The sequence below is a fragment of the Cornus florida genome, unplaced genomic scaffold, assembly GCF_030987335.1.
Source record: "Cornus florida cultivar Cherokee Brave unplaced genomic scaffold, ASM3098733v1 CherokeeBrave_3.0.0_Hap2_Chr09, whole genome shotgun sequence".
Classification (NCBI taxonomy): Eukaryota; Viridiplantae; Streptophyta; class Magnoliopsida; order Cornales; family Cornaceae; genus Cornus; species Cornus florida.
The window spans coordinates 74,134,963-74,207,051 of NW_026775579.1; the positions used below are offsets into that span (position 1 = coordinate 74,134,963).

The following is a 72,089-nucleotide window of genomic DNA, read 5'->3' on the forward strand; positions in this document are numbered from 1 at the left end:
GAACAATTAATATAAGATTAAGGGAAACTGCATTGTAATATCATAAATAATATGCCCGTTTCATACTTTTCAAAACATGATGTAATGACATCCACACTCCACCCATGTTTAATAAAATTTATATATATTCAAATTCGAAACGGTAAAATGATAATTTTAAATAGGGATAATTTTAGTGATAATTTTAGTGATATTTCTTTAAGTTTGGCTAAATATCGTCTAAAACAACTTTTGAGAATAACCATCACTTAGATTCATTTTTGCTTTTCTGTTACTGTCTCCGTTAAAAGTACGAGAAAAGGCATGTTTGCCACTAATTTTTTAATTACATTTATACCAAAATTTTAGATAATGCAAATGACTTCTATACCCTTTCAACCCCAAAACATCTCCATACGCTCCCTCTCCCATCTCTATTGCAAGAATTGACTTACCGGCGATGACGGAGTAAACGGCGTGAAGAGCAGCAGCGAGCAAGGAACAGCGACTGGCAAGAATCTGACCGACGGCGAGCACTGTTCTGTGGTGTGGCGAGCAAGTAGTATATCAAGGCTAGCGATGCAGTGGACTGAGAGGTGGAACGGCAGCTCAGGCGGCGGCGGAGGGACATGGACATGGAGTTTCCGGCAACCCACCACCGCACCACTGCCCAAGCCATTCAACAGACCCCAATTTCTAATTTGAGGTCTGCAATTTCGAAACTCTAATTTGATTTGTTCAATTTTAAAACCCCAATTTTGATGGTTAGAACTTCTAGTTCTTCTACCAACAATCACTACCCTCGAATCTTTCATCCAAATCTCCTTTGAAGGAGAATCGGAAAGATGGGAGGCCCTCCCCACCACCACCTATTCCGACGACCTCCAAACCCAGTTATATGGACTTATATATATATAACCCAGAACGATGATTACAGGAACCCAATTTTAACTATATATATATATATATATATATATATATATATATCCCAATTAACGAATATATTATTATCCCAATTCTTTTAGGACCACTGGAACAAAAAAATCACCGGACGGAACACACATGAATTGGAACTGAAATGCATCAGGGTCTTTATGATGGAGCTCAGTAATGGTTATGAACTTTGTTGGGTCACCGGAATAAACACAGAGAAAAAGAGGTGGAGCGTTTCTGTTAGGTTTTCATTTTGCTCAAGCTAGCCGTAGTTGGGTTTAGGGGCCTATCTTCGCCTGCGTGAAGCTCGTGGATAGGTACTGAAGGTTTTCCGTTAATGGTTTGAACAATTATGCTCTACTCCGGTTGGTTCAGCCTCTGCACTCTCAACAACCCCACCGACAGTGGAGAGTAATTAACGGAAACTGGGCTACTTGATTGAATTGGCTCAGTTGGTGCTCTGTGTTGCCATTGCCGTCACCACCAACGCCGCAAAACTTCACTGCTGGTGTTGTAGGTCTGCAGATCCTCGCCACAAGTCATCACCGTCGCCACTGTCGTTGCAGATCGTCACCGCTGCTGAAATCAACTTTGGCGAATGACCCACCAATCTCAACAACCACCAGTAAAATCAACAGCGCAACCATCATCCACATAACCACCACTCACCCCCACAACCGCCGCCGCATCGATCAAGGCGACCCCCACCACCAAAACCCCTTTTATTTAGTAATTAGGCATGTAGCTTGATTTATCTGTTGTTGAAAAGTTCATTTTTATTTATTTATTTATTTCTTGTTTTTTTTCTTTGAGAATGTTAGATGCAGAGTTCCTTGCTTGGTTTTTAGCTTCACTGTTATTGATTTTGTATTCCTGTTGTTTTGGTGGGTATTATGAAGATTATTGGTAGAGACAAGTTTTGTTGGATGATTTTGGCTTGGAAGTGTAGCAATGAGTCACCACCGTCCAGCCTCAGGTATGCTTGAAGACTTGCAGCAACAGTAATCTAGTATATGGAAATAGAAGGGTAAACATGTCATTTGAATAGTCAAACTAAAGTCAAATGAGAATAAACATGTAATTTTAATCCTTAAAGAAATAATATAGTGGGTCAAACCAAAGTTAAAGGGTAAGAATATCTTTTTACATATAAAAAGTGGTCTGACCTTCTTGTCAACAAACTTTTGGAGCGTGAGTTAAAAACAGAACAAACTTTTGGAGCGTGAGTTAAAAACAGAACAAACTTTTATAACGTGAGTGATATTATTTTCGAAAGATAAAATTATCCCTTTTAAATAATAAATTAATTACAAAAGTTATATTCATTAAATGAACAACTAATATAAGATCCAGGGAGAATGCATTGTAATATCATAATTAATAAGCCCGTTTCATATTTTTCAAACCCGAGTTGCCCAGTATAGTTCTCACCAACCTCCTATAAAAAAATAAAAATAAAAAAGACTAGCATTTGTCAGTACTTTGCATCCTCACAACTTCTCACTCTTATAGTTATAACTTCTGGTTCACTTTGAGCCGGTCCATGGGGTAACTTATTTAGTTAATGGCGGTGCAGGTTGGAACTCGAACCAGAATGTGAGTAATTGGCCTAATGGCAAACACTTTAAGCCGGTGACAAACTTGGTAATAATTTGTTTTATCCTCACTCCTTAAATTTTTTTTTTGGACGCGATAACCCTTCCAGAGGGACAAAATTACTTCATATCTGATTTTGCGGGGGATTGTGATTCTGGGATGAAGATTGCCGTCAATGCTGAATAAATTTGAAGCCAAACTCGTAGCTAAAATTATTTTGTCTCTCTCATATCAATCTAAAATAATCAAATATTGTTACCTCTTGGTTTTGATTAATAATATATAATATATAATATTTGCTTACTATATTTTCTGAACCACTTTTATTTGATGTTTATTTGTTGGTGGATTTGCTCTTAGTGTAATCTTTGTGTTGAGGGATTTTTTTGACCCAGCATATAGGACCCAAAATGGACTGTTACATAATTCAATAAATATGATTTTGTAGTGAATTATATTGAATTTTTAAAAACCATTTAACATTATTTTTAATACTTTTTGCAAATTTAATGAATAAAAAAAATTAATTATAGTATAAATGTAAATTCATCCCATATTATTTTTATTGCTTATAAAATATGGTTATATCTGATAAGCATATTTTATAAAAAGGCGAAAAATAAAATCTGCTTTTTTATAATCAATTATCATTATACTTTGTAAAATAATGAGCATCTAATTAAAAGGAAGCAACCCTTGCTACCAAAAATGACTAAAATACCTATTTAACACCAATAATAAAAGAGATAAATTCACAAATAAGATATAATATTACAATATACAAACTACTCCTATTATACTAAGAAGTAGAAAATAACTAAAAGTATCAAAATACATTATATTATATAATAAATTAGTATATTATATAATAAATTAGTAAATTATATAAGAAATACATTTTTGTAATAAATAAATTTTTTTATAAAATAATATAATTATGTAAAACGTATAATATTTTTAATTAAATATTATAGGAATTTAGGAAAAAAATATTAAACACTATAAGAATATTCATAATATATTATATAATAAATATAAAACATAGACTATATAATATGAAGGCATATATTATTTGTGTATAGTATTATATATATCACTTTTATTTTATTACATAATATGATTTATATTTACCACCACATTCATCAATTAATGATAGGGGCCATGATAATTACAGTTGAATTTGTTACTATTAGCTAATATGTATAAGATAATTTTGTAAGTAATATATCAACATTGAAACTATACAATCTATTATATTAAAAATAAAATATTAAAAATTTTAATTCATGATATTTTGATAATGAATAAACTATTTAATGCAAAATTATATTTGTTGGTGACTCTAATACCGTGTTAATTAGATCGAAGAAGAAAGAGTACGAGGAAAAAACGCCAAACTTTTGTATATCATCATTCCACACCATTAAAACTGTACCATAGAGATTTATTTATAGGAAGGACAATTGGGATTGGTGAGAGATATACAAAGCGACGGGATTGGTGAGAAAAGTAGGGTTTGTGAGCAGAGCCGGCTTGATGCAGTTTGAGGCTAATTACCATAGAGATTTATTTATAGGAAGGACAATTGGGATTGGTAAGAGATATACAAAGCGACGGGATTGGTGAGAAAACTAGGGTTTGTGAGCAGAGCCGGCTTGATGCAGTTTGAGGCTAATTATGTCTTCTCAAATTGAGTATATAAATATAGTACTAATAAAGTTCAAGGAAATATAAAAATTCTTTTTTTTTTTTTTTAAACTTAATAGATAGTAATTTAATTGTGTTAAAAACCTACGTAAAAGAAAGGCAATAAATTATAAAGTACAAAATTTTGAGCAAGTATTGACATAAAAGAGGATTTTAAAATTAGAACTAATTCCAAAATGTTTGAAATTGTTGACGGAACTTCTTGAATGAAAATTTGAAAAATCCTGCACAAAAAAAAAAAAAAAAAAAAAAAAAAAAAAAAAAAGGTAAATTATAAGATAAAACTAAAAGAAATATTTATTGACCAATAAACGGAGAGAAACTATTAAATGGTACCTGGACCAATTCAATCACCATGCGACACATTAACCAATGTGTCAGAGATATGTAAGTTTTATTCAATTTTTTACTAATGTGTCATATAATGATTAATCGGGATCATATAATAATTTTTTTACGGTAGTCACCACACTCACCGCACATTAAAATTCTAAACTTAGACTACACAAGTTAACCGTGATGCCCCTTTCTCTTTCTTCTCTCTCACTAATGGGCAAATCATTTCAACCAATATATTATCATAAGAGGGTTAATGAATGCTCTCTTCCTCATATTTCCTTCCAATAAACCTTTCCAAGATTTTATAAAACAACTTCTGAAAAATACACAAATACTTATTGGGCCTTTTGGACCCTATCCATTAGGGTACAAAATCTTACTAAGGTTCAAGCCTTTGCTGGGCCTACGAATCCTCTTTACAATGATCTAGGAGGATGGAAGGGATTGGGCCGAATGTTCTCTAATGCATCCGGCCTAATTTTTTTGGCCTATCCGATTCAAGGATTGACATGTTTCAGACAAATAGTAAAGTCCCTTCATTGTAAAACTGTCACATTCCCATTGGCTAGGGTTTTTCCCTCCGCATTAACAGTGATTTTTTTTTTTTTTATATATATATATTTTTTTTTGTCATAGACAAAAGAAATCAAGAACTAAAACAATCTACAGACAGTGCCTCCAACAACCATGGGGCCAAACATCCCAATCAAACTCCCCTATTTGGTAATGAGCAGCCCATTTACTCAAGGCATGAGCTACCCTATAACAAACTCTAGGGCACCAAGATAGCTGACACTTAGAAAACTGATGCACTAATTGTGAAACATCAACACACACAAAAGCAGATAAAGAATTGGTAGGATTTAGGGACAAGACGTTTTTATAGTCACCCTCAATCACCACAACACCATTGCAGCCCCAGCTTAACATGAGTTTCAACCCCTCATTTAGAATGATAGCTTATGCAACTACAACATTACCAATATTATGGAAGCACACGGCACTAACCTTTAATGCTCGGCCACGATGATCTCGCAACACCATTCCACCTCCACATAGCATAGACTTGGTACAATACGATGCATCCACATTAAGCTTCAAATAACCCATGTTAGGAGCTTTCCAATGGCCAAGAATTGGTTGAAGATCACTATGAGGCAAATAATGAATTTTATCCTGTCGCGCCAAAGCATAAAATTCATAATATTGCATCATAACTTGATCTAAAATGTCAGGTGGATTCCATTTCTTCGTGTTGTAACACCAATCATTCCTACACTTCCACAATTGCCAGTAAATAAAAGATGCCAAAGAAAAAGAATCATCAGCATCATCAAACCCTTCCCACAAAGTATGAAGATAAATGTAACGACCCTAACTGATGCCAAAATTTTAAAAAAAATTCGGCATGACCTCCGGTAAAAATCGTCCTACAAAAACCTTTTTAAAAGCATTTTTAACCAGTCCCAACACAATAAACATCTAATACATTGCATGGTGGTATAACCACATACTATATCATCCAAGTATCATAATTACAGTCCCAAAATACAAGATTAAGATCAAATGTCTATGTTTTACAGGCCCATAGGTATAATTATAATATTCAAAGTCCATAAGTCATCATACAAAATACATTATGCTTAGTCTTACAAAAATAGAGTGACCCAAGTACAAAAATAACAAAATAACCTCCTAATCCATACTAAGTCTGTGGTAGAATGTCATCCGCCACTTCTTTCCCGTTTCCTGTAAAAAAATGTTAAATAAAAGGGGTGGGCAACATTGCTCAGTAGGTGGTGCCTAAGACACACCTCTTGTGTCCTAGTGAATCCAAATAAGGAATAAGACAATAGGAATTTGGGGTCATGCAAAGCCGGGAAAACACAATATCAATTCTAAGTTCAAAGCAAATAAATTTTGTGCAATGAATGCAATGTTATGCATGTCACTCCCCATTTTCAGAAAAAACATCATCACTTCACAAACTGTTAATATAACCCGCCCTTTGGTGACTCCGCAGCGACACGAGAGAAGGATTAGCTACTGTCCCTGACCTTTGGTACCTTTGCAGTGTCATTTGGGGCCCAGATAGCTCAACTATGCTAGGGCAATCTCCCTAGTTCCCTCTAGGCTATATTAACACACCGGCCCTTTGGTGACTCCGTGGCGACCGGGTTTTTCTCAAAAACCGTTTCATCGAATTCTCCCTAAAATCCCCTTTTAATTTCATTTCAAAACACTTTCCCTTTTCTTTCATGCCCAATGCTTGTGTGCATAAATGGAAATGGAGAGAATTTTTAACACATAATTAACAAGCTTTCACATAAAATTTCTAACAAATTCTTAAGCATGATTGGCATGGAAAACTAACACATTAAGCATGTTATTATTATTATTATTATTATTATTATTATTATTATTATTTTTCATACAATTCACTTAACTACACATTATAATTCAATTAAATATACCTTCTCACATATTTCATATATACAATCAAGGCACTTTAAGGAACAATTATCACAATATAGCATGCTAGAATACTAATAGGATACTAATCAAGAAAAATTAATTCACAAAGGAACAATCATCATAATTTAGCATTCTAGGACACTAATCAAGAACAATTAATTCACAAAGGAGCAAAATTGTAGGAATTAGAGACCCCTACCTCTATGTTATGCAAAAACCCCCAATTTACACCACAAACCCTCAAAATAGGTCAAGATTTTCGGACTCCCTAGGTTGCTCAAAACTGAAATTGCTGGTACACACGTTTAGAGCTCACCGTGCTCTCCGTTTTGCAGCAAATGACACTTAGAAACACTAAGAAATGAGGGAGAAATCAAGAGTGGAAGCTTATGTGAAAAAGAAAAGAAAAAGGAAAATAGAGAAGGAGAGGAAGTTGCGAGAGAAATGAGAGATAAGAAAAATGGGTCTACATCCCATAACCACATGTGCCTTAAAATAAGGTGGGCCCCACAGCTAACATAAAAAAAAATATTTTAATATATATATATATATATATATATATATATATATATATATATATATATATATATATATATATATATAAGATACAAACATTATATTCTCCTCAACTTTAAAAGATTTTGTCCCCGAAATCAAGCCATACCTGAGGGAGAAAACAACTCTGGATACTTGGAGTGAACCTCCTGTTCAAGTTCCCAAGTAGCCTCCTCGACTCCGTGGTGTCTCCAAAGAACTTTCACCATTGGTATCGTCTTATTCCTCAACACCTTCTGCTGTGTGTTAAGGATCTGAACTGGTCCCTCCTCGTAGGAAATATCCTCATCATTGTCTACATCAACCCAACTCAAAATGTGAGATGGATTGGCTCATACTTCTGTAGCATCGATACATGAAAGACATTGTGAACCCTGTCCAACTATGGTGGCAAAGCAAGTCTGTAGGCAACCTCTCCTACTCGGTCCAAAATCTCAAACGGTCCAATGAATTGTGGCGACAACTTGCCACTTTTCCCAAATCTTATCAATCCTTTCCGTAGAAAAACCCATAGAAAAACATCTCCCACCTCAAAAGATAACGGTCGTCTCCATTTATCTACATAGCTCTTCTGTCAGCTCTAAGCTGTAAGTAACCTCTGTCTAATCAGCTTAATCTTCTCAGTAGTCTTGAGTACTATGTCAGGTCCTAAGGCGGCGGTCTCACCCACCTCAGTCCAACAAACAGGAGACCTACAAGGTCTACCATACAATGCCTCAAATGGAGCCATCTGGATACTTGCTTGATAACTGTTGTTGTAAGCAAACTCAATAAGCCGAAGGTGATCCTTCCAACTACCTCCCAAATCAAGTACACATGCCCGAAGCATATCCTCCAAAATCTGGATAGTACGCTCCGACTGACCGTCTGTCTGTGGATGGAATGCTGTACTAAGATGCAATGTTGAACCAAACGTTGCTTGAAGTCCTTCCTAGAACTTCGAAGTGAACTTGGCATTCTTATATGAGACAATAGTTACTGGAACTCCATGCAACCTTACAATCTCCTTCACATAAAGTACACCAAGCTTCTCTACATCATCTGTTGCCTTAATAGGCAAAAAATGAACCGTCTTGGTTAACCTGTCAATGATGACCCATACGGCTTCATTGCCCCTTGGTGACCTTAGAAGACCTATCACAAAATCCATAGCAATATGTTCCCATTTCCACTACGCTACAGGCAATGGTTGCAATAAACCAGCTGGTCTCTGATACTCGGCCTTCACCTGCTGACAGGTAAAGCACTTAGCCACAAACTAAGCAACATCTTTCTTCATTCCGTTCCACCAATACTGACGTCTCAAATTGTGATACATCTTGGTACCACCTGGATGAATTGTAAAGCGGGAAATGTGAAACTCCTGTAAGACGTCCTCACGACAAATCATGGGAACCACTAATAAACCCCTGAACCGTAGACCCCTATCTGCATGCAAGGTCCAATCTTTCACTGTCTCACCACTAGAGATCAAAGCGTGAATGGCATCTAAATCCGGGTCTTGTTTCTGTGACTCAATCACTCATACAACAAGAGTAGGCTGAGCCACAAGACTAAACAAGAATGTTGGCTCACTGTCAACATCGTCATAAAAACAATACAATCCCATCTTTGCCAAATCCTTAAGCATCTTCCACTTCCGAATAGCCAAACAGGCCAGAGTCCCACGAGATTTCTGGCTTAAGGCATCTGCTACCACATTTGCCTTGCCCGGATGATACTGCAAGTCAAAATTATAGTCCTCTAAGAACTCAACCCATCTTCTCTGTCTGTTGTTCAAGTCCATTTGGGAGAAAAAATATTTGAGACTTTTATGATCCGAGTATACCTCAAATCTCTCACCATACAAGTAATGTCTCCAACACTTCAAGGCAAATACAACTGCCGCTAACTCCAAATCATAAGTAGGGTAGTTAAGCTCGTGAGTCTTCAACTGTCGAGACCCATAAGCCACTACTCTACCATCCTACATCAACACACATCCCAAACCATCGCGTGAAGCGTCACAATAAATCACATAACCCAAGCCACGCTCAGGTATCACCAACATTAGAGTTGTAGTCAATCTTGTCTTCAACTCCTGAAAAGATGACTCACAGGCTTCATTCCACACAAACTTAATCCTTTTTCGAGTCAAACGGGTCATAGGAGCTGCCAAACAAGAGAAATCCTTCACAAATCTCCGATAGTAAACCGCTAGGCCAAGGAAACTCCGAATCTCAAAAACATTCTTAGGTTGCTTCCAATTCAAAACTGTTTTAACCTTAGATGGACCTACTGGCACTCCATCTTCTGAAACAATATGCCCCAAAAATTTCATCTCCTGTAGCCAAAACTCACATTTCTCATATTTGGCATACAATCGGTGCTCCCGTAAAATCTGTAAAACAATACTCAAATAGACCTCGTGCTCCTCCCGAGATCGTGAATACACGAGAATGTCATTCATGAAAACTACCACAAACTGGTCCAAGTAATCGTGAAAGACGCGGTTCATCAAGTCTATGAATGCTACTGGCGCATTAGTCAAGCCAAAAGGCATAACAAGGAACTCATAATGTCCATACCATGTACAAAACGCTGTCTTTGGGATATCCTCATCCCTAACCCGTAACTGATAGTAGCCTGACCTCAAGTCAATCTTCGAAAAACAATTGCCTCCTCTCAACTGATCAAACAAATCATCTATCCTTGGCAAATGATACTTATTCTTGATGGTAGCATGATTCAACTTCCGATAATCAATGCACAACCTCAAAGAACCATTTTTCTTCTTAGCAAACAAGACCGGTGTGCCTCACGGTGACACACTTGGTTAGATGAAACCTTTCATCCTCAAATTATCAAGCTGCCTCTTTAATTTTTTCAATTCAACTGGTGCCATACGATACGGTACCATAGAAATCGGCGCGGTACCTGGCATCTAATCAATAGAGAACTCCACTTCTTGGTGTGGAGGCAACTCTGTCAAATCCTCCCGAAATACATCCAGAAAATCACGAACAACTGCAGGATAATCCTCTTTCACAACATCATCTTCTTCGGCTATAAGGCTAGCCAAGAAGTAATCACCACAACTCCGTCCACGAACTCCATAAAATGATGAAATGTGGGAATCACTCCGATCTCCCACGAAAAAGAAACAGTCTCCCTCGGGAATGCAAACTATAACCCTTCATCTGTAACAGTCGATCGTAGCATAAAATGAAGCTAACCAATCCATCCCGAGAATGACATCAAAGCTAGTCATCTCCAGGAGGATAAGATCAAACACAAAAGTCCGCCCGGCTATCACAATGGAACAATCCCGCATAACTCAGCTCAATGACACTAAAACCCCAACTGGCGTATCAACACACAACGCTCGATCCATGAAACTGATCTCTAACCCCAATACAAGTGCAAATGATGATGAAATGAAAGAATAAGATACACCAGAATCAAACAAAACACGGGCCCAAGAACCAAACAATGAAAATATACCTCGGAGAACTGAAGATCCAAGAGATGCATCAGTCAGTGCAAGTGCAAAGACACGTCCCTGCGGTCCCTGAGAACTACCAATCTGAACACCAGACTGCTGTGCCGACACAGTAGGAGTATCCCTCCTAGTTGGTCGTGAACCCTGAGAAGACATGGCAGGTTGTGGTGGTGACAGTGGTCTGAAACCTGACTGAACTGTAGCCGACTGCGACGGCCTCTGCTGTGACCCTCTGCCACTAGTGGTGCCTGCTCCCTGACTCGGACAGTCTTAAATCAAGTGGCCCTGCTGGCCACACCCATAACAAACCCTCGGAGCTGAAGAAACTGAAGACGATCTCATGGGACAATTGGACTTGTAATGTCGAGGCTGCTGGCACTGAAAACAAACAACTGCATTCTTATCAGATCCAGCTAGCATAAGAGTGGTAGGAGCGGATTGTGCAGACTGCTACCCCTAAAACTGAAATGAACCACCCATGTTCCTTTTCCCTGAAGGTCCCTCTGCAGATGGTCCTACATTCCTCTTTTGTCTCCACCGTTCCCTTCTTGCTTCTTTATCTTTGGCCTCCACCTCTAACATTAATGCCCATTCCACTGCCTCAGAATAAACCTTGAGGCCCTGTGCTATTAACAACGGCCTCATCTTGTAATCAAGTTCGGAGATAAACTTCCGAACCTTATCAACTTCATTACTCACCATCTCTGGAGCAAAGCGAAAAAGAGAAGTGAACTTGTTCTCGTATTCTGTCATTGACATATTGCCTTAGATACGGCCAATAAACTGATTCTTTAACTCCTACCTATTGGAGGCATGTAAATACTTCTCATAGAACAGCTCTTTGAATCTATCCCAACTCATCTCTTCAATTTTATATTGATTTGTGATCGATTTGCACCAAAACTTGGCATCCTTTGTGAACTTGTAAGTGGCTAGGATGATTTTGAAGTGATCCTCCGTCACATCCATAGAAGTCAATTGAGTTTCAACTTGCTTCATATAGTCATCCGCTACCATGGGATCTACACCGTCTTCAAACATTACTGGCATCAACTGAGAAAACCCTTTAATAATCTTGAGACGCTTCTGTGCTGGCGTCTCCTCCACTTGTACTACCAGTTGTGGTATCAGCTGCGGCTGAGTAACAATGGTGGCCCTGAAGGCCCTCTGCAACAAGCGATTCAATACTAGTTCCGCCGGACTTTCACCCTCTTCAACGAGTGCTTCCACATTATCCCTCCTTGTAGGAACAACCCTTGGGGCAATTAAATCCCAAAGTAGTGTGTCCTCATCAACTGGCACCGCCGGATTGGAGCTCGAGCTCCCGCCAATATCACCCCTTGTTGGCCTAGGGCCAACTTCCCTGGGTTCCTCACGCCGTGACATCGTTCTATGCAAACGACTTCCCATACAACCCTATGTAGGCCTCTACCCGTCGTCCTAACGGTTTTCAAACCAAGGCTCTGATACCAAATTTGTAACGACCCTAACCGATGCCAAAATTTTTAAAAAAAATTCGGCATGACCTCCGCTAAAAATCATCCTACAAAAACTTGTTTAAAAATATTTTTAAACTGTCCCAACACAATAAACATCTAATACATTCCATGGTGGTACAACCACATACTATATCATCCAAGTATCATAATTACAGTCCCAAAATACAAGATTAAGATCAAATGTCTATGCTTTACAGGCCCATAAGTATAATTATAATATTCAAAGTCCATAAGTCATCGTATAAAATACATTATGCTTAGTCTTACAAAAATAGAATGACCCAAGTACAAAAACAACAAAATAAGCTCCTAATACATACTAAGTCTGTAGTAAAATGTCATCCGCCACTTCTTTCCCGTTTCCTGTAAAAAAATGTTAAATAAAAAGGGTGAGCAACATTGCTCAGTAGGTGGTGCCTAAGACACACCTCTTGTATCCCCGTGAATCCAAACAAGGAATAAGATAATAGGAATTTAGGGTCATGCAAAGTCGGGAAAACAAAATATCAATTCTAAGTTCAAAGCAAATAAATTTTGTGCAATGAATGCAATGTTATGCATGTCACTCCCCATTTTCAGAAAAAACATCATCACTTCACAAACTGTTAATATAACCCACCCTTTGGTGACTTCGCAGCGACACGAGAGAAGGATTGGCTATCGTCCCTGACCTTTGGTACCTTTGCAGTGTCACTTGGGGCCCAGATAGCTCAACCACGCTAGGGCAATCTTCCTAGTTCCCTCTAGGCTATATTAACACACCGGCCCTTTGGTGACTCCGTGGCGACCGGGTTTTTCTCAAAAACCGTTTCATCAAATTCTCCCTAAAATCCCCTTTTAATTTCATTTCAAAACACTTTCCCTTTTCTTTCATGCCCAATGCTTGTGTGCATATATGGAAATGGAGAGAATTTTTAACACACAATTAACAAGCTTTCACATAAAATTTCTAACAAATTCTTAAGCATGATTGGCATGGAAAACTAACACATTAAACATGTTTTTATTTTATTTTATTATTAATATTATTATTATTATTTTTTTTTTTCATACAATTCACTTAACTACACATTATAATTCAATTAAATACACCTTCTCACATATTTCATATATACAATCAAGGCACTTTAAGGAACAATTATCACAATATAGCATGCTAAAATACTAATACGATACTAATCAAGAAAAATTTATTGACAAAGGAACAATCATCACAATTTAGCATACTAGGACACTAATCAAGAACAATTAATTCACAAAGGAACAAGATTGTAGGAATTAGAGACCCCTACCTCTATGTTATGCAAAAACCCACCAATTTGCACCACAAACCCTCAAAATGGGTCAAGATTTTCGGACTCTCTGGGTTGCTCAAAACTGAAATTGCTGGTACACACGTGTTGAGCTCGTCGTGCTCTCCGTTTTGCCACAAACGGCACTTAAAAACACTAAGAAATGAGGGAGAAATCAAAAGTGGAAGCTTGTGTGAAAAAGAAAAGAAAAAGAAAAACAGAGAAGGAGAGGAAGCTGCGAGAGAAATAAGAGATAAGAAAAATGGGTCTACATCCCATAACCACATGTGCCTTAAAATAAGGTGGGCCCCACAGCTAACATAAAAAAAAATCTTTTAACATATATATATACAGACATTACAATAAATCCACACTTGTTGCCAAGAAATTTGCCTATCAGAACCCAAGTCCACCCTCAATGGACACATTCTCCACACAAAGCTAGCAATGGGGCAAAAGCACAACAAATGAGATAAAGATTCTTCTCTTGTACCACACAATGGACACCAATCATTGTCGACCACTCCCTTAATTTTTAGGGTAAAGTACACTAACACCCCTTGAGGTTTGACATAAGGACAAATAGATGAAAGTTGTCCTATTTTTGGACAGTCACACCCCCTCAAGTTTGATAAAATGGACAAAGACACCCTGAGAATGGTGAATTGACTTTATTACCCTTTGATATAAAATTGATAAATACAATTGAATAAGCTTAAATGGGTTATTGGAAAAAACCCATTTGATAAACCAAAAATCCTTATCATCACCACCACAAATCACACGCACAATGCCGCATCATCATCATCAATACCCTTTTTTTTTTTTTTTTCTCTGTTCACTTTCTTCTCTTACCCCTCTTACCCAAACAAAGCCTAGCAGAGTCAACTAACAAGCTTATAACTAAGCTCTTTTTTTTTTTTTTTTTTTTTTTTTTTTTTTCCTGTGTGTAAATATATATATAGTCGAAGGAAGAGGGTCAGCCCCATATACTCAATCGTATATGGAATTAAAGCAAGAGAATGATTTGGCCAATTCAACTTATTCGTACTGATCTCATGGCACTAAACTCAGAAGGGTACAGAACAAATTGCGAGAGAAGCTTAAATCAAGTTCCACCTAGCAGGTCTTAGGCGGCAACCCAAGACACACATATAGATGGGAATTCAAGTTCCACCTAGCAGGTCTTACGTGGCAACCCAAAACACGCACATATATAGATATAGATTGAGAGAGAAGCTTGAAACCCCAAATCGAATTGATGAACAAATTGCAACTCCGATGATAGCAAAACCAATCTAACACCGGCGACACTTTATACAATAGAACAGTGGCATGTGCGACGCATGTAGGGAAGCTAACAGCTGGATCTGGTTCGATCCTCGTTCCGATTTTTGTTCCACCGCTATCAATCACCGACCGAACAATGAAATCATGCCACGACAGGTTCGATCCTCATTCTGATTCTGGCGAGTTTGGTGAAGATTTTGATGAAAGGGGTTTGCAGATGGTCTCTGCAATTCTGATCCGACGAAGACGAGTCTATTCTGCAATTCTGATCCGAAATAGCTTTGTCGTGGCGACGATGAATTCTCCGACGAAGACGAGGCGATGTTTGAGAAGCCCGCCTGTTTGGAATTCCACTCTGTTACCAACCAAAGAGTCAAGTTCTAGGTTTGGGGTGGTGGACCGGTGGTGACTATTTTGTGGTTGTGTGTGTTGCCCAAGTAATAACCCTAGAGGGGGGTGAATAAGGTCATTGGCAAACTATGGAACTTTTTCGATTTAGCTTCTCTAAGCTCATTTTCTTTTTCTCTAAACTTTAGAGCCTAATATGATTTATTGTGATGAATACTTTTCTAATGAGTTGTGGTGTAGATATCACCAAGTACTTGAAATATAATCCAATGAGATTACTACACATGTGTAGATTGCTTTAGCAAATGAACAATTCATTTTGTACATTGAATCATGCTTATAAGTCATGCATCTAAGTGTGATTATCATTGACTCAAATAAATGAATTACTTTAAGCTTCAATGCATTCAATTCAACTAACCATTTAGAATTGGCATTTGCATAATATTGATGTGATTAATATTCAAGGTGCAAATAACATGAAACGCATAGTCATAGAGTTTATTACAAATTTATAAAACACTTGGTGTGTATATAAACTCTAAAGATGAAGGATGTGTTGAATATGCATTTTGTCAAACACTTGGTCTACAACATCATTTTAGCTATATATGAATCAAATATAGGACATATAGTCTAAACTAAAATGAAACACTCATTCAACTTAATCCAAGCATTCATCCCATCCTCCTCATATACAAATTAATATGTCCATATTATAGCATTCATAAATAAAGCATTAAGATTATGAAATGGAAAATGCTAGGGAAATAAAGAGAGTAAGAGTTAGAGAAATTGCAAACCAAAAGACACGCGATGTACATGGTTCGACATAACCTCGGCCTACGTCCATACCTTAAGAAAACTCTCAAGGATTCTACTACGGCTCCTCCTTGCGGGTGGAGAGCAAACCTTTACATGAAGCAACTCCTTGCTTCAAAGTGCTAAGAGAAACACCTTCTCTTAGTCTTCCTTTGGGTCACACCAACCTTTACAAATGAAGCTTGTTTGTTTCTTCTTCCTTGGGCTACATTAGCCCTTACAATAGCTTAAACAAGCTTTTCCCTTGCCAAGAGCACCTCTTGGTCTTCTTCTCTTAAGAATGGATATTTGATGAAGTTCTCAAAGAATGTCTCTCACATAGACAAATATACAACTTATAGCTCTCATACTTAGAGTTACAAATGAAGTAATCAAATGGAAGCTCAACTCTAAGTTTGCAAGATGAATCACATGAATGATATGCAATGTATTTCAATGGTGATTCCTAGTGTGGACAACTAGATCAAAAGCTCCACAAGGAGAAGGAGGAACTAGAGCAAAAGCTCTGTAGAAGTTCCTTTTAAGACCTTTAACCCGAAACCAGACAACCCCAACTCTATTTATAGAGTTTCTAATGCATCTGATATCAATAGAGCTGTTGGGCACACAGTTCTAGGTGAAATAGTCGTTTGAATTTGAATTCGCGCTGGTTCGGTCAACCGAAATGAAACATCATTGTGTTTCGGTTGTCCGAAATGACTTAAGGTTAAACATCATTCTCAGTACTTTTGTTTCGGTAGACCGAAGTAAGACCCACACTTGTTTCGGTCGACTGAAATGAAATGAGATGTACTGAGTGCCTTATTTCGGTAGGCCGAAATAACTTGCCCATGCATTTCGGCCTGCCGAAATGAAACTGCTGCTTCATGAGTTGTTCTAAGTTAACAGATTAGACAGTGCTCTACAAGACATCTGCATAGACCTTATTTTCTTTAATTTATATATCCATTTACTTTAAGTTTACAATGTAAATAAGGAAGAACCCCCCATTTGGAAAATACTAGAAAATTGAAATCCAACTAAATCAAAATGTAGAAATTCAGTTTTAGTATAAATTTGGATTTTCGACAGTTTTTGTAAAAATGAATCCGCATGTAGACTTATGTAGGCTTGGTCAAAAATTATGATAAAATCAGTTTAGGCTAGTTTAAGTATAAGGAGTTATTACAGGGAAAAATTATTGTGAAATAATCATTATTTCAAAAATCCATTTTTCACACTTAGCCAAAAACACAGTTTTTCATGACGTGCATTCTGGGGTCCTAATGTCCGTTACCAACTCATGGTAATAAAGGCTTCTCATGCCTTAATTGTTGACCAATATGAATTATATGATTGATGTGCATGGTCTTATCATTTCTAGCACAAGTGATGAGTTCTTTCAAAGCTTATACAAGCTTGAACTAACTCACTCTTTAGGAAACACTCCATGTGCAATTATATATGAATGAAGTGCATAGTATATTGCTAATGGATATAGGAGCATATGAATGATGATATGAGATGCATGGTCCTATAGAGATGAGCTTTCAAATGAAGTTGCTTCAAAAATAACTTTACAATTTAAGCTAGCACTCACCAAGCTATCTACCCCTTTCTTCAAGCTTTGTTCATGATCTTTTAGGCTTTGAGGTATTCTTCCTTCCTTCTTTTCTTTAAGTTGCTTTCTTAATCAATGATGTCCAAGTTATCTTTGGATGGACTTTGCATTTGGTTCCTTACAACTTCATGTCTTCTTTGTCTCCTTTGTTATCCATAGATGTGATTTTGAGTAATGGAATTCTTGGAATAGTCTTTATGGTCTTCATTGAGGTTCTTCTTTGAATATGAATCATCTATAACACTCAATGTGAACATTAGTCCTTAAACACCATTAATGATTTGTTATCATCAAAACCTTTAGATTGTCCTTGGATGAAATCATTAAGGTCAACAGTGTGTATATATATGTATATATATATATAGAGAGAGAGAGATAAATGAAAAGGGTAATTTGGTCATTTAAGTATTTTGATATTTTATAATTAAAATTAATAAAATAGTGAAGGGTAAAATAGACTTTTCACATGTTTTAAGGCTCTGTTTGGATGGCAAATTTCACAAGGGGGTGTGGTTGTCCAAAAATAGGCAAACTTTCATCTGAGTATCCTTACCCCAAATCTCAGGGAGTGTCTCTGTACTTTACCCTAATTTTTAATTGAGTCAGAACAGGCAGTCCTTCATGACAACACTGCCAAGAACAAATGAATCTTTCTGAGGGACTTTAAGTTTCCAAATAGTCTTCCACAAAGAAGAAAACTCATGATCACAACTTCGAGAAGTAGCATCTGAAACTGAAGGAGGTGGGTATTGCATTTGCATGGCCAATCTGTAAGCACTCCTCACTGTAAATTTACCATTAGGAGTAGCTCCCCAAATTTTCTAATCACCATCCATATATTCTGCTATAGGAATTTGTAAGATTAAATCAGCATCGCGTTGGTTGAAAGTGCTGCAGATCAGAGGCTGATTTCATGTCTTATTGGATTGAATAATCAAGTCAGCCACTGTGGAGACAAAGCTACCTTTTCGAGGGGAAGTAACTCTGGGATTAAGAGGATCAGGAAGCCAATTGTGAGACCAGCAATTAACCTTTTCCCCATTTGCAATGCGCCATCTAAAGCCTTAAGAAATAATTTCCTTTGCAGACACAACACTCCTCCAGACCCAACTTGCGCGACTAGGGCAGTGTGATTCAAGAAAGTCCACATCAGGAAAATATTTTTGTTTGAATATCCTAACAAATAACGAAGAATCACCGACCTCCAGACACCAAGCAAGCTTCGCTAATAGAGCCAAATTGAAAACTTGTAAATTCCTGAATCCCAATCCTCCATCATTCTTGTGAGTACACAGACGATCCCAACTAACCCAGCAAATTTTTGATTTGTCAACTGAACCACTCCACCAAAATTTAATAAACTGACTCTGAATCTGATCACAAATATATAGTGGCAACTTGAAACATTGGGCATCATAGAGAGGTGACGAAGATAAAACAGATTTCAACAAAACTTCTCTACCGGCTTTAGATAGTAACTCGTCTTTAAGTGTCTGAACTTTTGCTCCTCAGAAAGATACTTCAAAGAGGCTGATTTGGATCTCTCAAAGACAGCCGGTAACCCCAAATATTTATTTACCCATGCTGACTCTTGAATGTGTAGAATGCTCCTAATCATCTCTTTTAATTCTGGATCAGCATTAGAGCTAAAAAACAAGCCTGATTTATCAAAGTTCACCATTTGTCCAGACAAAGTTTCATAAGATGATAGAATTGATTGCAAAGATAATGCTTCCTCACGGTTAGCTCAACAAAACAGAATGGCATCGTCAGCAAAAAATAAATGGGTCATTGGACTAATACTTCGGCCAATGCAAATCCCATGAGTATGCCTCCTTACAACTGCTTGCTTCAACAGCAAAGAAAAACCTTCGGTACAGAGCAAAAAAAGAAAAGGAGAGAGGGGATCTCCCTGCCTTAAGCCCCAAGAAGGAAAAATGAGCCCACCACTTTCACCATTAATGAGAATCGAATAAGAGACCGATCGCACACAACCCATAATGACTTTAATCCATCCTTTCGCAAATCCCATATGTTCCATTATGCCTTGAATGAACTCACATTCAACTTTGTCGTATGCTTTAGCCATATCCAATTTCAGAGCCATAAAACTGGTTTTTCCATTCTTCTTCTTCTTCAAATAATGGAGTACTTCTTGAGCCAACATGACATTATCGTGGATAAGTCTGTTAGGGACAAAGGCACTTTGATTTTCAGAAATCAGTGAAGATAGCAAGGGCTTGAGCCTATTAGCTAAAACTTTGGAGTAGATCTTATAAATGACATTGCATAATGAAATAGGCCAGAACTGGGTCATCTTCGCAGGATTCCTCACTTTCGGAATTAGGGTAATGTTAGTATGGTTAAGACTCTTGGTCAAAAATCCCGTTGAAAGAAATAAGTTGAACCCCTTTACCAAATCAGTCTTCATCAAATCCCAATTGTTTTGAAAGAAAAGAGGAGTAAAACCATCAGGCCCTGGTGCTTTATAAGGACCCATACCTTGAACAGCCATCTTTAATTCTTCCTCTGTGCCTTGTTGCAAGAGTGAGATATTATCAACCGCCGACACTGTCAACAGAATTAAATCCCAAAAATAAGATGTGAAACCACCACTTGTCGAGGTATATAAAGTGCGAAAATATTGTTCCACGATTAATCTGACTTCAGGTTTAGCATCCCTCCAAGAACAAATAATTGCTATGAAGGAACATAGGAATGGAGATGAAAAAGATATGGTTTGTAAAAATTTTGGTTTTTAAATTCTAATATCTCATAGAAAATCAGTTGTATTTATTTGATAATTTATATAATATATAAATCATAATTAATTCATTAAAAAATATATATATACACCTAATGTAATGAGTTATGAGGCCTCTTCTCTTATTGGAGGTCCTAGGCAACCGTCTTAATTGCCTTTATGATTGATATAACTTGTAATTAAAATATTACTCCCTCTATCCCATATAAATTGTAATGTTTCTTATTATACAAGGTAAGTATTATATTACCTCCTTAAATAACACTTGAATCCAACTTAGATTGAATAAACTTCATCCAACCTAGTGATGTGGATGTCTCGTATTAATTCTCCATTTCTTAATTGCTTCGCCTTGTATAGCTCTCACCAAAACACTATAAAAAGACTAGCCTGCCTTCAGTAATTTGCATCCTCAGAACATCTCACTCTCACTCTCACAGCTACACCTTTTCTTTCTCTCACTAACTATTTTTGGAAATGTCTCTGGGAAGGGGCGGTGCCATGCTCATTGTGGTTGCACTACTTAGCCTTGTGGCTCACTTTGAGCCAGTTCATGGGGCAAATTTTACAGTTGGTGACAAAGGTGGTTGGACCTTTAACGTGAGTGGTTGGCCTAATGGCAAGAGCTTCAAGGCTGGTGACATACTTGGTAAGTTTTTTTTTTTTTACCTAGTTTTTCTCTTAAAATATCATTTTTTCTCTGTTTACGTGACTCCCATGTATCCTTAATTTTGGATGAAGCACGTTTTTTTTTTTTTTTTTTTTTTTTTTTTTTTTTTTTCACAACATATATAAGAGCTAACAACTCTTAAGGAAAAATTTGAGTGACCCCAATTCATTTTTGGGAAATTTACAGTTTGTAGAAGATCAATAGTTCTTATGTAATACAAGAATTAATGAAGCTGTTTGTAATACAATATAACAAAACATGTGTATCTGCATTTGTCAGAGTTAATCTATGATAGAGCTCATCACGATGTGATTGTGGTAAACCAGGATGACTATAACAGTTGCAAGACTTCACTCGATTCACCGGCGTTCCAAACGGGAGATGACCATATACCGCTTGCAAAGGGACATAATTACTTCATATCTAATTTTCCGGGGGATTGTGTTGCTGGTGTTAAGATAGCCGTCAATGCTAAATAAATTTGAAGCCAAACTAATGGTTAAAATAATTCTCTATCATGTCAATGTTACCTCTACTTTTAATTAATATAATATATATATAGTTGCATTCGTATCAATAAATGCAGCTTATGTATGTCACTTCTATGGCTTGATGTACTTATTCTTGTTCTTTAATTTTAAGCAAATACGCTATCACTAGTCACTATATATATTATGATTATAAAAAAAAATGATAGAATTAAATTCTTAAAACATTCCATAATTCATCACACATACATTCTCCAATCTCGAGACATAATATATTACTCTTTGTGTGATATTATGCCAAAAATATTCTATTCCTCCATAGATCTTATTCTTCTTAAGGACAAATTGGGGTCTCAATTGCTATAGAACATGAAAGTGCATTTTTATTTATTATTTGTAAAAACTCCAACACACCGTGAGCAATTCTAGTGAACTTCAAACAAAGAGGCTCAATATCACTTTTTTTTTTCTTCTGAAATTAGATATCTAATTATATTTAATTAAAATAAAAACTAAAAACCCATTTAGGATACACATGGATTAATGTGCAATCTCTTCTCTTTAGATAGTGCCCCTCGCTAAATTTTAGACTGCCTCAACATTTTCTGTAGCTTAAGCGCTATCCTTTGTATATCAATCCACATAATAAAAGTGTACAATAAGGCTTATTTATGAGATAATGAGGATTGTTAAGAGGGTACAAGACAACTCCAATTGGTGAAGATCCCCGTGGATAGTGAATAAATTTGAAGCCATCATATGTTATTATTAAATGATAGGATATTCCAGCCCATATAGTGCTATGATTGCAGGATTGTATTAAACAATAAATCCTTAACTTTAGGCGGCAATGCTTAATTTTAGGATCAAGTAAATTAATTTTCTTTGTACAGCTTTCAGAATTTAGTATAAAAGTCATGATACCATTGTACAAAGATAATACAAAAAAAGAGAAGTTTTCTCTACAATTTCATCTTTCCCATCTCATATTTTTACATGGTATCAGAGAACCTTTCTTGGTGACTCTAGAATTTTTTTATTTTTCTCTTTCTTCTTCATACCTTCCGTTGAAATATATCCAAGAGATGGGGGACGAACCCAAAACCAATGAAAAGATAACCTCAACTGAGGCATCTCTAAATGTTACGGATCCTCTCTCCTTACACCACTCAGATCATATGGGCATCATTCTAGTCTCCAAAGTTCTCGAAGGAGATAATTATGGGACTTGGAATCGTGCTATACATATCAGCCTTAGCGCAAAGAACAAAATCGGTTTCGTTAATGGATCGATTAAGGCTCCGTCAACAATTGAAACAAAGCTCCCTTTTTTTGGCAAAGATGCAACGATATGGTTCTATCATGGATCCTTAATTCAGTTCATCCAGAGATAGCCAATAGCGTTATATACGCTAAAACTGTAGCAGAAGTTTGGTCAGACCTGAAGGAACATTTTTCACAAGGCAATGCTTTGCGCATTAATCAAATCCAAAGAGACATCGTGGAGCACAGACAAAGGCAACAACCGATTGTTCTTTACTACACCAAATTGAAGGCGCTTTGGGATGAATTGGCGTCATACAATGACCCTCCAACCTGCACTTGTGGAGGACTGAAAAAGCTCAACGAGCGTGAAGAAAAAGAAAAGGTAATGCAATTTCTCATGGGATTAAATGATTCCTATTCCGCTATTCGTGGACAAATTTTGTTGATGCAGCCCTTACCCAATGTTCGGAAAGCCTACTCTCTTGTACTCCGACAAGAGAAACAAACGGAGGTCGCCCTGAATCGTGACACCACTGCCCACCATGCGATGAATGTTGGGAATACTAGACAGCCCACCGCCCAAAATTCCCAAGGAAACAAAGGAAAGCTACTTAAGTGCACATATTGTGAGAAGACACCCATACTGTTGATCGTTGTTGGTTCCGTATTGGGTTCCCACCTGGGCACAAGCTTCATGGCAAGACAGTCAAACCACCAAAGGATAAGAAACCTACAGTCAATAACTCTCAAGTAGAATTCGAAGACCCTACTATAATTGCCAAGGTTCAGACTGCACCACCAAATGATGCCCCCAAGTTCACAACCGAGGAATACAATCAACTCATGGCTCTTCTCCGTAATGGTAATGCTCAGTCCTTTGCAAATGTCACAGGTATATTCACACCCTCCTGTCACTCATCTAATCTTACCTCACACACCTCAAAATATTGGATTATAGATAGTGGCGCCACAGACCACATATCTTTTTCACCCAATCTTTTGCATCAATCATCACCTGCACAACATGCTTTTGTTCAACTACCTAATAGTGCACGAGCCAACATTAATTCCATTGGTTCCACAAAAATAACTCTGGATATATCTCTTGATAATGTGCTTTGTGTACCTAATTTTCGTGTCAATTTATTATCTGTCAGTAAACTTACTCGTGCACTGCAGTATTCTGTTCTTTTTCATCTTAACTTTCGTGTCATACAGGATGTGGCTACGAGGAGGATGATTGGCCTGGGCAAGCAATATAATAGGTTATACTACTTGACGCCTGCTCAAAATCCTCACCTTATCCATAGCGTCACCCACCGTTCTAGTCTTTGGCACCAACGTCTCGGCCATCCCTCTACTGCACCTTTGCAAGCCTTGTCAAAAACAGTCCCAGAAATTCTTTTTGATCCAACACATTTTTGTGATGTTTGCCCTTTGGCAAAACAAACTCGTTTACCTTTTTCATTAAGTTTTATTTCTTCTATTGCATCTTTTGATTTAATCCATTGTGATATTTGGGGACCTCATAGAATTAATTCTCATTCCGGTGCACGTTATTTCTTGACTATTGTGGATGATTTTTCACGTTATACATGGATTCATCTTATGCGTTTTAAATCTGAAACACAAGCTTTTTTAAAAAAAAATTTTCCTTTTGTGAAGACACAATTTAATCGCCAAATAAAAGCGTTCCGTATTGACAATGGTGCTGAATTTATTTCTATGCGTCCATTTTTTGATACACATGGCATTCTTTTCCAGCATTCTTGCCCATCAACGCCTCAACAAAATGGTGTTGTTGAGCGGAAGCATCGTCATCTTTTAAATGTTGGTCGTGCATTAAGATTTCAAGCTCTTGATTAATAGATTGCCTACTCCCATTCTTTCTACAAAATCACCTTATGAGATGCTACACAATGTTGCACCCACGTATGATCATCTTAGAATTTTTGGTTGCTTATGCTATGCCACCAATTTCAAGCCATCCCACAAATTTGATCAACGTGCACGCAAATGCATTTTTGTTGGTTATCCACTAGGCCAGAAGGGTTACCAGGTTTATGATGTCACCACTAAAATTTTTTTCTCTAGCCGTGATGTGATCTTTCATAAACACATTTTTCCCTTTTCCCATCTTCCACCTGATGATCAGCCAGACACACCTGCCTTACCTCTTCCTCAAATAGATGACCCTCTTATCCTACCTATTTCTGATACTGAAGCCCCCCATGAACATAGTGAACCAACCCCACTTAGCCCACCTAGTCCATCTAGTCTACCATATCCACAACCATCAGTTCCCTTAGCACCACCAAATCCCACGGCTTCATCACTACCACCGCGGTAATCTGGTCGAACTTGACAACCGTCTGTCCTCCTACGAGATTTTCATGTTTACCAGGCCCCATTAATTGCTCCTGGTGCTCCATCCTCCTCCAAGTTAGGTACTTGTTATCCTTTATCCCATTTTATTTCTTATTCTAATATGTCGTCTTCTCACCGTTCCTTTGTGAACAACATTTCTAGTATTGTGGAACCTGTAACTTTTGAATAGGCTAATAGTGATCCCAAATGGAGGGAGGCCATGGACTCAGAAATTCGTGCTCTTGAACGGAATCACACATGGACATTCACTACACTACCTCCGGGTAAGAAAGCTATCGGTTGTAAGTGGGTGTACAAGCTCAAATACAATTCTGACGGTACCATTGAGCGTTACAAAGCTCGCTTAGTTGCTAAGGGTTTTACACAGAGAGAAGGCATTGATTACAAAGAAACTTTCGCTCCGGTTGCAAGACTTATCTCTATTTGCTGTTTATTGGCTATTGCTGCCATTCAGAATTGGTCCTTGCATCAACTTGACGTCCAAAATGCTTTTCTCCATGGCGATCTCCATGAAGAAGTTTATATGCATCCACCACCAGGCCTTCGTCGATAGGGGGAAAAGGTTATGTGCCAACTCAATAAATCCTTGTATAGCCTGAAACAGGCCTCTCGCAGTTGGTTTTCTAAATTCTCTATCGCTATTCAGTAAGCGGGTTACCAGCAGTCCAAAGCCGACTACTCTTTATTCACTATGGTATGTGGAGGTTCTTTTATAGCTATATTGATATATGTGGATGACATAATTATTACAAGCAATGATGATTCAGCTATCCTTGCTCTCAAAAAGTTTCTCCACACCTATATTCAAATTAAGGACCTTGGACCCTTAAAGTATTTTCTTGGGGTAGAATTCGCTCGTTCCAAAGAGGGCATCTCTATATCTCAACGAAAATACACACTCGACATCTTAGATGAAGCTGGTTTACTTGGTGCACGACCTGCAAAATTTCCTATAGAGCATAATTTAAAGTTAACCCCAACAGATGGTGAACTCCTCAAGAACCTGTCACACTATCGAAGACTAGTTGGCCGCCTTATATAACTTACATTCACAAGACCAGACATCACTTATTCAGTTCATGTCCTTAGTCGATATATGCAACAACCGCGAAAGCCATACCTTGATGTGGTTCATCGGCTTTGGCATTATTTAAAGGGAGCCCCAGGTCAAGGTTTGTTATTTCCATCTAAAGGCACATTGACATTGACTGGTTTCTGTGATGCAGACTGGGGTGGCTGCCCCACCACAAGGAGGTCAGTTACAGGTTATTGCATTTTTCTTGGAGGTGCACTTGTATCTTGGAAAACCAAGAAACAATCAACTGTATCTCGGTCTACCGCTGAAGCTGAGTATCGATCCATGGCATCAATCACATGCGAGCTTACTTAGATGAGATATCTTTTACATGATTTGAAGGTTTGCCATCCAGAACTTGCAAAATTATATTGTGATAACAAAGCAGCTTTACACATAGATGCCAATCCCGTATATCATAAGCGCACCAAGCATATTGAGCTAGATTACCATACGATTCGTGAACGAATTCAGTCTAGTGCTATCAAAACAGTCTATGTACCAATTGGACAACAGATTGCTGACATGTTTACCAAACCACTCGGACAAGTTGTATTCCATTCTCATCTGGGCAAGTTGGGCATTCTTGACATCCACGCTCCAACTTGAGGAGGAGTATTAAATGATAGAATATTCCAACCCATATAATGCCATGATTGCAAGATTGTATTAAACAATAAATCCTTAACTTTAGGCGTCAATGCTTAATTTTAGGATCAAGTAAATTAATTTTCTTTGTACAGCTTTCAGAATTTAGTATAAAAGTCATGATACCATTGTACAAAGATAATACGAAAAAGAGAAGTTTTCTCAGCAATTTCATCTTTCCCATCCCATATTTTTACAGTTATTCTTTGAAGGGAGCCAAGTTTTTCAAAGAGAGATGCAATTAATGTATTCTCTATTTTTTAAAATATCAACTTATTCTTTTATATTTGAATATATATATCATAAAGTTGGAAATTTTTGAAAACTTGATGGATATTTATAAAAAAACGTACATGTCGATTAGATTCATACAAAAATTTATTTGTTTATCAAAATTTTCAAAAAACACTATAAAAAAATAAATTAGAGAACTATGTGAATCTAAAGTAATTATGTCTTGAAATATTGCAAACTATAAATTAAATAAACTCAACAATTCTGATTTCGTCAATTAAAATGAATCCGTTAATTAAAAAAAGAGAAATGATAGGTAACATGAAAGAAAAAATACGAAAACTCTCCGAATTTGATTTGGGTAAATCACGTTAGAATAAAAAAAAGAAATAGTCCCCTTTTACATGGTATGAAAAAAAAAAAAAAAAAAAAAAAAAAAAAAAAAAACAAACATGGTGCTTTCTCTTTCTCCTCACAAACAGAAAACTAAAAACTTTTCAAAATTGAGATATATACAACACTTCTCCTCGCTAAATTTTAGATTGCCTCAACATTTTTTGTAGCTTAAGCACTATCCTTTGTGTATCAATCCACATAATAGAAGTGTACAATAAGGCTTATTTAAGGGATAATGAGGGTTGTTAAGACGTTTCAAGACAAGTCCAATCGGTGAAGATCCCCGTCGATAGTGAATAAATTTGAAGCCATCCTATGTTATTCTTTTTAAGGGAGCCAAGTTTTTCAAAGAGAGATGCAATTAATGTATTCTCGATTTTTTAAAATATCAACTTATTCTTTTTATATTTGAATATATATATATATATATATATATATATATATATAAATAAATAAAGTTGGAAAATTTTGAAAACTTGATGGATATTTATAAAAAAAAACATTCATGTCGAGCCTTTCTATATCAATCCACATTTACAATAACGTTTATTTATGAGATAGGCAAGATAATCTGGGGTTGGTAAGAATTGTACCACACAACTGAGATTGTTGCATTAAAGAGTATAGGGACACAGGCCGAGCCAGAATCCCATGGTTTGGGGGCCAAACTTTAGGCCGAAAAAATTGCATTATTGATTAGATTCATGCTAAAATTTATTTGTTTATCAAAATTTTCAGAAAACATTATAAAAAAATAAATTAGAGAACTATGTGAATCTAAAGTAATTATGTCTTGAAATATTGCAAACTATAAATTAAATAAACTCAACAATTCTGATTTCATCAATTAAAATGAATCCATTAATTAAAAAAAGAATAATGATAGGTAACATGAAAGAAAAAATATGAAAACTCTCCGAATTTGATTTGGGTAAATCACGTTAGAATTAAAAAAGAAATAGTCCCCTTTTACATGGTATGAAAAAAAAAAAAAAAAAAATGGTGCTTTCTCTTTCCCCTCACAAACAGAAAAATAAAAACTTTTCAAAATTGGGATATATACAACACTTCTCCTTAAACGTCACCTTTTGTAAAATTACTCGCTAAATTTTAGACTGCCTCAACATTTTCTGTAGCTTAAGCGCTATCCTTTGTGTATCAATCCACATAATAAAAGTGTACAATAAGGCTTATTTATGAGATAATGAGGGTTGTTGAGAGGGTACAAGACAACTCCAATTGGTGAAGATCCCCGTCGACAATGAATAAATTTGAAGCCATCTTATGTTATTCTTTTCAAGGGAGCCAAGTTTTTCAAAGAGAGATGCAATTAATGTATTCTCTAATTTTTAAAATATCAACTTATTCTTTTATATTTGAATATATATATAATAAAGTTGGAAATTTTTGAAAACTTGATGGATATTTATAAAAAAAACATACATGTCGAGCCTTTCTATATCAATCCACATTTACAATAACATTTATTTATGAGATAGGCAAGATAATCAGGGGTTGGTGAGAATTGTACCACACAACTGAGATTGTTGCATTAAAGAGAATAGGGACACAGGCCAGAATCCCATGGTTTGGGGGCCAAACTTTAGGCCGAAAAAATTGCATTATTGATTAGATTCATGCTAAAATTTATTTGTTTATCAAAATTTTCAGAAAACATTATAAAAAAATAAATTAGAGAACTATGGGAATCTAAAGTAATTATGTCTTTAAATATTGCAAACTATAAATTAAATAAACTCAACAATTCTGATTTCATCAATTAAAATGAATCCATTAATTAAAAAAAGAATAATGATAGGTAACATGAAAGAAAAAATACGAAAACTCTCCGAATTTGATTTGGGTAAATCGCGTTAGAATTAAAAAAGAAATAGTCCCCTTTTACATGGTATGGAAAAAAAAAAATGGTGCTTTCTCTTTCTCCTCACAAACACAAAAATAAAAACTTTCCAAAATTGGGATATATACAACACTTCTCCTTAAACGTCACCTTTTGTAAAATTACTCGCTAAATTTTAGACTGCCTCAACATTTTCTGTAGCTTAAGCGCTATCCTTTGTGTATCAATCCACATAATAAAAGTGTACAATAAGGCTTATTTATGAGATAATGAGGGTTGTTGAGAGGGTACCAGACAACTCCAATTGGTGAAGATCCCGGTCGACAGTGAATAAATTTGAAGCCATCTTATGTTATTCTTTTTAAGGGAGCCAAGTTTTTCAAAGAGAGATGCAATTAATGTATTCTCTATTTTTTAAAATATCAACTTATTCTTTTATATTTGAATATATATATAATAAAGTTGGAAATTTTTGAAAACTTGATGGATATTTATAAAAAAACATACATGTCGAGCCTTTCTATATCAATCCACATTTACAATAACATTTATTTATGAGATAAGCAAGATAATCAGGGGTTGGTGAGAATTGTACCACACAACTGAGATTGTTGCATTAAAGAGTATAGGGACACAGGCCGAGCCAGAATCCCATGGTTTGGGGGCCAAACTTTAGGCCAAAAATATTGCATTATTGATTAGATTCATGCAAAAATTTATTTGTTTATCAAATTTTTCAAAAAACACTATAAAAAAATAAATTAGAGAACTATGTGAATCTAAAGTAATTATGTCTTGAAATATTGCAAACTATAAATTAAATAAACTCAACAATTCTGATTTCGTCAATTAAAATGAATCTATTAATTAAAAAAAGAGTAATGATAGATAACATGAAAGAAAAAATACGAAAACTCTCCGAATTTGATTTGGGTAAATCACGTTAGAATAAAAAAAGAAATAGTCCCCTTTTACATGGTATGAAAAAAAATAAATAAAAATAAATAATTAAACATGGTGCTTTCTCTTTCTCCTCACAAACAGAAAACTAAAAACTTTCCAAAATTGAGATATATACAACACTTCTCCTTAAACGTCACATTTTGTAAAATTACTCTCAACTCCTACTTTTTCTCTAATAGACAAATACATTTTGTAAAACTTTAATATGATGAATTAATTATAGATTAAAAATTCTTTATTATAAATTTTAAAACTATAAATATTTGGTTATATAAATTTTAAAACAATAAATATTTTGTTTATACAGAGTATAGATAATACTGTATTTGTATAGTTCTATGAATTTTTACTTTGTAAATTTAAATTTATGAAACACGGGAACAAGTAATTTTCGGTTTTTGATTTTTTTTTTTTTTTTTTTGCTCTCTCCGTCCAATTTTGGAGAGTTTTTAGTTTCGTGTTTGTGATGGGAAAGAGAAAGCACCATATATATATACACATAATGGCAAAAAATATATATATACACAATGAGAAATAACTCTTAAGTTAACATTTATGTCTCTGATTCTTTTTCTTTTTCTTTTTTTTTTTAATTACATAGCGTGAAACTTACATAGTAAATTTTTTTTTACCAAGACAACCATAAACAAGAATCAATGGAGATGATGAGAGATCAATGGAGTTTTGAAGGTTTGTAACAATTGCTACTGTTTCACTTTTGGGTAAGATCAAAGTAAAATTTAAGTGTGTGTGTGTATATATATATATATGTGTATGATATATTATGTTATTAATTTGCTATTAGGTTTGGGTTTATGTTATATATTTTTATTGCGCTTAAAATTGCTAAAGTCCCAACAAAGAATTTTATTTGGGGGCAAGTATTTACTTATCTATATTTGGTTTTATTGGGCAGTATAGTAATAAGTGTTTTCAAAAAATCTAGGGCATGACCCCTCCTTCGGATCCTTGTAGGAAAAGGAAGTGCGAATATTATCTCTTTGTAATTAACAGGTTTGTGTCATTTTTCTAACATATGGGACCTCGTGCTTTGTCCCAAACACACTATAAAAAAGCTAGTCTCCTTTAGTACTTTGCATCACCAGAACTTTTCAGTCTCGCAGCTATACATTCCTTTCCTCTCTCACCAACTCTTTTTGGAAATGTCTCAGGGAAGGGGCAGTGCAGGTCCAGCCATGTTCATTGTGGTTGCACTACTTTGCCTTGTGGTTCAGTTTGAGGCAGTTCATGGTGCAACTTTTATAGTTGGTGGCTCCGGTGGTTGGACCTTTAATCTCAGTAATTGGCCTAATGGCAAGCGCTTTAGGGCCGGTGACATACTTGGTAAGCTTTTTTTCTTCGCCACCTATTTTGTTGCCCTTAAAGTATCATTGTTACTCTGTTTCAGCAATATCAACAATGCACAATGGTTTCTTTTCTTCTTCTTTTTTATTTATTTATTTAAATCATTTGTCAATAATAAATATATCAATTTTTTACATCTAATCTGTGCATTTTTTGATAACAAACTTAGCTTAGATAAATGTAATTATGCTAATAGGAAGTGTGGAGCTTGTTGGCGGATCCAACTTATTATGTAGTCCAAATTCCATGGGAATATAGGAAAGATGGTTAATCATTTCGTTTTGCTCTTTATCATAGTGAAATCTTGGCGATTTCATAGATGTTACCCTAGTTTTGGATGAACCGCGTTATTTAAAATTTAAATTTCACATCAACATAACAAAAATATACATTGGGCAGTGTTCAACTATAATCCAACTTTCCACAATGTGGTTGCCGTAAACCGGGGCGGTTACAGCGGTTGCAGTACTCCGGCCGGTGCAAAAGTGTTCCAAACAGGGAAGGACCGGATAAGGCTTGACAAGGGACAGAATTACTTCATATGCAATTTTCCCGGGCACTGTCAGTCTGGAATGAAGATTGCCGTCAATGCAGCATAATGTGAAGCCAAATTCAAGTGTAAAATATAATTGTCACTATCTCTAGTGTAAAATAATAGTTGTATTGCTATCAATGCAGCTTATGTGTGTGACCTAATTTTATGTCTTACTATGTAATGTACATTTCAGTACCACTTTACCATGTGGATTGCGAGATTAATTTCCGTGATTAGAACGTCAAATTTGAGAAATTCAATAATCTTTCTGTTAAGGGTTAGAGGTCATGGGGTCACAGACTTTGTTTTATTAGGATCTGTTTGGATGGGTTGGTGCTGGTGCTGGTGCTGGTGCTGGTGCTGTTTTTGTTTCTGTATGCAATTTCTGTAATATGAAAACAAGTGATATCATCATGAAAGTGTTTGGGATGGTAACACTTAAAGGCTGTTTGTTCTGTTGTTGCAAGAAAGTCAAATGTCACGGGCTTGGTGTAACTTTTTATATTATCTTCTAATCTACAAATGTTGTAGTTGCCTTCAGCACCATAGAACCTGTTATGCTATCTTATTTAATCCATTTTCATGAAATTTTATAATCCAAACACCAAAGTGTGGAATCATCCTCGGAATCCAGTAACGAAGTGGATTTTATATCTTGCGGATGAGCATTGTTCGGCCAATGATTTCTGTGCAAATTCTCGTCGCTTTCGGTGGCTATTGTTTTGTGGATTGCTGTGGGAATACACTAATGTGATGTTTGGAAGCATCGAATCGAATCAACGCTTTGAATTTGAAATTGAAAAATTTTTAGTACAAAGTTTGAATTAAATTACTTTGGATTCTATATTCAAACTACCAATTCGGTACTCTCAAACATGGCATATCTTTACTTTGAACCTAAACAAAAATCAGCATTTCTAATATTCCTAAAATGATGCTTATAACATCCTAATTTCTAATTATTCAGTTCATATTGCATTTCTATGCAAAATCTTTTGTTATATTCAACTTGCAATTGTTTCTAAGCCTTGAAAAATACTTTAAAATTGATGATTATTTGGATAAAATCCTATGTTTAATTAGTATAAAAAAGCAATGCTATAATTGAAGGCAGGGAGAAGAGTGTTGGGATCCACCACTTCACATCTCTCTATCTCTTAGTCGGTTTTTCAATGTCGTCAATTCAAATCCAAAGATGTTAATCACACACAGCAAAATGAACACATTTATTTCTAAGCAAGTCTTCAGCAAAATGAAAGAATATTTATATCCATTACCAAAGCTGCATATTTGAAATGTAATTTGTTAAAGATAAAGGGCACAAAGGGAAAGAATGCTATTATTATCCATCTATTCTCTTAAAATTTCATTGTATGGTCGGCAAAATCATTCCCTCTCTCAACATTCAAGCAACAAAGGGAGAGGACTCAAGGGGAGAGTATTGAAGCTCTGCCAAATTCTTCTCTCTTAAGAATAGAACGTCGAAGCTCTAACGAATTCTTCATTCATACCTCCAAAGCATCCAAAAATCGAAGCTCAAAAGCATCCAAAAATCTAAAGTTTAGAAGAATAACAAGCACCTTACAATCGTGCCGTTCATCTATAACATCCAAAGCTCTAAAGGCGAAGAATAACAAGCACATCAAAATCGTGCCTTTCTTTCTCAACGATTCAACAAATCAGAAAGATCAACAACAAAAATGTTCGAGATCAAGCCTTTTCAGTCCTTGATTAGAAACTCTTTCTAATTTTTGTTAACGACAAAGACTTGAAGAAGACACTCAACAACCCGATTCAAGATCAAAGCTTGAGTAGCCCTTGGATTCAAACCGCAAAGGAGATCAAATCAGAGAATACACTCTTTTTATTGTAAAGATATTTACAGAGAATTGTACTCGAATTTTACAAAATTAATAAAATTGATATTTGTTTCATATTTTGTTTTTTATTTTATAGATATAAAATTTGTGTGTACAAATTTTAGTCAATCTTTAATGAGCCACTTGTTCAAGTTTTTTATTTTAATTTTAAAACTAGTGCAACTATTTACAATTAAGTGGATTACACCCCTAGTTAAAATTTGTCCCCACATTACTCGTCAACCAGAGAATGACCATTGACCAATATTGTATGTGGATAATACTATGTGCTACTGTTTATATATGTAGATGTATGTATATGTATGTGAGTGTCTCTGTGTTATACGCATATCATATGGCTGAGATGGCCCATCATTTTTTTTTTTTTTTGACTGAATTATGGCCCATCATTAATTTTTGGGCAGTTGCTTAATTAACGTCCACTTGTATTGATTAAATGGTCCATGATGGAGAGGGAAAACCCAACTGCTCCCGTACATAGGATCTCACAAATGTTTGGTAATTCGAACCCAACTAGACCCAGTCTGATTTTTTAAGAGCATGTATAATTATTTTTACAATTAAACTTAAATTTGGGTTAAAAAATTTCAACTCGAATTTAATTAAGGTTGAGCTTGGATTAAAGTACTAGCATCCCGATCCAAACCGAACTCAAATTCTATTATTATTTTCATACATATTTTTATTTTTAAATACATTATATATAATATTTAAACTATGATTACTTTTTTTTTTTTTAACTTATTTTGTTAAATCTTAACTTATTGTATGTTAACATTTAGGAGAATTTTCTAAAAATTTGTTTGTAATTTATTAAAAATCTACAAAAAGTCTTTAAACTATTTATTTATTATTATTATTTTTGTTTAAGAGTAATTTAATCTAAAACTAATTCAATATCATATTAAATTTTTGGTATAAAGATTAGTTATATGAATAACCCGAATTGACCCAAAATCTAAACCTGAGTTGTAAGCCCGAATTTAAAAATAAAAGGACGGGATGGGCTTGAATTGAGCAGTCAAGGTTGAAGATAGGATAATGATTGGGCTTGGATTTAGCATTTCATATGGTGGGTTAGGCTCAAGTTATACCTCAAATCCAACCAACTCGCCCGAGTTGCAGCCCTACCTCGTATTAATACATAAAAAGTTTGCCTTTATGGAAATATATATATATTATTATTTATATATGTTTATTATTATTTTAATATGTATATATTTATTTATTATTTATATATGTTTAATTTTAATTATTTCAATATTTTTTATTATTTTCTTTTGATTATAAATTTATACAATAAATAGAGAGTGACAAGTTTTTGTTGGTGTGCAATATTATCAAACATTATGAAGAAGGGGAGATCGATGATTTCCACACACTATTTTTTATTTTATTTTTTTTCCAATTGCGCACCACCACTTGTTTTTTTAAATATAAAATAACATAATTGCTGTTCAAATTCATAATTGTACTTCCTTATTAAATAAAAAAGAACTCATGCACTCTACCTTTGTAAATTAATTTTCATTTCATTTTGATATAGAATATTAAACTCATAAGGAAGTTAAATCAATAAAGAAGTAGAGGAGGATAAATGTTATAAGGGGATACTTGTCCCATATTAGATTTGAATAGGGATTGAAGTGTGTATAAATGGGTTGGCATGTAATCCTACTCAATAACTTGAGTTTTTGAATAAATAGGTAAGCGTCTATATGTTACAGTTGGTATTAGAACTAGATCCGGTGCCACGCCAAGCGTCCAATCTGGAAGGCGCCCGAATGAGTCATCCTGGATAGGTAGGATGACCCGATCGCAACGAGAGTGCTGTGAGTTCGAATGAGAAAATGTTATAAGGGATTTCAAATTAAATTTGGATGTAAATTAAAATGTGTATAAAAAAGTAGGTATGCAACAGTACCCAACAATGTCCACTCGTTACAATAAATTATAAGAGAGGGAAGGGTGACTATTATTTATTTTGATATTTTTCTAAAATCATGATTAGGTAAAGGAAGTATTCTCATAGATGAACAGTATTCCTCCTAAAAATGGAGGGATGAATCAACTCAAAAGTTAGGACATAAAATTAATACAAATTGTATTTTTCGTTACCCAAATGTCCAAGTACTAATTTGTGGAATGTGAAATTAATACAAATTCTATTTTTCGTTACACAATTGTCCAACTACTAATTTGTGGAAAGTGTAAGACGTGGCGGTGTTATTCGAATGATAGATGGCGGGCCTTAAGAGGAATCTGAGTCTATCCAATAGCTTTAGCATTGTGAGTCATTGGTCACAGAAGAGAAAAAAACGAGGAGGAATTTCTAAAGTAAATTACATATTAGTGCATCACGAGGGTAGACAAATTATGAAATTGAGGACGTTTAAGTAATTATGATGTCAGGATATTCTTATCAGTTGGGACAATGCACGTTGACTCATAAAGGCTCAAAAAGCTGATTGGGAAATGACTGGTCTTCATAATCCGAGAGAAAGACCCACTGAACCAGTGTTTGCTGGCCTTTCGATATAAACAATCCTCTTCCAATAAAACCTTCTATGCTCGGACCAATCTACCATTACGCCATTTTCTTGTCGGTAGACAGTTTTACTGTAACTAATATGAAACATATAGGGATTATTACGTGTACCTAGAATTTTGGACTCTATTTTATTATTTAATGAAGTCAATATTATGATATTTTGAAAAAATAAAATTGATTAAAATATTGAGATGATTATGAAAAAAAATTTGTTCATTGGTTCAAATTATCTTATTATTTTTAGCACCACTTTTTTGTATAAGAGTATTATTTTTGTGAAATCAGATATCATTTTTTGGGCAGGTTGTGTCATCAAAATAATCATCACAATATATATATACATATGTATATATGGAGAAAGAGGAGAAAAAGAAGGACACGAACTCTGAGAAAAAAATTTTATTGAGCACTACAAAGTCCTAAAATATTTGTCAAATATTTTGTGGATAGCGATAGTGTGAGTTAAAAATTTTAAACTAATTAAAAGTAAACACCGACTTTAGTATTTTATATTAAAAACCAAGGGCAACTTGATATATGAAAAAGACCAATCCAGTCTCCCATGCTCCTTCTAGAAAGTAACCTTCCTCCAACTCCATCTTCAGATTTGATCGGCCCCTCTCCACCTCCCCATCTCTCATTCATTGAAGAAAGAAATGAAAAAAATGATGGACAGAGAACAAGAGGAAATGCAATTCCTAGGCCCCTTTGGCATCTACACAGAAGCCTACCAGATCATCCTCTCATGGAGGAAGATCTTAACCCAAATCACTCTAGCTCTGATCCTCCCACTCTCCTTCATCCTCCTAGCTCACATCAAAGTCTCCGAATTACTCACATCTAGGATCACACACAACCAAACCGAGCTACAACAAGCACAAGCCGGCACGCAGACGTATGACAACATCTCCAACAACATCTCATCCGAATGGACCGCCTTTTGGCTCTTCGAGCTCGCATACACCTTCTTCTTCCTCATCTTCTCTCTCACCTCCACTTCGGCTGTGGTCTACACCGTCGCATGCATCTACACGTCTCGCGAAGTGACCTTCGAGGTGGTTATGAGTGTCGTCCCAAAGGTTTGGAAGAGACTCATGATCACTTTCTTGTCCACATTCTTGTCTTTCTTTGCTTATACCCTAGTTTCTGCAATTATCGCGATCCTAATCATACGGGGAATGACAATTGGAAGTAGTGGCATCCGTTTGCTGATTGTCTTGATCTTGTTTATTATATATGGTTTAGGGCTTTTGTATATGACCATTGTTTGGCAGTTGGCTAGCGCGGTGTCGGTGCTTGAAGACTCCTATGGGTTTAAGGCCATGGTCAAGAGCAAGAACCTCATAAAGGGTAAGATGTGGGTGGCCATAGTTATCTTTTTTGTGTCAAGTTTCTCATCCTTTGTTATATATACACTTTTTGAAAAGTTTGTTGTGCATGGAGAGTCACTGATTTTGGTGTATAAGGTTGGATTTGGGATGCTGTGTTTGTCATTTCAGTCCATGTTGTTTCTTTTTGGGTTGATTATCCAAACTATTATTTATTTTGTATGTAAGTCGTATCATCATGAAAATATCGATAAGTCAGATCTCTCGGATCACTTGGAAGTTTATCTTGGCGAGTATGTTCCTTTGAAGGAGACGGATGTTCAACTGGGACAATTTCATGTTTAATCTGCTAAATTATGTTTGGTAAGAAAGGTTGTAACGGTTGGTTTTTTAATCTTTATATGATCAGGTTTGTGATGTATCAATTACATTTGTACTTAATTAGTATAAATTATAAATATTTTGAAGTGCTTTTACAGTTCCAGCCCACTCCCCATCCCTCTTTTGTGGTGTGGTGTCCTTCACTATTTAAAAAACTCAAGTGCATTCTTATTCCACATTTTGAAGTACTTCATTCATTTAATTTTTAGTGCTAAACTTTGTATAAATGAGTGTAAATTGAAAAAGTCGAGTTTACTCAAATTTTTTTTTTTTTTTTTCCTCGTTTTTAGGATGAAGCTCAATAATATTCACAATTGTATTTTGAGTTGGCCTGCACTCAAATAAAGTTTTATATAATTTTTTTTTTTTTTTTTTGTCTTGTACCGCACCGCACCTCTGGCAAGGTCCCTTTCGGATCCACTCCAGGTTACAAATCGGGAATGCTATCGACAGGTCCACATCTCAACAATAATTAAGTGTTATAATGGCAATGGACGACTTAAAACCTGAGACATGAGCATTTACAGGTCATTATCTTACCAATTCGGTCAAAAATCTGAGACATGAGCATTTACAGGTCATTATCTTACCAATTCGGTCAAGTTTCTGTAAAGTTTTATATAATTTGTGTGCAAGGCTAGTATAAAAGAAAGAGTTAGGTCACCATTCGACGTCTGCATCACACACAACCATGAATCTTGTAAGTCCTGAGAAGTATTTTCTAAAAGAAAAGGGTGAAGGAACTAGTGTTGGATTTAGGACCAGTACGTCAAATTCAAAAAAGTAATTTCTATGTTCCAAAAAAAATTTCCATTTTAGGAATCTAACTTTTTTTAGAGTGTTATTTTTAATATTTTTTTTTATTATAATGGTAGGGACAGCGAATATATAAACATATCTTTTTATAGTGTATCCACATGTTTTTATAATTTTAAAGTAAGGAGGATAAATTAAAAATATTAAGAAATTAGTTTATTGGATTTTGATTTGGAACAACAAAAAAAAAATGAAAAGGTAAATATTTGTGGGATGGTGGGAAAACAAAGTTTTTTTTTTTTTTTTTTTTTGGGGTAATTAAGGGTATTCAAAGTTATTAGTTGGAACGGTGGGATACTTGTCATTCAACCTGAAAGTTAAACTGGTAGGTGCCTACACCAACAGTGGGACGAGCCGATAATGACTCGGACATAGACAAATAACGTTACATAGGATGATGCCACTTGTAAAAAAAATTATCAAAAAAAACTTAAGATGTTAGAACTTAGATTGTTAGGTGGTACTGTCTAATCGCTCCAATAAGTTCAAGAGTCTCTCCCCATCCAAATTCGAACTTAGAATAAAAATCCATAACCCTAAAGCAAACTAACCCAACCCAACCCAACATGAGCCCATTCTCCAACCCAAAACCCATTCTGCAGATACTAACACTTGTTTACAGCTCACCAATAGTCTAACAATCAAAACTATAAGTTAAATAACAATAATAGTTGGACTAAGAAATCAGACCCAACATAGCAACCAAAATCACAATATGAGCCCCATTCTCCAAAGAGCTCACACCAACCCAAACCCCGTCAACTCCTCCTAAAGGCAAATTAAATAAATAGTGTAGGACAGCACAAGTGAACCTTTTATTTTTTTATTATTTTTTTTAAGGCAAAGGACTCTCACAATGTTTTCCGAAGACTTGAATCCCATGTCTTTAAATTTGAAGGTGAAGGAGATCCAAGGGTGAGCTTGGGTGGACTTGACCCTGCCAAAAAAGAAAAAGAAAATTATACCTAATTTTAGTTCAATTCAAAAAAAAAATTATTATTACTATTAGCCTACATTGACAATTTTCGAATTCGTCCTTGAATATCATTAAACCATAAAGTTTAGTATTGGTAGTGGTAACAACAAAGACAATCCAAATACAAACACAAGATATTTATTACAGCTTCAATCTTGGTGATCCTCCTACAAAACTCATGATTGACTCTTAACAACTTTTGAGACTCCTTATATTTTCTGAACCTTCTTTACATAAAGGATAAACATCCCAAGACGAACCATTGGCTCTAGTACCACCTATTTTTTTTTAATTTTTAAATTTTTTATTTTATTTTAACACCACTCTGGTAACAACTAAGACAATCTCAATACAAAACACAAGATACCGTGAACAAGTCTTTGCAGGCCTTTCGATACTAATAGGCCTCTTCCAATTAAACCTTCTATGTCAGACCAATCTACCACTATGCCCTTTTCTTGTCCATAGATAGTTACTGTGACATATATATTTATGAAACGTATATATACAATTTTATTTTTTTAATTGCACTCTAATTATTTAATTTTTTAAAAATGATATAATCTGCATTTAATAAACAAACTCACAGTTTAGAGTTATTTAAAAATTACTTTTGCACTCCACTTTTAAAAGATATTTATATCATTTCAATAATTAAAAAATTCAAGTAGAAAGCAAGCATTACATTCTTCAAGCAAACTCAAAGACTAATATTAATACATTGAAAAATCTGCTTAAAATTAAATTCATATCTTTTGTTATACCATACATTTAAATTCATATATTTTGTTGTCACGCTCCAAAATTTTAATACAAATACATCTGATAACAATACTCAAAATAGGTGTGAACTAAAAATCATTCCAAAATACATTACTCAAATCAATATGAAGTTACATTAAGTCCTCAAAATAAAAATCTCTCACAACTAAGAAAAAAAAAAAAAAAAAAAAAAAAAAAAAAAAAAAAAAAACCTATGAATTGGGTCTGGTCCTCAATGCCAACTCTACAACTACCAAGTACATGAAATGATAAAAATGGAGTGAGCTCAAAAGCTCAGCAAGATCCCTGCTCAACAAGTTAACCCATACCCTCTCCTTATAGTAGTGCATTTTAATTACATTGACATTGTAACCATAGTAAAAATTAGTAATACTAGTGGTAATATCTCATAAAGTTCTAAATCTGGATTATATACTAGTCTTCCAGATTAACCCATTCAGTAATTAACTTTTACTTGGTACAAAATACTTATGAAACACATCTCATAAAAAAGATTAGAACACTTTTTGTAAATAAGGAACACATCCGGTTTAATAGTGGAACACATTCAAAAATTTAGGGAACACATCCCCATCAAGTCTGTAACACATCGAGTAATAGGAACCCATCCATTAGTCCAAGTTTGTACACAAATCAAAATATAAAACTTCATATAATATTTATCTATCTCAACACTATAATTTAGTTTACTCAACTGCACCATAAGTTAGAGTTTGCTTTCAATTAACCAGCCCAAAATAAAAAGGTTATATATATACCTGATGGTGTGTTGTACAGTGATCTATCTATTAACTAATAGTGACTTTATCATGTATCAACTATACCTTAAACCTTCTAGTAGTCTAGTAATAACTTTAATTTCCCATCTTCATGTATCAAACTCATATTCCCAATATCGATAAATTGAAATACTCTAATAGTCAAAAATCAAATAATAATATTTAAATATATTCTAAATATTATTTACAATTCCATAACTTCTAAAATACTCCAATATTATTATATGAGTCCAGATTACTAAGGTTGTATATATATTCATAGTCCCTTCAAGAAACTAGTTGGATAACGGCAAATGTTTAACATAGAATCTGCATCATCGAGCATTTAGATATTACACAATAGATCACAGATAGTTTTATGTACTACAGATTAACCCAATTAGGATTCCAACCATTAATATTTAATATCTGTGTCAATATAAAAAAATACACAATACATCAGGATCCAATAATTTAACTACCCAATAGATCACAATTGATAAATTCGTAAATATGATATATATATTTATAAGAGAGAGCTAAGAGTAACTTGCCGATTAAACTTCTGCTAACACTTCATGATCCAACACAAATGCCTCTTTCAATTTTCCTCTATAATTCTTCCTCGTAATTCTTTTTGACCATAAAACCTTCTTCGTCTCTACAATTATTATTTATAATTCCGAAAATAAAATCCTTTTGCATTCCCAAGTAAATATAGTTTTAAATCTAAATAACATCTTTCGTTAGAGAATTACGGAACTTCGCTTAGTCGTAGACTAATTCTCACAAATTTATAACGTGATGCAACACGTATCACATATTTTAATCCACATTTAAAACTTAAATCCGCAACCAATCGTCTTACAGCTAGTGTAACTCCACTTAACCTGAAGTACCAAATAATATGGTTAAACCACGTACTTAACCATATAAAAAAAAATCTATACGTAATACCCCATTATAAAAATGATGGTTGTTACATTTGTTATACCATATATATATATATATATGGAGAGAGAGCAGAAAAAGAAGAACACGCCTATGTGCTTTATTTTTCAATCAGGAGAAAAATTATAAAATAAAAAGAGCTACTTAGCTGATGTTGATGTTGTTAATTATTCAATTCACTCTAGATGTATCTGGTGAAGAATTTAAGGGCAGTAGTATTTAAATCCTCCATATATAATGCAACCATTTGGGAAACATATTAGAGATACAGGAAAAAAAAAAAAAAAAAAAAAAAAAAAAGAGAAAATGAGTTTTTCAAATAAATAAAGGAGCATGTTGTGTCACTTATCTCTCTTGAATTATGACCTTCACATTTTAAAACAAACAAAGAAACAAAAAGTAAACATTGACTTTAGTATTTTATATTAAATACCAAGGGCTATTTGATATATTAAAAAGACCAATGTCAACTCCTATCCTCCTTCCTAGAAACAACCATCCACCAACTCCATCTTCATATTTGATCTTCCCCTCTCACCTCCCCATCTCTCATCCATTGAAGGAAACATGAAAAAAATGATGGACAGAGAACAAGAAGAAATGCAATTCCTAGGCGTCTTCGGCATCTACAAAGAAGCCTACAAGATCATCCTCTCATGGAGGAAGATCTTCACCCAAATCACTCTAGCTTTGATCCTCCCACTCTCCTTCATCCTCCAAGCTCACATCAAAGTCTCCGAACTACTCATATCTAGGATCAAACACAACCAAAACGAGTTAGGACAAGCACAAGCCGGCACGCAGAGGTATGACAATCTCACCAATCACATATCATCCGAATGGTCTACCTTCTGTCTCGTCGAAATTGCATACACCATCTTCTTCCTCATCTTCTCTCTCTCCTCCACTTCGGCTGTGGTTTACACCATTGCGTGCATTTACACGTCTCGCAAAGTGACCTTCAAGAAGGTCATGAGTGTTGTCCCAAAGGTCTGGAAGAGACTCGTGATCACTTTCTTGTGCACATTCTTGGCTTTCTTTGCTTATACCCTATTTTCCGCAATAATTTTAATCTCATGCGCAATCACAATTGGAACTAGTACCACCCGTTTGGTAATTTTTTTCATCTTACTGATTATATATGGTTTAGGGCTTTTGTATATGATGATCGTATGGCAGTTGGCCAAAGCGGTGTCGGTGTTAGAAGACTTGTATGGGTTTAAGGCCATGGTCAAGAGCAAGAACCTAATAAAAGGAAAGATGCGGGTGGCCATAGTTATCTTTTTTATGTTAAATTTCTCATCCTATGGGATATATAGGCTTTTTGAAAAGTATGTTGTGCATGGAGAGTCACTGAGTTTGTGGTATAAGGCTGGATTTGGGATGCTGTGTTTGTCGATGCAATCCATGTTGTTTCTTTTTGGGTTGATCGTCCACACTGTTATTTACTTTGTGTGCAAGTCATACCACCATGAAAATATCGATAAGTCATCCCTCTCAGATCACTTGGAAGTTTATCTTGGAGACTATGTTCTTTTGAAGGTGACGGATGTTCAGCTAGGACAATTCCAGGTTTGATATGCCTATGTTTGGTAAATAAAGAAGGTGGCAATAGTTATTTCTTTTATCTTTATATGATGAGTGTTGTGATGTATCAACTACATGTGTACTTAATTCACATAAATTATAAACATTTTCTTGATTTGCCCCTTTCATTTTTGTTCTCTTTTTGATTGCTACTACCATATTATATATTGTGTTTGTTGGAAAACCAAATGAAAGAGACACACACCCTTCAGTATATTTTTGCCTGAAAAAACGTTTGGATAGGTGGAGGAAAAAAAACGAAAGAAGAAAAATGTTGGGTATGATAATTTGTGTGCAAGGATATAACTCCAGGGGGGGGTGGGGCTGAGGACATAGATCTACTTTATGCTGAGTACGAATGAAAAAAATTAGATAAAAGGGAGAAAAGTATAGATAAATAAGACATTTTTAAAAAAAAGATTGTTTATTTCCTTCTTTTTATTTCCTTGGATACAAGAGAATAAAATAAACTATATAAAGTCAAGTGAATCTCGTGTAAAAATATCACTTGTATTTAAATAATGATATTCAAGGAGAAGAAATCTGTCGAAACCCTTGTATTCCAAGATGCAAACTTGAGTTAACCAGCATTTTTTTTATTTTTATTTTTATACACAGTATGGCCCTCGTGATCATATTTTCTGGTTCCTAGGAGTAAACCGTTCTAGATGATGATGGGTTTGGTTCAATGTTCATGGCCTTGGGCCTTGCTTTTGTTTCATAATCTCTGGGCCGCCTGTTGTTGGGCTGATTGGGCCTAAAGGCCATGTACATTCTTATATAATATTATTGCTTAAACATTCGGAAAAAATAATGGTCGTAGCGAAATTCTCTCAACCACCACTTTTCAGTGAAGGACTAAACAGGAGACACAGCAGACCAGATAATTGTACTAGAGGGGAGACTTTCAACAATAATAATATATAGTACGTGGAATATAATTAGAAATTAAGTGAGGACATTTTTTAGATTTTTTTTTTTAAAAATAGTAGGAATATTTTAAAGATTTTTATAAAATTAATAAATAATTTTGTAAAAAAAAATAATAATAATGAGAACATTTTAGTGTGTATGTTTGTCCCAACCTCTTGCTGCACCATCTTCTTTTTATTTTCTCTAACCTTTCCTTCTGGATTTGATTATCGGTTAAAAATTCCAGGCGAAGGCTTTTTGTCGGAAGAATGGTGAAAAGAAACATAATGCTATATAAACATTAAACAAGCACGCAGTCAATCTACACAAAGTGTATAAAGAAAATATGAAAAAAGCAATGTAGTATTGATATAGGCTACAGCGAGGGAGGAGTCAATTAAGGTTCCCATGGGCACTTGGACCAAAGTAAGTAACCCAAGCATTTTAAAAAAAATAGATAAATAAAAATAAAAAAATAAAAAAAGAAAGAGTAAACTTTGTAACTGAAGACTTTACTAATTAAGAGATTGAACATACCTGTTGATACATCTATGGAGCCTAAGAGTTTAGAATTTTTTTGTAAAGATTTTATTATTTTCACCAAACAGTAAGGTGTTCAACCAAAGGCTCTCCACCTACAACATTGCATTCATTGGATGCATTGAGGTCCCATGACAATGAGTGGGACCAAAATGCATTAAGATCAAAGTGTTCGTTGAATGTGTCAAGGTGATGTATATTTAGACCAATTAGTCAGCGTAATATTACAAAGGGAGTCAGCCACATGGGATCAGGACCGAAAAGTGATAAGTATATATGAATTGAGTATTAAAATCACCTAATTGCTTAAGTTTTTAGATTGAATCACGAAATATCTGACTGATTATAATTAATATTAAAACTGAACAAAATTCTTGATACAATATCATGTTAAATGTGCAGCTTAAAGTCTTTTAAATTTATCCATCCAAGTAGGCAAAGTAACCTGACCTCACAACCTCAAACCAATCTATCATGTATGTCCTTTGGATTAACCTTTGGATTGGATCCAATAATTATTATTTTTGGAATCATTATTCTTTCCTTCGGAACTATGGAAGGAAACCTCAAACCAGAGACTTTACACATGAGTGGCACCACACGGTCCACACGGGTTCCATTTTTCATGAATGAACGAAAAATGTTATGCACGCATGTGTCGTGATAGTCGCTTCCAATTAAACCTTCCATGTTCAGACCAATCTACCATTATGCCTTTTTCTTCTCCATAGATAATTAGTGTGACAAACATATGAAATATATACTATAATACAAACTCACACTTCACATTTATTTCGAAATTTATTTATTTATTTTTTTTATTTATTATTTTTTTTTAACAAAGCACGAAAAGTTAGAAATTAGATTAGAAGGTACAAAAAGTCGAAGTCGGTCACTTTTAAAATTCACCGGAAGCACTAACCACTCGATTATCGAAACATGTGCATTTCGAAAATATAAACTCCATTTTTAAGATGTAATTACGTCATTTCCTTTATTAAAGGCAGAGTAGAGTGCCAGATGAAGTCCAAGTATTACATTCTTCAATAAAAAATCAAAGAATAACATATTGAAAAATCCTCTTAATTATGCTTAAAAAATACATATATTGTTATACTATATATAGCGTGCTTAAATGAGTATTGTTTTTATTTTAATGAGAAAAACATAATAAAATAAAACTTTTTATCTTCTTTTCTTTTTGGAGACTCAAATACAGGTACACTTGCTCGAAAAGTTGAGTGCTAGAAAATGCCCATCCATTTTTCTCTCTTACACAATTATATATATGAACTTAAAATTTTAAAAGTAACCAAACAAAAATTAAGGAGACAATGAGTTTAGTAGTCTATTTAAAAACAAAGGGCAATTTGATGTATAAAAGTCCAACCTTATCTCCTATGCTCCTTCCTAGAAACCAGTCATCCAAGTCCTCCATCTCCATATTTAATCTTCCCCACTTCAACCTTCACAACACCCCCCCCCCCCCCCCCCCCCCCCCCCCCGCGGCCGCATCTCTCATCCATTGGAAAAAAAAAAAGAAAAAAGAAAAAAAAAAGGGATGGACAGAGAACAAGAAGAAATGCAATTCCTAGGCCCTTTTGGCATTTGCAAAGAAGCCTACAAGATCATCATCTCATGGAGGAAGACCTTCACCAAAATCACTCTAGCTTTGATCCTCCCACTCTCCTTCATCCTCCTAGCTAACGTCAAATTCTCTGAATTACTCACATCTAGGATTATACACAACCAAGCCATGTTAGGAGTGTTGGAAATAGTGGCCTAGTTACACACACAACTCTATACTATTTGGAAGAGAATAAAAATGGAGGAAGAACACTTTTTATTTCACTTGATTGAAAATGAGTACAATGCATGGGTTTATATAGGCTTCAAAATATAAATGAAAATAAAAATTAACACCCCACTAACATATCATTTAGTAGGCAAAACTCCCACTAACCCACTAACATGACTATTTAGTTGGCAAAACTCCCACTAACCCACTAACATGACCATTTACTAGTTGTAACTCTCATGCCCCCCACTAACTCCAATAAAAAACTCACATAAATATAAAACACCAAATAAAAAAAACACGCATGACCTTCAGAGACATTTTAAAATAAAATAAAGTTTAATTTCTAACACCCCCCCTTAAACTTGGTTTTTTTTTCAACTCCAAGCAAACTCTTTAACTTGTGAAAATCTGCAAACTTGAGGGGCTTGGTGAAAATATCCGCAACTTGATCTTGTGACTTGATGAACTTGAGCTCCACCTCCTTCTTGGTTATGCATTCTCTAATGAAATGAAATCTTGTATCAATATGCTTGCTTTGTTCATGAAACACCGGATTCTTGGCCAAAGCAATTACTGATTTGTTGTCCAAAAAAATCTTTGTTGACTCTTCTTGTAGCATGTGTAATTCCTTCAACAAATTCCTCAACCAAATTGCTTGACAAACACATGAAGTGGCTACAACATATTCTGCTTAACAAGTTGAGAGGGTGACAATGGGTTGCTTCTTTGAACAACATGTAAAAGCAACATTTCCCATGAAAAAACAATAGCCAGAAGTACTTTTTCTATCATCCAAATCTCCGGCCCAATCACTATCAGAATAACCCACAAGCTTAAAATCATTAGTAAATGAATAGAATAACCCAAAATCAAGGGTACCTTTGATGTAACGAAGAATCCTCTTAGCCACCTTGAAATGAGTTATGGTGGGTCTTTCCATAAACCGACTAACAAGCCCAATCGCAAATAATATGTCCGGCCTTGTGCATGTTAAGTATCTCAAGCTTCCAACAAGACTTTTGAAAAATGTTGGATCCACCGTCTCTCTATCTTCATCTCTTGACAATTTAATTCCAACTTCCATGGGCGTGTTCACCAATTTACAATCTTCCATTTGGAATTTCTTGAGAATTTCCTTAGCATAGCCTTCTTGGTGAATGAAAATTCCATCATTCATTTGGTTGACCTCAATGCCAAGATAATAAGCCATGATGCCAATATCTGTCATCTCGAACTCTTGAGCCATAACCTTCTTGAAATCTTCAAACATTTTTGGATTGCTACATGTGAAGATTAAATCATCCACATACAAACAAACAAAAAATACATCTCCATTTTCACTTACTTTGGAGTAAAGAGCATGTTCATATAGGCACTTTGAAAAATTATTGTCTTGAAAATATTTGTCAATTCACTTATTCCACGCCCTTGGTGCTTACTTCAAGCTATATAAAGCCTTCTTCAATTTCAAGACTTTATTTTCTTGCCCTTGTACAACATAGCCCATGGGTTGTTGAACATACACTTCTTTTTCAAGAAACCTATTCAAGAAAGCCGATTTCACATCCATTTGGTGGATTCTCCAATTGTTCTGGGCTGCCAAAGAAATTAATAATCTAATTGTTTCCAAACGAGCTACGGGTGCAAATACCTCATCATAGTCAATCCCGGGCTTTTGGTTGTACCCTTTGGCGACCAATCATGCTTTATATTTTTTAACTTCACTATTTGCATTCTTCTTTACTTTATACACCCATTTGACACCAATTGCCTTTTGCTCTTTTGGAAGTGTAGCAAGCTCCCATGTGTCATTCTTCTCTATGGATTTAATTTATTCATCCATAGCATTTCTCTATTTTTTGTCTTGTGCCGCCTCTTCAAATCCTACGGGTTCACAATCCGTAAAGAGACAAAAAAGTGTTAGATCACCTAACCTTTCCGTTACCTCATCTGTTTCTTCATATATGTCACGAAGACTCCTCATGCGAAGTAGTGGTGTGTTACTTGAACTTGATGATGATGGAGTTGATTGATCTTGAATTGATGGTGGTGGAGGTGATGTTGGTGGAGAAATGGGCTGCTCCATGCCTTTATTTTCTTGCTTCTCTTTAGAAATTGGAAAAATATTATAATCTTCATTTGGAGTGTTCCAATCCCATGTGGCTCCCTCTTCGAATTCAACATCTCTACTAATGACAAACTTCCCATTGTTTGGATTGTACAACTTGTAACCTTTAGAATTTGCATCACAGCCAATGAACACTATTTTTTCACTTTTGTTGTCTAACTTGGTCTTCCTTTCATCCGGCACGTGCACATGGGCAATGCTCCCAAAAACCCGCAAATGAGAAACACTTGGCTTTCTTCCGCTCTATGTTTCTTGTGGTGTTTTGTTTTGCACACTTCTAGTAGGAGACCGGTTGGACAAGTACACCGCACAATCAACTGCTTCAGCCCAAAATTCTTTAGGCATTTCCTTGCTTTTCAACATGCTTCGAGCCATATTGAGAATGGTTATGTTTTTCATTTCTGCAACTCCATTTTGTTGGGGCGATCTTGGAACCGTTAAAGGATGGTGAATTCCATTTTCTTCACAAAATTTTTTGAAATTATTTGATGTGAATTCACCACCTCTATCGAATCGAAGAGCCTTTACATCATAGCCACTTTGGTTTTCAACAAGTGCTTTAAATTTCTTAAAAATTCCATACACCTCCGATTTTTGTTTAAGAAAATACACCCATGTTTTTCGGCTAAAATCATCAATGAATAATAAAAAATAATTATTCTTACCAAATGATGATGGAGAAATTGGACCACAAACATCCGAATGGATAAGTTGTAGTGGCGCCGTAGCTCTTGTGGTAGCTTCTTTAGGAAAACTTTTCCTTGATTGCTTTCTAACAAGACATCCTTCACACGATTGATTTCGATTGCTAATGAAAGGCAATCCCTTCACCATCTTCTTTTTGGCCAACAACTCTAATCCTCCAAAATTCAAGTGCCCAAGTCTCAAGTGCCAAAGCCAAGTTAAATCATTAAAACAAACCTTCAAACATTTAGCCTTGTCGGCTTGAATATTTAGCAAAAACATCCGGTTCTTTGTCATTGGAACCTTGGTAATCAAATTACCCAATGGGTCTTTTATCGAAAGACTACAATCCTTCATGGAAATATTGTAGCCTATTTCTAAGAGTTGTCCCAAACTCAAAATATTGTTCTTCATATTAGGCACGTAATAAACATTAGAGATAAATTGATGATGCCCATTCCTCAAACGAATCAATATTTTACCTTTCCCTCTTATCGGAATTTGTGATAAGTCTCCAAATGTCACCTTACCATTTATTGATTCATCAATATTAACGAACTTCTCTTTGCTACCACACATATGGTTGCTTGCACCGGTGTTAAGATACCACACATCTTCTTCACTCCTTTCACCTTTGTATGCCAACAACAAAGTAGGCTCCACTTCTTCATCAACATAATTAGCCTTTTCTTCAACATCGTTAGCAACATTTCTACATTCCGAAGCATAATGACCATATTTTTGACAATTGTAACATTGAATTTGAGATTTATCATACCTCCTTCCATATGACCTTGAGTAATTTCCTCTACCACGACCTCTTAGTTGTTGTGAGTCATAGACTTTTTCTTCATTGCTGGTTATGTGTTGACAGCTTCTTTCTCCTCTTCCACGGCCTCTTCCTTTTCCTCGGCCACGTGCATTTCCACGTCCTCGGCCCCTTTGATTTCCTCCATATTTTTCGTCTTTTTCGTTCAACGAAAACTTTGTTTGTAGCACTTGCTCCAAAGTTTCTTGTTTCTTCACCACCTTTTCTTCATGAGCTTGCAACGAACCCATGCGTTGATCAACAGTCATGGAATCCAAATCCTTTGACTCTTCAATTGCTACAACAATGTAGTTGAATTTGGAATCCAACGACCAAATGATCTTTTCAACGACCTTTGTATCAGTCATGGTGGTTTCGCCATATCTTCTTAGTTGATTTACAATAGCCAGGACCCTCGAAAAATAATTTGAAATTGATTTAGATTCCTTCATATGCAATGCTTCAAATTCACCTCGCAACGTTTGGAAGCGAACCTTCTTCACTTTATCAACTCCTTGGAAGGAGTTTTGAAGAATCTCCCATAGTTGCTTTGCATTTTCTGCACTAGCAACTCTTTGTAGCATTCCATCATCCAAACATTGATGGATGGTCATCACCGCCTTTTGGTCCTTCTTTCTCATGGCTTGTAAAACATCTTTTTCGGCTTGAGACAAAGTTGTCTCATCTTCTGGCTCATCATAACCTTTGGAAACAACTTCCCACACATCTTGTGCTCCCAAAATTGCCTTCATACGGATACACCAATCTTCATAGTTATCTTTGGTGAATCGAGGCATTTGAAATGGAACCAAATTGTTTGCCATTTCTTCTCTCTCTCTCGCAAACTAGCTCTGATACCACTTTGTTGGAAATAGTGGCCTAGTTACACACGCAACTCTATACTATTTGGAAGAGAATAAAAATAGAGGAAGAACACTTTTTATTTCACTTGATCGAAAATGAGTACAATGCATGGGTTTATATAGGCTTCAAAACATAAATGAAAATGAAAATTAATACCCCACTAACATATCATTTTTGAGGCAAAACTCCCACTAACCCACTAACATGACCATTTAGTAGGCAAAACTCCCACTAACCCACTAACATGACCATTTACTAATTGTAACTCTCATGCCCCCCACTAACTCCAATAAAAAAACTCACATAAATATAAAACACCAAATTAAAAAAACACCCATGACCTTCAAAGACATTTTAAAATAAAATAAAGTTTAATTTCTAACAAGGAGAAGCACAAATCCGCACGCAGAGGTACAACAAGCTCTCCCATCTCATATCATCCGAACACACCACCTATTGGCTATTCCAACTTGGATATACCATCTCACTCTTCATCTTCTTCCTCCACTCCACTTCTGCTGTGGTCTACACCATTGCATGCATTTACACGGCTCGCGAAGTGACCTTCAAGAAGGTCATGAGTGTCGTCCCAAAGGTTTGGAAGAGACTCGTGCTCACTTTCTTGTCCACGTTGTTGGCTTTTTTTGCTTATACCCTAGTTTTCGCAATAATCACAATCTTATGTGCATTCTTATGGGCACACATAGCTGGTACTACTAGTGTTAGTATTAGTATTAGTCTTAGGGCCTGTTTGGCATGTGCTTTGTTTTTGGCGTTTTGTTTCTGACTAAAACAGAAACAGTGTTTTTGTTGTATGAGTGTTTTGGAAAAAAATCAAAAACACGTTTGGAAATTATGTTTTGCTGTGGAAATGTTAGAAACAAAAACATGCAAAACATGTTTGGTCACTCTAACTGTTACACTATCACATGTTATAAAATAATAATTTTATATCATTAAATTCTATAATTTATTTACAAAAATGTCTAAAAACCACATTTTAATAATTCAAATATTGTCAATATCTTTTCATATAAAAGCCCTAAATTTTTTTGCAATAACTTAATTATTATCCTGTTTACAAGTTGTTTGCAAATCCTGCAAGGAGATCCTGTTTCAGTCATTATCTTCACAAATATTTATAACTAAAATTCATAAAATAAAATAAAAATTATATAAAAAAGATCATAAATTAAAACAGATTTAGCCAAAAAAAATATTAAAACAATAATTACAGACCTTGATTTCAAATAGATTTACCCAAAAAAAAATAATTTCGATAGACTAATTGATTTAGCCAAAAAAAAATTAAAATAAGAATTCCAGACCTTGATTTCAAATTGATTTAGCCAAAAAAAAATTAAAACAAGAATTACAGACCTTGATTTCAAATTGATTTAGCCAAAAAAAATTTATTTCGATAGATTAAATTGATTTAGCCAAAAAAAAAGTTAAAACAAGAATTCCGGACCCTTATTTCAAATTGATTTAGCCAAAAAAAAAAAAAATTAAAACAAGAATTCCAGACCTTGATTTCAAATTGATTTAGCCAAAAAAAAAAAAATTAAAACAAGAATTACAGACTTGATTTCAAATTGATTTAGCCAAAAAAAAAAATTTATTTCGATAGATTAAATTGATTTAGCCAAAAAAAAAAAATTAAAACAAGAATTACAGACCTTGATTTCAAATAGAAAAAAAATTAAAACAATTTGAAATAATACGCAGATATGGGTTTTGAGAGTTGAGAGACAGTGGGCAACGACGGAAGCTTGCGAACGGCGAACCCGAACTGGAACAACAGGCGATGGAAACTAAAAGATATGGGTTTTGATTTTTTGAACAATCTTAAATGATATGCTGATATGGGTTTTGATATAGGTTTGAACTTTTGATTCTTACAAACATCTGATTCTGATATGGGTTTTGAACATCTGATTCTTGTGGACTACAGTAGTTTGCAGTTGTAGAGACAGAGAGATGCAAGTTCAGAGTTGAGAACAAGAATAGAGTTGGAGGCGATTGGGGAGGCTGAGATGATTTGAGAATCTCCCAAAATCGCCCAAATAGAAGCTGTTCCCAAAACCCTAGAAAATGATGAATTTTGCCTTTTATATGTGTTTCCTCCGCTACAGTTTAATGAGCAAATTGTTTCCTTCGCCACAATGTAATATAGCTCAAACAGTACAAAAACACCAAAATGGTGTTTCATATTTTGTGCCCATTTTTGAAATTGTTTTGCTACTGTTTAAAACACAACAAGCCCAGTTAAACATGTTTTGGACTTGAAATGGGCTACTGTAGCAAGTCTAAAACAAAACAAAACATATGCCAAATAGCCTCTTATGGTGATTTTCTTCATTATACTGATCATATATGGTATAGGGGCTTTGTATATGATCATTATTTGGCAGTTGGCTACCGCGGTGTCTGTGTTAGAAGACTCCTATGGGTTTAAGGCCATGGTCAAGAGCAAGAACCTCATAAAAGGAAAGATGTGGGTGGCTTTAATTATCTTTTTGATGTTAAATTTCTCATCCTTCGTTATATATACACCTTTTCAAAAGTTTGTTGTCCATGGAGAGTCCCTAAGTTTGTTGTCTAAGGTTGTATTTGGGATATTGTGTTTGTCATTGCAATCTAGCATGTTGTTTCTTTTCGGATTGATCGTCCAAACTGTTATCTACTTTGTGTGCAAGTCATACCACCAAGAAAATATTAATAAGTCGATCCTCTCGGATCACTTGGAGGTTTATCATGGTGAGTATGCTCCTTTGAAGAAAACGGATGTTCAGCTAGGGCAATTCCAAATTTGATCATGTTATATATGTTTGGTTAAAATGTTTGTAATAGTTGATTATTAATTGATGTTTATATGATGAGGGTTGTAATGTATCAATTACAATATTCCAAATTTGATCATGTTATATATGTTTGGTTAAAATGTTTGTAATACTTGATTATTAATTGATGTTTATATGGTGAGGGTTGTAATGTATCAATTACAATATTTGTACTTTATTTTACATGGTTTATAAACATTTTCAAATACTTAGATTTGGCCCTTTCATTGTTGTTGTTCTCCTTCTAATTGCTGCTTTGTTATATATACACCTTTTGTTGGAAAAGCAAATGAAAGAGAGACACACATACACAACACTTATGATCAATTGAAAGTTGAAACTAATAAAATAAAGCCCCCTTCTAATAGAAATGGAGAATCCAATATTATGAATGAATTTAGCCAATGGGATTTTGATAATGGGTTAAAGCTCATTATTGTTTAGGGTCTTGCTTGACCAAACTTCTTTCTTTCACTCTTATGTATGGGATAAAAAATACAAGGATATAATAATGGAGTATATTTTTGTCTGAATAAAGTTTGGATCTGTGAGGAGACCAGACAGTTGCATTATGGAGTAGTTTGACATACAATAAATCAGACTAAATGAGATAAATCACATAAAATCATGCTGATTTATCTGACTATTAGACTCTCTGTCATTACTATAAATAAATAAAAATAAATAAATAAATTAATGTTTTTAGGCTACGTTTGTTTGGACCTAAAATATTTTTTAGAAAATATTTTTTAAATTTATTTTCTGGTATTTGGTTGTCTTAAAATATTTGGGTCCGTTTGTTTTGACGTAAAATATTCTTTATGAAATTTTTTTTTTTTTTTTCAGGTGAAATGTTTTTTTTTTATTTTTACTTTATCGGTATTTGGCAAAGGCTTACATCGAGGTTGAGGCTGAATCCATCTAGCGGGGCATGTAAAATAACTTGCCGAAAATTTATGAATAAATTGTTTTTGTTAAATTTTAATATTTTTTTTCTTTGTAAATATTTTACGACAACCAAACACCAAAAAATAAAAAAATATTTTTTGAAAAATATTTTACGTCCAAACAAATAGGACCTAAAATTTAACAAAAATAATTTATTCATAAATTTTAGACGAGTTATTTTTAATTTTTGGCAATTACTTGAGGTATGACATTCTCTCCAATCACATATCATCCGAATGGTCTACCTTCTGGCTCGTCGAAATTGCATACACCATCTCCTTCCTCATCATTCACACACAATATGTCCCTAGTGATCACATTTTCTGGTTGCTAGGAGTAAACCGTTCCAGATGATGATGGGTTTGGTTTCAATGTTTCTGGGTTCTTCTTTGTGTTCATGGCCTTGGGACGTGCTGTTTTTGCACAATCTCTGGGCTGCCTGTTGTTGGGCTGTTTGGGCCTAAAGGCCATGTACATTCTTATGCATGTTGATTGGTGAGTGATGAATGTTTGTGCCTTCACTTATATATTCACGGATCATTCACATGACTCGAGATATATATATATATATATATATATATATATATATATATATATGAATGTGTGTGAATATATATTTTTTAAAGTTAAATAAAAAGAAATTTGCTAGCATCAGACCTGTTGGAAATTGAAATCTTATTAAGCAACATTATGAGTTCTTTTTAAAATCAATTCTATCATGTGTTGTTTGGAGAGATATAAAAAACCAACAATATTTGAGTCGTCTAATAAGTCTAATATGAGAAGCGATTGTGTAACAAATTTCAAATAAGTATTCACACACATCTACAAACATCTATTGTGGAGCTCAGACTCCTAATCTCACATTCCAAAGAAATATTTATATCAAAATATTTTTGACATGTATTTTTAATGATGTTTTGGATAACACAAACTCAATCTAGCTTGCTTAATTTTATTTATTTATTTTTTTGTTGTTTTGGATTGTAAAGCAAACACAATATATTTTTTGACCTAATTGAATAAGTAACTATTACTGAATTGAATAAAACGTGGAAACCGTTGAATTTTTGGTTGATCAAAAAGTTTTTCTAATTAAGCAAGATGGGATGGGCGTCTGTGGAGCCCTTAGCCTGGTCGAAAAAGGGCAAACCTTTATGAAGAAACATCTTTTGTGGCCAATATCTTTCATGTATTTATTAATATGGTGTTTAATTAATTCCATAGACTTATTCTCTTTAATTTTCTACCCAAAAAAAAAAAAAAAAGCATTTAATTAAGCTTTTATATATTATTCTGTACTAAATTAAATTTTCTTATATGATCCCTAATAAGGGCGGCAAGTCATGTAATGCACATGACATGAGTGCTCACTTAGATTATCTAAATTATAGTAAAGTTATGCAGACTTATAAGTTTGATTAATTGTTTGGGTCTAAGTCAATGGAAATGAACAAAATGGATGATAAATTTGTTCAAGTATAATCATTGTCGGTGTGATGATTAATGTGTGAGTTGTGTGACTAATCTAGCATTTGAAATCTTAATGAAATTTAAGTGTCACAGATTTTGTTACCCTTCAACTACCATGACAAGTGGACAAGTAATTAATTAGGTTTAGTCAAGTACTCATGACACCAAAATCTCTGTAATTTATTGTCAATTGATGTGAAACGTATCTCTTTATCTTCTTTAACAAGTGTCAAACTCAAACCCAAATGCCACTCAAATTTACTTGTTATTGGTTTTAACACTTGCTCCCTGAAAAGGAAAATAATAATAATAAAATACATTTAAAGGGAATTATGAAGATTTTAAATACAGTACAAAATCAAAACACAAATCCAAAAAAATATATATATATATTTTTTGTTTTAAAAGTTTAAGCAAACTCAAACGCACACACACTCTAACATCTCAAAAACTCAATCTCGTTCATACCATTCCTAAACATTGCCCTATACTTTCGTTGGTTATATATATATATATATATTATCTCAGTTTGCTTCTAGTTTTTATGTTCTATTTTAATAATTTTTCCGATTTTTCGTTTTTGGGCTGCAGTAGGATTTATGGGTCATATTTTGGTCCAAATTATTATAATGAACCTTTGTTCATGGTTTTTAGTTGGTCTATATTAGTTTAATTAGTCAAAGTTTATATGTTTTTATTTATTTCTTTTTCCTAAGCAAAGTTCTCAAGTAAAGGTATAAACAACGTTATCTTTGACAAATTACTATTCCATGTAAAACTAAAAAATTTAAGTAAACTACTATTCCATATAAAACTAAAAAAATTTAAGTAAAGGTTTCTCCTCCACAACAATCAATCAAAACCTCCACATACGATGATCCCATACTCCCATACTTTTAACATTTTAAAACAAGAAATAAAAATGGCTTCCACACGGGCCGATGTACCAATAAGGTAATAAAGTTTAAGATACACCGCAAAATTGGTCACATAAAAGCACATGACCCCCTAAGTATGAGTATAAAAAGTATTAAAATTGTGCAATTATAAAAGCAGTATTTGACCTTTGTTGTAGATTGGAATCATAGAAATTCTGATTCTTCTGCTCCTAATGAACTGGTGATAATCAATCATGTCAGTATTACTTACAAAAAATTAAATTATCCGGTAGAACACAAAAATGCAATTTTTTTTTTTTTTTTTTTTGTCTGGTAATTTCCTCCAATCCTGCCCAAAATTACTCCATGGGATCATCCCGAGGATGGGTTTGCATACTTCACTCATAACTTTCCAAGCACATGTTATGTGTCATGTACTTTGGAAGAATTTAAAATTAAAAGTTCCTAGAATAGCATCCTAACTGTGAAGTAGCATCTGAACAAGTGGTGGGTGTTGATTAAGACATGATTTAAAGAGCAAAGAACAAGAACATCAAATATATATAGATATAGATATAAAGACACTATATATTGAAAAGAATATAACCAATGAGAAGGTAAAGTTTTGAAATATAATCTACAGTATATTGAAGAAAAGAAGAGAACCCATCAATTATAGTAAAGTTCTTAAATATAATTTATTTTCACAATATTTTCAATGGTACTTAGATAGAAGAATTTGATTGGTACAATCTAGAACAAAATGCCTACCTATTGCCTATCTAATTATATATAGGAGATGCAATGTTTAAGTATCTATGCCTTAGAGATCGAGATTGCAATGTGATATATAGATAAAACACATATATAATTTGATATAAATGGACATGAAACACATATACTTATGGTAAAAGACGTAAGTATGAAGGATCACATGATTCTGTCTTCCAACTAATGATCAAAGATTAGGGGACCAGAAAATCACATAGTAAACTGACACTAAAAAGCTAAAAACAAGACTTAGCTATCCAAATAGCCACTAAGCATGCAACCAATTTCATATATGAAATGCACACATTAACATACATATAGAAATCTGGAGAAAAAAAAACATATAACTTGGATTATGATATTACTGGAATAAGAAGTCAAAACAACCACCCACTAGCAAACAGAGTTGTCAACTTGTAAGCCCTCTACACAAACTTCATCATTAGTAACCCACCAAAATCATGCTATAAAAAAGAAAAAAAATATGAGATTTAATCAAATGAGATATCAAAACTTAAACCTCATGAATTTTTCTAATTCGGCCATTTTTATTAGATGCGAGTCAAAAATAAATGTTTGGTCATAATTTTGTTGATCTGCAAGAACTGAAAATTATATTAGTAAAGATAACTCTAATTTTATAAAGATGACTCATAATTCCAGAAAAATGAATTTTGGTAAGGCATCAGAACCGTTAATCTAACTCATGACAAATATAGTTTTGCTGGGAATATTTGAAAAAAGAAAGAAATAGAGCGAGTGATAATTAATTGTTTCAAATAAGACGTGAATATTGTTACCAAACTACAATGAATAGTACTATACTGAAACATGAGGTCCCCTAAACCACAAGTAACATTCACACATCTCGCTGAAAATATAGCACTCGGAAACAGAGAAAGAACCTGACCAACGAGGTAGTTAGCGGAGTCCACCAGAAAAACTTGCATACAGTGTCATTTGCATATCTATCAATCTCATTCAACCATTGCTTAACATTGTTGAAGCTCTCCATCTCAATGACATCATAGACAATCTATTGCAAATCTCAGTTCCTATAAAATTCTTTGCAAGCTCAAAAGAAAAAGGGTACTTGGAATAATCATCATAAGCTTTATTGCCACCACCAACATTATATAAAAGAAAGTGAGTTCCATAAGTAATGACTCAAAAAGGGTCTGTGATGCATAAAAAAAAAAAAAAAAAAAAAAATGATCAAAAGCAGTTGATAAACCATTTAAAATCTTGAATCAATAAGGGTCTGTGGTGCATAAAACAAAAAAAACAAAAAAAAAAACCCAAACTATAGAAATAAAGCATGCCATAAGACTCCAATCCCAAACATTTTAAGCCTTATATATCAAATATAATATCATATATATATATATATATATATATATATATATATATATACACACACACACATATAGCATGTACGGACAGTACCCATAATATAGCAAAACATATACACATAAATTTTGATCCTCAAGATTCCAATATATATGTATCTATATATGAAACAATTAATCAACTGAAAGCAACAAAAAAAATCAAAACACCCACACACATAATGCTCAAAAGCAATTGATAAACATATAATGGGTCGAATGCATTTGTTAAATATAGAAAACCATTAAAAATCTTGCTCAAAAAGGGACTGATGCATACCATTTAAGAGAAAAAATTTATAGAGCTTGATTAGTAGATTTAGAAAAGAAAAAAAAAATTAAAACAAAACCCATACATACAAGTTAGCAGTTGCAAAGAGAGAGGGGGGTAAGCTTGAGAGTTGAGAGATAGCGGGCCAGCAGTTGAAGCCTGCGAACGGCGAACCCGATTTGGAACAGCGGGCAATGGAAACGGAAAGATATGGGTTTTGATTTTCTTTAAAAAAATAATTTCCTTTTAGAACCCAAAACCTAGAAGACACAATACCAAAGACATAGCTGAAATTATGAAATATTAGCCAATTAAAATTTACCATTTTCTACCAAAACCTCACATTTTAGATGTATATGAACACATATGTGTCTATAAATTTGATGATGATGATGCTAAGGGAGAAGGACAAGACCAAGAGGTGTACTTGACTGGCGATTTCGCCAGTGACTCGTCAGAGAAGTGGAAGAGCTTCACTCGCAACGCAGACCAACTTCGAATCGGCTACAGAGTTGAGACCGAGAATAGAGATGGAGGTGATTAGGGAGTTGTAGAGAGAGAGAGAGAGGGGCAAGTTCAGAATTGAGAACGAGAATAGAGATGTTGAGAACAAACATAGAGATGGAGGCGATTGGGGGGAGTTGCAAAGAGAGATGGAGGCGATTGGGGGGAGTTGCAGAGGGAGAGATGGAGGCGATTGGGGAGACTGAAAGAAACCTAGGGCTCTCGGATGAGTGAGATTGGTAAAGATAGAAATAAAAGTCTTTCAAATTATTCACGGGACAAAAAATATCCCTTAAACGTTATTAAATATCCACGACGATTTTAAAAGGCCGTTAAAAATGAATAAATAAATAAAGTTCAATTTTAATTGTGTTCAATTTGGCGGAATGGTAAAAAAATTGGTGGGAAGTCTTTTGACTTATTTACGGGACAAAAAATATCCCTTAAATGTTATTAAATATCCACGAGGATTTTAAAAGGCCGTTAAAAAATAATAATAATAAAATAATAAAATAAAATAAAATGCAATTTTAATTGTGTCCAATTTGGAGGGAAGTTACTTATTCACGGGACAAAAACTATCCCTTAAATGTTATTAAATATCCACGAGGATTTTAAAATGCCGTTAAAAATAAATAAATAAATAAATAAAGTGCAATTTTAATTATGCCCAATTTGATGGGAGGATAAAAAAATTGGAAGGAAGTCTTTTTACTTATTCACGGGACAAAATAAAAATCTCTTAAATATATTTAAATATCCACGAGGACTTTAAAACGCTGTAAAAAAAATTTTAGTGTAATTTTTATTGTGCCCAATTTAGCGGGAGGGTAAAAAAAAGGGGGAAAACTCTTTTTACTTATTCACGGGACAAAAAATGTCCCTTAAATGTCAAATTTTAACACAAGGTAGTTCGCAATATCTGCTGAGCTTCTATGGGTGTCACACATTTCAGATATGGCCCGGAAAAAGATCTCCTGTACAACTCGTTATGCATTATAGCATACTTTGCAGCATTTGATTTGACTTTCCTAGTTTTATCCCTTTGTTCGGGCAGAACACCATCTCATATAAGTTATGATCGGATCTATCCAACTTGGCTCATACGGAATGACATTCACCTGCCAGGGATCTGAGCATGAGGGTTCTTCTAAGATGGATGGCTGGCACAGTATACCTACTGGAATCACCCTCGCCAATGTCTATCCAGAACTTGAAGCACTGCATGCTAACCGATCGGCATCTTCGTTATGCTCCCTTGGCAATTGGATGAATTCAATTTTTTCAAAGCCTTTGGCTTCACGCATAACGGCAGAACGGTAAGCTTCCATCGTTTCGTCTTTGGTTTCATATTCGCTATTCACCTGCCGAACAGTCAGTTGTGAGTCACTAAAAGCAGTTAAATTCCTGACCTTCAGCTCTTTAGCTAGCTTGAGTCTAATCAACAACGCTTCATATTCTGCTTCATTATTGGTGGCTCGGAATTCAAGTCTGAGCGCTTGACTTAGGGACGTGCCTTCTGGTGTCTGCAGTTTGACCCCAATGCCTGCCCCCATCTGATTTGAGGAACCATCAACAAAGAGTTTCCACGAACAACTTTGAAGGTCTTCCTCTGCATCTTCTGAGTCACACTCTAGTAAGAAATCAGCCACTGCTTACCCTTTGATAGCCGTTCTGGGTTCATACGTTATGTCAAACGAGCTTAACTCTATGGCCCACTTTGTCACTCTCCCTGAGTGGTCTGGCTTGTGCAGGATTACTCTGATTGGAAAAGTGTTTAGAACGATGATAGGATGGGATTCAAAATAATGCCTGAGCTTCCTTTTTGCATTTATGAGCGAAAGAATCACTTGTTCGGCCTTTGAATTTCTTCGTTCGCCTCGGTCATTGTTTTACTAACATAGAACACTGGGTATTGTGTTCCTTCCTTGCAACGGGTCAGAACGGCACTCGTCCCAATACTGGATACCCCGAGGTACAAAAATAGACTTTCTCTTGGTTCAGGAGTAGATAGGACCTGAGGGTTCTACATATATTCTTTCAAACTAGTTAGTGCTTGTCGCTGTTCATCCCCCTAGGCCTGTCTCCCATGGCTTAGTATCATGTCAAAGAATGGCTTGTAGTGATCTGACAACTTAGAAATGAATCGGTTTAATGCAGTTATCCGACCTGTGAGGGCTTGTACTTCTTTGATTGTCTTCGATTCGGCAATCTTGGTCAAAGCTTTTACTTAGGCTGGGCTAGCTTCTATTCCTCTATGATTAACCACATGTCCCAAGAATTGACCAGAGCTCACACTGAATGAGCATTTGGTTGGATTAAGCTTCATTCCATATCTTCTCAATATATTAAACACGTCCTCAGATGTTTCAAATGGTCAACTCGCTTCTTACTTTTCACCACCATGTCATTAATGTAAGCCTCTATAGTCTTCCCCATCTGGTCCTTGAAAATCTTGCTGATTAGCCTCTGATAAGTTGCCCCAGCATTTTTTAGTCCGAACGGCATAACTTTGGAACAATAGGTCCCTCATTCGGTAACGAAAGAAGTTTTCTCTTCATCAGCGGGGTCCATGGGGATTTGATTGTAGCCCGAATAAGCATCAAAGAAAGTTAAACGTTCGTACCTAGTAGTGGCATCCACCATTTGATCAATCTTTGGCAACGGGAAGCTATCCTTTGGACAAGCTTTGTTAAGATTGGTGAAGTCGATGTATACTCGCCATTTCCCATTCTTTTTATGCACAACAACAACATTTGAAAGCCAATATGGGTAATGCACTTCTCTAATGAACCCTGTATCAAGCAACCTATCAACTTCCTCGGCTATGATCTGATTGCGTTCTGGAACGAATCTTCTCTGCTTTTGCCTTACAGGTTTTACATTCGAATTGACGTTGAGGGAGTGATAGGATACAGAAAGGCTGATCCCTAGCATGTTTGAGTGGCTCCATGCGAACACATCAGCGTTGTGAGACAAGAAATCAATTAATTCCTGCTTCTCCCCCTCGGCAAGTCATACTCCCACTCTGGTTGTTCAGTTTAGCTTGTCATATTCGATCTGCACATCAACAAGGGGCTCTTCAGTCAAGTTCATAGGCTCCTCCTCCCCAGTCTTGTTGGGTAGAGGTTCCTGTAATTGCTATCTTGGGCTTGCAGAACGGACGGGGGTTTTGCCCTTTTTAGTAGATTTCAGCGTCACAGAATAGCATTCCTTGGCTGCCACTTGGTCCCCGTGAATGTTAATCACTTTGGTTCCATTTGGCCCCAAGTATCTCATTACTTGGTGTAGAGTTGAGGGAACACCTTAGACTTTGTGAATCCACCCTCTGCCTATCAGAAGGCTGTAAGAGGGATAGATCTTGACAACAACAAAGCTCTCTGTCATAACTCTTTCTGCAGCCTGAACTGTTACTTCTACCATACCGACGGGTTCCACTCATTTTCCATCAAACCCTAGCAAGGAATTTCCGGTAGGCTTGAGCTTCTCTGGCTTGATTTCGAGCCGATCGAACGTGTCCCTCTGCATAACATTCGCGCTGCTTCCAGGATCAATCAGAACTATTCGTACCAGGTATTCTACCACTGTCAAACTGACGACTAGTGGATCCTCGTGAGGAATCTGAACGCGGAACAGGTCAGTTTTGTCAAACTTTATTTGTGTTGACGTATTTTGTTGGTGTAGAGCGTTTACACTACTTATCCTCCTCTTCATCTGCGCTTGGCGGAGGAATGTTCGGAGTAGCTCGTCTGACTCCTCGCTAGGTTCAGGCCGACCATAAATTACATTTATGATCCGAACTGGTTGCGCGCTATGGGAGTTTGACTTTTGGTTCCTCTTTACTTGCTCAATCGGTCGGTTCTGTTCTGCCGCCGGTCCTTGGATATAACTTACAAACTCCCCTCTGGCTATCAGCATCTCCACCTGCCTCCTTAAGTTCCTACATTCGTTAGTCTGGTGACCAAAATCGCTATAGAAAACACAGTGTTTAGTCTGATCCCTCTGTTCGAGGGGTTGCCGAATTGGCAGGGGTGGATGGAACTTATCTTTATTTTCCTGGTATAGCCTCACCAAAGTGACTTTCAGCGGAGTAATCAACTCTTCCTCTCTGGGCCTCTTCTCTACCTTCTAGGAGGTCTGACGCTGTGACTGAGCCTGTTTTTGCTTGATCTCTGCTTTGGTTTTCTCTTCGGTTGATATGATGGACGTTTTCCGAGCGTTGGCTGCTTCTTCTTCTTCCAAGTGCACAAAACCATCAGCTCTTTCATTGAGTTCATCCATAGTCTTCGGCGTGTTCACTACCAGGCTTGTGTGGAACGGGGTGCCCCGAGTCATGGCCAACTTGAAGGCTTGAACCGTCGTAGATGATCGGTTGATCAACTATACATCAACCTTCGCAATAGCACGAATCATTGTAAAATAGGGCTATTGGTCGGGTAAGTCGAACCACTGGGACTGCGCTAGTCTAAGGCAACCTAAGTGTCTAGAGTCATTCTTAGGATGATGAAGGGGTATAGAGTGTTTGTTTGTCACTAAAGATAGGAATGTAAAGATGCATACATTAAGAACTTGCAAGAATTTAAAAGAGATAAAATGTGGGTAAAAGAGACTAGGGAAGTAACTTCACCACCTACAATATAAACATGCTAGAATATGATTCATTCGGGGAAAAACAACATAAATATGTGGCTATGATAAGTAGTTACTCATGGTTACTACATTACCTTCAAAGGATTCATGGAATCAATAGGCAAGAACAATTTATCAAAGATTTTACATGCTCAATTACCTAAACTAAAGTGTAATTTAAGACATGTTCACTAAGCTAAAAATTGTCAAACCATCAATCACATGATAAGAGCACATGAAGCTAAGAATTAAGAATAAGCCATCAAAGGAAGAACCTAAGCTATGACCTATCAAATCTCTCAACAACATGCCATTAAAACCATTCCAAAAATCTCATCTTCATTGTCACCATGAAAATGTAAACCATACAACCATGAAAACATACATTCTAAGACAAGAAAGTAGGTCCAACATGATCATTAAATCAAAATCAATTCATTACATCAAGTAAGAGTTCTAGATTATGGAATCACCACAAAAATACATTATTTTCCCCAAACTAGAATCAAAAGTAAAGCATGCTTACAATGAGGGGTTCCATTACCTCCCTAGAGGAGGAGTTAGTTACACATGGGAGCCTTAGAATGAAGAAGAACCATGGATCCTCCTTCCATTTTCGAGCTCCACTTTATTTGCTCCAAGAACTCTCCTCTTGCTCCTCTCTCTCCCCCCCCCCCCCCCCCCCAAAAATCTGATCCAAAAGTGAGATTCCTAATGTGTGGCCTCCCTTCTCTTCTTTTGTATAGGTAAGGCCTCTCTCTCCCTTCCAAAAAACATCCCCAACCACCTCATAAAGAAGTAAGTAGAAATGAGGAAACCAATGCATAAGTGGCTGCCAAACTAAGAATTCCCGAAGGCAATTCTGCCTGAATTTGAGCACTCGAAGCAAGGCCTCGAGCACTCGAAATTGGAGCAGATTGCTCCATGCTTGCTTTGCTTTGCCTAGACCTACTTTGGTAAAACGGCTATAACTTTGTGCTCCGAACTCAGAATGACAAACCGTTTAAAGATTTAGAAAGCTAATTCAGAGCTCTAAAAACTTTATGTTTTGGTGGAGATCCAATTCTCAAGTATGATTGGTCAAAATTGAAGAACAAGGCAGACTTTCATTGCTGTCAGGCAGTTCTAAGCACCTCTAATAAGAAGATCATAACTCCCTGCTCCGAACTCCGAATGACAAACCGCTTGAAGATTTGGAAAGCTGATTCAGAGCTCTAAATATGTCATGCTATGAGGGAAGTCCAGTTCTCGAGTTTGGTAGGTCAAAATGGCAAACAAAGTTCGGGCTTCACTGCTTCCAGAATTTCAGAATTGGCACCTTGATATTCAAAAACTCTACAAAACACCCTTCTTGCTCCTTTATTGCAATTGAACCTGAAAATGTACAAAAACATACAAATGAAAGTAATCTATATAATTAAACAAACAATGGACTTAACTAATGCAATTAAGGGCGCTTGAATATGCAATATTCGGCGCTTATCACACCCCCAAACTTACATTTTGCTAGTCCCTTAGCAAAACTACAATGAAAAACTTAATGAAAAGACAACCATGGGCATGCTACTACAAAAATATCATCCATGGTAAAATGAGATATATACATAGCTCAAAAATAACTTGAAACAGAAAAAGAGCTGGAGATGGGGTCATTGGGAAGACTACCTTGCATATATGAAGCATTGATACTAAACACATTTCAACATGCATGTATCAACATCATAGTCCATATAAATAACTCAATTGTCATCTCTTAAATGGAAATCAACTCTAACTTCAGTGAAAGTGGATTGGATTCTCAACATGCGGCTTTTACTTTCTTTTCCAATTCCAAAGTACAAGTTTTCAAATCATTGAATTCCCCTTTAAATGAGGTCCCTAAGGCATGATTTTATTTACAAAACAACTTTTGTTGCTTGTTGACAATTTATTGTAACTCAGAAGTGAAACATAAGATGGTTGTGCAATGCTGAAGTCCCTTAAGCTTTCTAACCAACCTATGTAGCAAGCGTTAGGCCAACAACTCCCAAACCAGATGGCTTTAGGGTGTTAAGTGTAGAGACACTCCAAAGGGCTTAATAGCTCAAGTTGGAAAGGCTACGGACTCCAACGAACCATGTTTATTACAAATTTTTTTGAATAACGGTGCAATGTTTCAGTCCTTTAAGCTTTATAACCAACCCTTGTAGCAAGCGTTAGGCTAACAACTCCCAAACCAGACGGCTTTAGGGTGCTAAGTGTAGAGACACTCCTAGGGCTTAATAACTCGAGTTGGAAAGGCTACGAACGTCAACTGGTCATTATTTTCTTTCTTTCTCAGATTTTTTTTTTTTTTTTTAGACAACTTAAATCATGCCAAAGATATTCATCTATCAAGTTCATCAAATCAGATTAACTAGGCCAAGGTCAAGGTTGATCAAGTTGCATGCCTCACAGTTAAGTTTTCAATGTGCATATGTGCATTGTGAAGCTTAAAAGAGTGTCAAATCCAGCGAGAATCTAATTGAGACATTTATATAGACTAATTTGAATCCACATGATCATTTCAACTCAAAAATTTCTTTATTTTCAAAAATGTCAATTGCTTCTATACACAAGGTATTAAACATATGCTTCATCTCCAACTAGTGTCAAGTTATACTATCATTGCTTAGCAAAAATTATGAAACCAAAAATGCATAAATACACCCCCAAACTTGAATGTCACATTGTCCTCAATGTGAGAAGACAAGTAAATGAAAATAAGAACAGAGAGGGTTAAAGAACAATAATACCAAGTCGAGTGATGATGACGTAGATGTTCAGCCATGTGAGTGCGCAACGTCGTCCCCCAAACTTGGATATGAAGACCTATCAAAACACAACTAAAATATACAGGTAAAAGCATTGGTCTCGTAAGGAGAAGGAGAACAAACAAAAAAATAGGACTAACAGGAATTGTAATAAAAGATAGAAATCTATAATAATTTTTCTTTTTTTTTTTTTTTTTTTTTTTTTTTTTTAGAGAATGCAAGAAGGTTGGATGGGTGGTGGGTTTTGGAGGTTGAAGCTGAGATGGGCTTGGGGTATTGGAGAGGGTTGGGATGGTGGGGTTGGGGTATGCTTGCATGGTGGTGAGGGAAGCAAGGATGGTGAATTGGTGCTCGGCTGGGTGGGTGGTGGTTTGTGAGGGTGGCCGAGAATGGGATGCATGAGGTTGGAGTTGGTGTGAGGTGGAGGGGCTCGGTTGTGTAAAGAGAGGTTGCTGTGGGTTGTGAGAAGGTTGGTTTAATGCAGAGGGTGGAGGTGAGATGGTTGGTGTTGAGGTTGATGAGGTTGAAAGGAGTTAGGGTAGTGAAGTGAGGGATGCCGAGAGCTGGGTTGTTGGTTTGGGTTGTGGTAAGCATGCATGGAAGTGGTGGACAAGAGAGTGAGGAAGCAGATTCGAGTGCTCGAACTGACCCTGCGAGCACTCGAATTGAAGGCAGTGGGCTCGGCATGGTTAGTGCAGGAAATTTGAGCACTCTAACAGGAATTGAGAGTGCTCGAAAATGAGGTAGTGGGTTGGGAAGTTGGGCTGAAAATTTGGAGCAATCCAAATGGAATTTAGAGTGCTCTAAAATTGAGCAGTGGTGCATGCAAGATTGGTTCACATTTAGAGCACTCTAAAATGGAATTAGAGTGCTCTAAATACAAGCAGCAGCCTCGGAATGATGGTGAAGAAGTTTGGAGCAATCCAAATGGTAGCTAGAGTGCTCTAAATGAAGGCAGTAGGCTCAGCATTGTGGGTTGAAGAATTTGGAGCACTCAAATTGGAATTTAGAGTGCACGAAATTGGCTCAGTAGCTTGTAAATGAATTGGCACATGGAGATGGAATGTTTCAGCCAACTTGAATGCATGGATGATCTTGCATGGATGGATTGCATGGCTGCATTTTGAGTGCATGGATGAATTCATTTGATGGATTGCCATGCATGGTGCTTCTAACCATCCATCCATCATGTAAGATTGTAACAAAGAAAGGCATGGAATGCATGTAACATAGAAATGCATGCAACATAAAAAAAAAATGCATGCAACATAGAAATGAATGGAATGCATGCAAGCAAGGTGTCTATGCATGCAAAAATGCAATATTGCATGGATGAACTTTCAACTTTTGAACTTTAATCCATTTTAATGCAAGGAGGGTAAATTGTCAAACTCTACACTTCATTGCAATGCATGGAAAATTTAGAAAATTTTTCAAATTGTACAATTTTTTTTTTTTTTTTTTTTTTTTTTTTTTTTTTTTTCAATGAGTGCATGGATGATTTCAAGAAGATTTCCCAACTTTTGAAACCTCACACAATGCATGGATGATTTTGAGAAAATTTTCAAGCTTTGGAACATCTCTTCAATGCATGAATGAGATTAAGAACATTTCAACAATGCATTGAAAATGAGAGGTTGTGCACATGAGTTGCATGCCAAAGATCCTATGAAATTGCTAAAAAGCGATGGCAATTTTTGGGAATGAAAATTAGAGCTGAGAAGGTCTAAGAGGCCGGTCTAAAATTGCGGAACACAACTGAAAATCATTTCAGAAAAATCAAATTTTTGGCTTTTCTAAACCATTTCCAAGAAAATTTCAAGGCACGAGCAATTTGAGAAGGTAGAGAAGCTTGGAACATCGAAAGAATTTCTTCCCTTGCTTTGTTAAATTTAATGTCGATAGCTAGACGAACCAGGATCGGGATCCATTGGAGAGATGGATCCTTAACGCTCCATATGCAACTTGCCTCCTTCATATGCTCTCAAACTTGGATTAATGAATGGTGAGGGATATTGATCCTTCCGAAGAGAAACAAGTTTGGCCTTAGAGGATTTGAGCATCGCTTTTAATCTCACTTCTTTTATTTTCAGATTTAAGCAAAGGTGTTACTTGTTCGAGATTATGGAGGCTCGTTGAATGTCATTGTCTTGACTAACAATGGGAGGATCATGACCTTTCATATTTGCAATCTCCAAGTCATATACCTCATTGTACTAAAATGGTTTGTTCACAGGTTGAGTATCATGGACAATGATTCTAGATTGGGCCGGAATGATTGGAAGAATTTCCAGTAACTTGTCAACATTCTCCTTACCTTTGTCCGGTGGTTCACCCTCAAAATGTTGAGGTAACTCCGGTGAAGAATTGGAAGGAGATGGACATTCCCAAGATAGAGATGGGTTTGGTGCTACCCATAAAGGAGAGGAAAATGGTGATGGAATATCAAGTAAGGAGTTGACTTTCCGAATGGATTTTTCCTCATCAAAATCCTCAAAATCAGAATGGACCAAGCAAGCTTGTAGGGGATCCTCCGTTGAAGGAGGTGGAATTGGATTTTCAATGAGTTCATCAGCAATAGTGATTGCAAAACACTCACTCTCATCCAGAGAAAGATGCACAGCATTGAAAATATTGAGCTTAACATTCATATTCCCAAAAGAGATATCCATCAATCCGGTTCTACAGTTAATAGAAGCGTTAGCTGTAGCTAGAAAAGGACGTCCGAGAATTATGGGAATGTGTTTTCTTGGGTCGTGGACTGGTTCCGTATCAAGAACTACGAAGTCTACCGGGAAGTAGAACCTATCCACCTTTATGATAACATCTTCAATGATTCCCCGTGGTTGCTTAATAGATCTATCAGCAAGTTGCAATACTATCGGAGTTGGTTTAAGATCTCCCAAACCAAGTTGTAGGTAAACCGAATATGGAATCAAATTCACACTAGCTCCTAAGTCAAGGAGGGCCCTCTCGATTTTGTTGTCACCAATGACACAAGAGATTATGGAGGCACCCGGATCCTTATACTTTGGAGGAGTGCTGTGCTGAATGATCGCACTAACATTTTCGGTTAACCTCACTTTCTTTGGTAAATGACTTCTGGAAGTGCGCTTTTAAGTGCACAAATCCTTAAGGAATTTTGCATAGGGAGGAATTTGCTTGATAGCATCCAAGAGAGAAAGATTGATCTTTACTTGCCTAAAGACCTCCCACGTGTCTTGAATTTTACAATTCTTATTCCCAAAATGTGTCGACTCTTGAAGACGTTGAGG

General features: G+C 35.5%; 5 protein-coding genes and 1 long non-coding RNA gene across 6 annotated transcripts; 4 read left to right on the forward strand and 2 right to left on the reverse strand.

The window, feature by feature from the left end:
* Window positions 1–330: 330 nt before the first annotated feature.
* LOC132274425 (uncharacterized) lies at window positions 331–1,837 on the forward strand. The gene is made up of 2 exons (XR_009470419.1): window positions 331–685; window positions 1,005–1,837. It is a non-coding gene; the product is annotated as an uncharacterized LOC132274425 (long non-coding RNA).
* Window positions 1,838–11,863: 10,026 nt separating this feature from the next.
* On the reverse strand, window positions 11,864–20,431 carry LOC132272867 (uncharacterized). The gene is made up of 6 exons (XM_059773946.1): window positions 19,720–20,431; window positions 19,379–19,575; window positions 19,227–19,289; window positions 18,881–19,141; window positions 18,526–18,737; window positions 11,864–12,320 (listed from the first exon to the last, which is right to left on the reverse strand). Exons 1-6 carry the CDS (start codon window positions 20,429–20,431, stop codon window positions 11,864–11,866), a joined length of 1,902 nt encoding a protein of 633 aa, XP_059629929.1.
* Window positions 20,432–21,157: 726 nt separating this feature from the next.
* On the forward strand, window positions 21,158–21,829 carry LOC132272868 (basic blue protein-like). The gene is made up of 2 exons (XM_059773947.1): window positions 21,158–21,404; window positions 21,630–21,829. Exons 1-2 carry the CDS (start codon window positions 21,158–21,160, stop codon window positions 21,827–21,829), a joined length of 447 nt encoding a protein of 148 aa, XP_059629930.1.
* A 9,956-nt stretch (window positions 21,830–31,785) lies between these two features.
* On the forward strand, window positions 31,786–33,197 carry LOC132273351 (basic blue protein-like). The gene is made up of 2 exons (XM_059774317.1): window positions 31,786–32,013; window positions 32,434–33,197. Exons 1-2 carry the CDS (start codon window positions 31,833–31,835, stop codon window positions 32,631–32,633), a joined length of 381 nt encoding a protein of 126 aa, XP_059630300.1. The 5' UTR covers window positions 31,786–31,832; the 3' UTR covers window positions 32,634–33,197.
* Window positions 33,198–37,668: 4,471 nt separating this feature from the next.
* Window positions 37,669–38,673, forward strand: LOC132272869 (uncharacterized). The gene has a single exon (XM_059773948.1). The coding sequence runs from the start codon at window positions 37,669–37,671 to the stop codon at window positions 38,671–38,673; it is 1,005 nt and encodes a 334-aa protein (XP_059629931.1).
* A 26,158-nt stretch (window positions 38,674–64,831) lies between these two features.
* Window positions 64,832–65,674, reverse strand: LOC132272870 (uncharacterized). The gene is made up of 2 exons (XM_059773949.1): window positions 65,536–65,674; window positions 64,832–65,439 (listed from the first exon to the last, which is right to left on the reverse strand). Exons 1-2 carry the CDS (start codon window positions 65,672–65,674, stop codon window positions 64,832–64,834), a joined length of 747 nt encoding a protein of 248 aa, XP_059629932.1.
* Between the last annotated feature and the right edge of the window lie 6,415 nt (window positions 65,675–72,089).

Excerpts from the sequence above, each read along its gene's own strand:
- LOC132272868 (XM_059773947.1), top strand. The coding sequence starts at position 21,158 with ATGTCTCTGGGAAGGGGCGGTGCCATGCTCATTGTGGTTGCACTACTT. Across the intron at positions 21,405-21,629 it reads TTACGTGACTCCCATGTATC|AGTTAATCTATGATAGAGCT; the intron begins CTTAATTTTGGA and ends TGCATTTGTCAG.
- LOC132272869 (XM_059773948.1), top strand. The coding sequence starts at position 37,669 with ATGGACAGAGAACAAGAGGAAATGCAATTCCTAGGCCCCTTTGGCATC.
- LOC132273351 (XM_059774317.1), top strand. The coding sequence starts at position 31,833 with ATGTCTCAGGGAAGGGGCAGTGCAGGTCCAGCCATGTTCATTGTGGTT. Across the intron at positions 32,014-32,433 it reads TAGGGCCGGTGACATACTTG|TGTTCAACTATAATCCAACT; the intron begins GTAAGCTTTTTT and ends TACATTGGGCAG.
- LOC132272867 (XM_059773946.1), bottom strand. The coding sequence starts at position 20,431 with ATGGCTGTTCAAGGTATGGGTCCTTATAAAGCACCAGGGCCTGATGGT. Across the intron at positions 19,290-19,378 it reads CGAGTTACTATCTAAAGCCG|ATTCAGAGTCAGTTTATTAA; the intron begins GTAGAGAAGTTT and ends ATTTGTGATCAG. Across the intron at positions 19,142-19,226 it reads ACAAATCAAAAATTTGCTGG|CGAAGCTTGCTTGGTGTCTG; the intron begins GTTAGTTGGGAT and ends TGGCTCTATTAG.
- LOC132272870 (XM_059773949.1), bottom strand. The coding sequence starts at position 65,674 with ATGGATGAACTCAATGAAAGAGCTGATGGTTTTGTGCACTTGGAAGAA. Across the intron at positions 65,440-65,535 it reads AAAACAGGCTCAGTCACAGC|ATAAGTTCCATCCACCCCTG; the intron begins GTCAGACCTCCT and ends AGGAAAATAAAG.